Raw genomic sequence first — 61,296 nt, 5'->3', positions numbered from 1 at the left:
AGGAGGTGATTGGGCATCTGGCAAAGGAAATGTTTAAAAATTAGGCCCTGTCCATTCTTTTGGAGCATTGTTCCAACCTAAGTTTAATGAGCTCTGAATACTGACCCGAGACCAGACCTCTGACCATATAATGACCCCAAAGCCCCCAAAACAAAGACAAGCCTTAGACCAAAGCCCCCAATAACACAGGTCTTTGAATATATGCAGAATTTGGGCAAAGAGGTTTTCCAGAATCACAATATCGATGGCCTCATCTTAAAAGGACTCTGTCACCTGAATTTGGAGGGAACAATTTTCAGCCATAGGGGCGGGGTTTTCAGGTGTTTGATTCACCCTTTCCTTACCCGCAAGGCCGCAATATTGGATTGAAGTTCATTCTCTGTCCTTCATAGTACACGCCTGTGCAAGGCAAGATTGCCTTGTACTATGGAGGACAGAGAATGAACTTCAATCCAATATTGCGGCCAGCGGGTAAGGAAAGGGTGAATCAAACACCCGAAAACCCCGCCCCTATGGCTGAAAATTGTTCCCTCCAAATTCAGGTGACAGAGTCCCTTTAATATCAGCTGAAGACCAGATAATACCCGGTAGAGTGTATACAGTAACGTATACAAGGAGGAGGCCGCAATGCTCCGCTGAGTGCTGTGCCCATTCTATCGGCTGATCAGAGCTGGACCCCTATCAATCTGATACTGATCTATCCTAGGAAATGGCCATCAAAACTGTGATCCCGGAAAACCCTTTAATTATACTTTAAAGGGAACCTGTCAACTGAATTTGGCGGGACCGGTTTTCGGTCATATGGGCGGAGTTTTCAGGCGTTTGATTCACCCTTTCCGGAAAAGGTGAATCAAACACCTGAAAACTCCACCCATATGACCGAAAACCGGTCCTGCCAAATTCAGGTGACAGGTTCCCTTTAAAAAGTGGATGTCTAAGAAGTGAACATACCATTTAAAGGTAATTGAGCCTATGAGAAAGTTTTAAAAAAGGCACAACCCCTTTAAATTAGCACAATAGTAAAGGGTCCAAGGGAAAACAAATCTGAATTCTCCTGCAGAAGATTCTTATAGTGGTTTCCTTATAATGACAGCACCCAGAGGACTGATAGTGACCGGCCGAGTCTCCGCTATTTAGGTCGGCATCAATCACACTAAACTTTACAGAAATGCGGCTTTTTGTTGGGATTTCTGTGCATCACATCATAGCCAGAAACAGCAGCAATGTAATAGCCAGTGTGACGCTTACAGAAGGCGCTGTGTAAAGTTTCTGTTCCACGGAAGGTCGTGTTCCTGGATCTTCCCCGGGCCCCGCTGCTCGCCCCGTCTGACTTAATCTCTGACCCGCCACTGACCTCCTGCCAGCACTACGATGCCTTTTTTCCCTCTGAGCCGCCCACATTAAACATGGCGGCTGGTGACAGCGCTGTCTGTGCGCTGGCCAATCACAGCGTGCGTTTAGAACGAGGCTGATGATTGGAGCGTTGGACGGGGCTTTGCTAATAGCCAATGACAGAGTCACGTTGCGGAAGGTGAGCCCGGGCCGCGGCTGGAGAGGCCCGGACCTGTAGTCGGTGAGTGATGCGGTGTCCGGTGTTCATCCATGTGGGACGGTTCTGACCATGGCGGGCGGGGTGCTCAGGGTCACGTGCGTCCCGTTACCGGGCTGCCTGCGGCTGGGCGACTGCTGACGTCACATTCCAGGACTTGCAGGGATGCCGGCCCCAGGGACGGTCACTGGCGTCTATTCATGCAGGTGTCAGTCAGTGAGCGGCCGAGCAGGATGCCGCCATTACTCCTCCGCTCCCAGCATACCCATGGAGCAGGGAATGGCTGGTGGTGCGGTATGTGGCAGGCTGTGTGAATAGCGCCATACAGGACATAGGCGCCGTACCCTGTGCACCTGGTTTACAGCGGGATCCTGACTGTCCCCCAGTGCTGGCACCACCGCCTACAGGGATATCCTGATCCCCCCCATAGCTGGGCACGGTCAGATCTGATCTCCAGGGAGAGTGAAGAATTGGGCAGATCTGTCATCCACATCCAGCCGGGGGTCTCCGCATCCAGCCGGTGGTCTCCGCATCCAGCCGGGGGTCTCTGCATCCAGCCGGGGGTCTCTGCATCCAGCCGGGGGTCTCTGCATCCAGCCGGGGGTCTCCGCATCCAGCCGGGGGTCCCCGCATCCAGCCGGGGGTCTCCGCATCCAGCCGGGGGTCTCCGCATCCAGCCGGGGGTCCCCGCATCCAGCCGGGGGTCCCCGCATCCAGCCGGGGGTCTCCGCATCCAGCCGGGGGTCTCCGCATCCAGCCGGGGGTCTCCGCATCCAGCCGGGGGTCCCCACCGCCACCACTCTTCTATACCTTAAAGAGTTATCCCCATTTTAATTGATGGGTATTGTTGGAAAGTGCTTGTGAATACAAACAGATTTATATTTTTGTTTACTGCCCGTTGTCTAGGTTACCGACCAGACACGCACAGTGCCTGAAAGCTCTTCCCTATGGAGCTTGTAAGCGCTGCACTAATGCCTGTCGGAGCGCGCTGTCATCACACAATCCCGGCCGGCAGTCTCAGCCGCTGCTCAGCAATCTGCAGGTCAGCTCTCCCGGAAAGACAACAAGGGGCCAACCAGAGGGTTAATATCGTAAATGGGTAACATTGCAACATCCTTGTAAAAACAAGCAAGTCTGCAATTTACTCATTAAATATCCTCTCTGTTCTTATTTTTAATGAGAACAAGAGGATAGTTAATAAAGTTTACTGCTCGTTGCCTAAGTTACCAGACACCCCTGCAGCCTAAAAGATAACATGTTTCCTAGTTACTGTCTACATCAGGCTGGATTCCTGCGCTTTTATCAGAAAGTACCAGCTGTGCCACCATGCTGCTGGACCACCACAGTGCCCCCAATCATCAGGAGGCCGGGGGGAGGGGGGTGCGCGTCCTGAAGAAAGAGGATTAGACAGCCCCATCAATGGCAGATCGCCGGCCTACACACTGGATTATGGATGAAATCCCTTCTCTATGTGGGAGTCCAGTTTGAAAAAGATGTCTTGGTCTCATGCAAATTAGGCTTCCATACCTTATAATAAAGAGTTTGCACCATATATTGCATGGCCTCTCTTCCTGTTGGTGAGAATCCGGGGCCGTAGTTAGACATATGCCGTAGCAAGCCATGAGATCACTGTAATTGTGGTACAGGGGGTGGTGGTGACGGAGCCCACTATGCTTAGATGCAGTGGTTGCTACTGACTGATGCATTAAGGGGTTAAGTGGTATGAAATCTGATGTATTCTTCATTTAGTCCTTTACAGCATGAGGCTCAGGGGTGGTCTCAAAGGCAGTTACTGCGCTTACGGTGCCTTAATGGGGTTATATGACGACTACCACATCCGAGGTGACTGGTGCCACTGACAGTACTAAGCCACGCATTCATCTGTCCTGGACACGTGCAGTAAACCTGCGGATCAGCCAAATATTGCCGCAGGAGAGGGTTCTGGTGCTGTATGTTGACATGACGGAGGTTTCTCTAGAATACAAATTCAGTGGACCCCTCAATGACAAGCGCATTGACACAAGCGCGGATCCTGCAGTCGGTGAGGAGTTTAAACACAAAAGTGGAATTAAAGTGGGTCTGCCTCCACATTTTAAATAGATCTTTTTGACCTGATGAGACTGGTATACTTGCTCAGAAAATCCATGTTCGAATGGTGTTCTGTTCCTGATATTGAGATGAACATTTTCCGATTGTGGCTACAGAGTGAAGAGCGCTCAGGGTCCGCGCAGCAGTCTTCATCATCTGTACGCTGGAAAATCAGCTAGACTCTGCCTGCCAGGATCCCACCACCTGGATTTCTACCAAGGTCGTGCCCTTTCCGGGACATTAGGAACACTGAAGAGCGACTTTTGAGACTATTTTATATTTTGTAACATCACCAGTCAGAGGCTGCTCTTTTTTATTAAAGATTGGAGACAGGTTCTCTTTATTACCCTCGTGTGAAACTAGTCTTATTCAAACGTCCATTTTTTTATTTAGTGTGCTGGATCCATTTTTGATTCTTCAGTTTTTATAATCCACGTGCCATGTTTTTCATATCAAAAAATCCCCAAGGTGTTTCAAAACTTTTCCGATCGCCTGCTTGGTGAAAATGACACGCGGATGACGTTCGAATATTATTCGTTTTTCTTCAGTTCATTTTTTTGTTCCATGAAACACAGACCGCGCACATATGAGAATACAGGTGTGTGAATGAGGCCTCCAGCATAAATCATTGTTACGTTTTCCATTGCAGGCCGCGTTGCCATGTGTAAAGTTTAACTGCGTTTTTAGGTAACTTTTTCTATTTTAGCTTTATATCTCCGTAGGCTTCTTTAGGGAGCCTGAATACAATGCTTGTAAAAAATGCAGAATCCCAGTGTTTCTGTACTTAAGTTGAAACTGGTGTTTTACACCAAAAACATCTTAAAAAAATAAAAAATATTGCAGCAAGGCCGCCATAATCAGAGCAGATTGCTATTGAGTACTTTGGTGCTGATCGAGCATTGTTTTTGCACCTGTGGGACTTTAATTCCTATTGGACTTTGTAACTTAGAAGACTTAGTCCAGTCACTTGTGGCAAAGCTTCAGTTTCTGTGCCGGAGAGTCCTGGGATTTTTACAATAGTTACATTTCCATGTGACCATGCCCTCGAAGATGAGGACTGGAGCTAAGCAAGGAAGGCTGGAAGCCATAAAAAATGGGCGACTCAGTAATTACTAGGGATTAGTGATGAGCGAACGTGTTGGGATAAGGTGTTATCTGAGCATGCTCAAGTGCTGACCAAGCGACTTCTGCGTGCTCGAGTAATATGTTCTAGTCCCCGTGGCTTTCCTGCGTGTCTTGTGTCTGTTGAACAGCCGCGGGAGCTCGACATATTTTTCGAGCATGCCAAAGTCACTCGGTTAGGACATGAGCATGCTCAGATAACACCTTATTCCAGCACATTTGCTCATCCCTACCAGGGATGGATTTCTGTGGATTGCTGTTTTTTCTTTGTAATTTATCCCTTTGGCCACTTACAGTTTATGAAATCTCATTCACTTAATTATATCTTGCATGAAGCTTTGCCCCAAAATAGATTATTTCCATGTGTTTTCTAGAATGTTTTTGATGGCCTGTTCTTAGGAAAATCATCAAAACCAGATTTGTGGTGGTCCGCATCTGAAGTGGTCGCAGCAACTTTCCCCTCATTGGTAACCAGGCATTTGGCTGGGACTGCATTGTGACCGGAAAGGAAGGCGACACTCGCCAGAAAACTGCACTTACCTGATATTCTTGGCCGATCCCCGGCAAACCCCTTCATCTTAACTCTGTTTCTAAATATAAAGCTGATAAAGTTTTACTTGTGCCATAAAACCGTAATTCATGACCGTTTTTGCTGAGATACAGAAGCGGCCATGTCAGCGACTTACGAGTCTCATATAAGGTAGCCATAAACAAGTTGTTAGAGCAGTTATTATCTCTGACCACCCCATACACATGCACACTCGGCTCAGTCCAGCGTGCAGGTATCGTCATTTTTGGGACAGAAATAAGCCAGAGATGTAGCTGGGGCCCATGTCTGGTAGTGATCAGGTATGGTAAATCCAGCGTTCCTGATTACTTCTGTCCATTGCATCTGCCTTTAGGGGGGGCACGTCCCAACATCATGCACACAGATTGGGCCGATTCCTCTAAAAGTGGCAGATTGCACCAACTTAGTTCATATCTGAATGGCATGTGGTCTGCATCTGCCGTACTCCTGTAACCTCTGCTTGGTGGGGCCTGAAAAATTAGAATATTTATTAATCGTCCATTGCAGGGGAAACCCATGTCTATCAGATAGAGATGAGCAACATGAGTCCGACAAGCCTAATATCGGGGCCAGTGTTGTCTTCTGTGCCAGCTGGACCAGGGGGCAGTCCTGCTGCATGACCCCCATAGTAGAAGATAGAGGCGCAGATGATCGCCTGCCCCAAAATGAACACTGCCCTGGAGGCCTGAATGGGACTCTGGACCTGGGCACTTGGAGTCTTGCTTCTCGTCCGTACTGACACATACAACATTTGTAGATATCTTGCGTTTGCCCCTACATCTGACAACAGCACCATGATTTACAAATTGCCCAACTTACAACCAATTTTATGTGCTTGTCTTATTAATTGCTAACAATATAAAACTTTTTTTTTTGTGACCAGTTATTGGGGCGGTTTGTGACATGTAGAAGGAACACTTTATGAGGACCTGAGGGCGTATTCAGACATCAGTAGTCAATCTATGGAGCTGTTCACTTTAAGACTTGTCCGATATTCACCAATGCAAGTCTATGGGTCCATGGAAATATCAGACAGGACTCGGATGCCATCCATGCGCTGTCTGGTTTTCACGGACTGTTTGAGAATCCTCTTTCAGTTTTTTGTTTGTTTTTTTTTTTGTTATCCATGAAAAACTAATGACACTCTGGTAAAGCTGACACTGATCAAAAGCACAGATGAAAGTCGGATTTTTTTTTTTTTTTTTTTTTTTTGTGTACAAAAAATCACTGATGTGTGAATGAACCTTTTTAGGAGAGACTTTTACCACTACATCCATTCATCTATTAAATTAGAAACCGCAGGACAGAGTAATGGCGATGTATGAGCTGTGGCCCCTGGCTTCCTTATGAACACGGGTCCTCGGATCCATGCACTTTTATATGGAGGCGGAAGCCCTGCGGATCGATCTAGATGACTTGGGTCCCAGGAGATCTATCCCTAATCCTCAATGAATGTCCAGCAGCATAAAATGTGGGGCTGCCGTTTCAAGAGGGTTATGCAACAAATTTTGAGTCTGCCATTTATTTATTTTTTTACGTGCATCCTGTTTTTCACCAATTGCACGACCTATAGATAGCTTTTCCATCATCAAGGGTGAAATACCCGAGAATTGTATTTTGACTTTTTTTTTTTTCTATCTCTTTAGGTATTCTGTGCATATGGCATAAAGACATCATCTGAAAATGAGCGGGGAGCCTGATGCATTAGCGGTTGTCAATCAGCTGCGAGACTTGGCTTCGGATCCTTTAAACCGCCGAGCCATTGTACAAGACCAAGGCTGCCTGCCGGGCCTCATCCTATTCCTCGACCATCCCAGTCCTCCCGTGGTTTACTCCGCTCTTCTGGTGAGTGCAAAAACTATGGCCCTGATCCATCAATGTTGTATCCTCCGGTGCAGTTTGTTACAAAATAATGGCCAATCTGGCACCAGACCCCGGCAGAGTGAGTAAAGCACAAATCGCCACCACTGCTCCAGTTTGTAGTTTCTCTCCATGTCGCCAGCACTGCAGACAATCGCGGAGTTCAGCGGCGTGTGCTATCTACAGGTCCTTCTCAAAAAATTAGCATATAGTGTTAAATTTCATTATTTACCATAATGTAATGATTACAATTAAACTTTCATATATTATAGATTCATTATCCACCAACTGAAATTTGTCAGGTCTTTTATTGTTTTAATACTGATGATTTTGGCATACAACTCCTGATAACCCAAAAAACCTGTCTCAATAAATTAGCATATCAAGAAAAGGTTCTCTAAACGACCTATTACCCTAATCTTCTGAATCAACTAATTAACTCTAAACACATGCAAAAGATACCTGAGGCTTTTATAAACTCCCTGCCTGGTTCATTACTCAAAACCCCCATCATGGGTAAGACTAGCGACCTGACAGATGTCAAGAAGGCCATCATTGACACCCTCAAGCAAGAGGGTAAGACCCAGAAAGAAATTTCTCAACAAATAGGCTGTTCCCAGAGTGCTGTATCAGGGCACCTCAATGGTAAGTCTGTTGGAAGGAAACAATGTGGCAGAAAACGCTGTACAACGAGAAGAGGAGACCGGACCCTGAGAAAGATTGTGGAGAAGGACCGATTCCAGACCTTGGGGAACCTGAGGAAGCAGTGGACTGAGTCTGGTGTGGAAACATCCAGAGCCACCGTGCACAGGCGTGTGCAGGAAATGGGCTACAGGTGCCGCATTCCCCAGGTAAAGCCACTTTTGAACCATAAACAGCGGCAGAGGCGCCTGACCTGGGCTACAGAGAAGCAGCACTGGACTGTTGCTAAGTGGTCCCAAGTACTTTTTTCTGATGAAAGCAAATTTTGCATGTCATTCGGAAATCAAGGTGCCAGAGTCTGGAGGAAGACTGGGGAGAAGGAAATGCCAAAATGCCTGAAGTCCAGTGTCAAGTACCCACAGTCAGTGATGGTGTGGGGTGCCATGTCAGCTGCTGGTGTTGGTCCACTGTGTTTCATCAAGGGCAGGGTCAATGCAGCTAGCTATCAGGAGATTTTGGAGCACTTCATGCTTCCATCGGCTGAAATGCTTTATGGAGATGAAGATTTCATTTTTCAGCACGACCTGGCACCTGCTCACAGTGCCAAAACCACTGGTAAATGGTTTACTGACCATGGTATTACTGTGCTCAATTGGCCTGCCAACTCTCCTGACCTGAACCCCATAGAGAATCTGTGGGATATTGTGAAGAGAAAGTTGAGAGACGCAAGACCCAACACTCTGGATGAGCTTAAGGCCGCTATTGAAGCATCCTGGGCCTCCATAACATCTCAGCAGTGTCACAGGCTGATTGCCTCCATGCCACGCCGCATTGAAGCAGTCATTTCTGCCAAAGGATTCCCGACCAAGTATTGAGTGCATAACTGAACATTATTATTTGTTGTTTTTTTTGTTTGTTATTAAAAAACACTTTTATTTGATTGGATGGGTGAAATATGCTAATTTATTGAGACAGGTTTTTTGGGTTATCAGGAGTTGTATGCCAAAATCATCAGTATTAAAACAATAAAAGACCTGACAAATTTCAGTTGGTGGATAATGAATCTATAATATATGAAAGTTTAATTGTAATCATTACATTATGGTAAATAATGAAATTTAACACTATATGCTAATTTTTTGAGAAGGACCTGTATATTGGGAGGGTTAGTAAAGCATAGATTATTTATTATGCTTACTTATGTAGCGCCATTTATTGAATAACATGGATAGGCGGTGTACATGCAATCAGGTCTTGCAAACTACTGCTAATATTTAGTGCAAAATACCGTACATGCATTTGAGAGAAACAATGCCCCTCTATAGGGGTCAATATTGTTTGAATGTCAACTCAGCTGAACATTCCTGTCTTTAGAAAAAAGCTAGTGTCGGCCATTAAGTGCTTATGGCCACTTTTAGTGTAGCAAAATGGAGCACATGTTACATCTACATTTGTCACAACCGCTGCAGCCAATCACTGGTGATGTAAAAAGCTTCAGTCGCTGAGCCCAGTGATTGGCTGCAGCGTTTATGAGCACTGTGAAGTCACTGCTGCAGCAAACACAGGGACAGCGAGGCAGGGATAGCTCTGGAGAGGGTAAGGAGCGGCTCAGTTTATTATTTTAGAGCTGTACAAGCCTTTTGCAGAATTACATTTTAAAAAGAATATCCCCTCTGACTCTATCGCCTTCTCAGTACCAATGTGCGCTGACCTGCAGGCAAATCACATTGAGTACGCGGTACAGAGCGTTGTTCCCAGACTAGGACATGAAATGGCACAGTGGGTGCTGGTTGGCACAGCGTAGTAATTGTAGGGAGGGCAGGCCATTCATAAGATGTATGTAGAAACTATACTTGGGTTACTATAATCCTTCAGGGCTGTCCTTGAAATCTAATCCTGGTCTGCTAGCCAGTGATTGTGCGGTCAGGGGTGTGTGGGTAAATGCCATAACTGTATGATCAGTGGGGTCTGACGGCTGAACTCGATCACCCGCAGCACTAATGTCATCCATTCACAGCAGTGCACCGCCTGCAGCCTGCCCCATTTATTTGAGGATAGTTGTTTGCTGAGCTAATGGGTCACAGAGGGGTGCTGCAGGCAAAGAAGTGGACGCTTTTAAGCTCTATCCTGGCAATGTGTGTGCTTTATATTTAAAGGGCTTGTCCACTACTACTCCCGTGCCGGCTTCGTTCCAGCGGTGTCAGCACTCGCTCTCCTTTTATTAGCATCATGAATATTTTTTTTTTGTTTTTAAAGAGGAAATCAGCAGCTCTAAAGAGTTTACAGTTCTGAAGTGTGTGTATACAGTAAGTTACTGGAGGGAGCCATGCCGGTCAAAGGCTCTCCTTATTGTGTGCCCGTATAATGCACCAGAATGTAGAGGCTTCATATACCCACACTAGATGGTGGCCCGATTCTAACGCATCGGGTATTCTAGAATATGCATGTCCATGTAGTATATTGCCCGGCCCGCGTAGTATATTTCCCGGCCCGCATAGTATATAGCAATGTGGGCATCATATCCCTGTTTAAGAAAAGAATTAAAATAAAAAATTGTTACAGTTATATGAACAAGTTTGGGCACCCCTATTAATCTTAAGCTTAATGTTTTATAAAAATTGTTTTTTTTGCAACAGCTATTTCAGTTTCATATATCTAATAACTGTTGGACACAGTAATGTTTCTGCCTTGAAATGAGGTTTATTGTTCTAACAGAAAATGTACAATCTGCATTCAAACAAAATTTGACAGGTGCATAAGTATGGACACCCTTATCATTTTCTTGCTTTAAATACTCCTACCTACTTTTTACTGACTTACTAAAGCACTTTTTTTGGTTTTCTAACCTCATTGAGCTTTGAACTTCATAGCCAGGTGTATGCAATCATGAGAAAAGCTACTGAAAGTGGCAGGGTGGATTTGATTTAAATCTAACTGATTTAAATCACAATTTAAATCACTAGTCAGTAAGGCTTGATTTAAATCAGTGATTTAAATCATAGTTTCTACCTAAACTAGTTCTTGCTACTTTAACATGCAAGTAGATGAAGATTTTTAGAATCACTTTTTATATTACTTTTTTCTCCCCAGTTTAATGGGTTAATCATTCATATTTGGACACCACTGTTCTGTTGTACTTAGGAAGGAGAAAAATAATCCTGGATATTGACAATATTTGCCAAAAAATGAGCTGGAGTCAGTGCTTGTCCCATTCGTTTGTTTACTGCTTGTAATTTAATTCTGTCCATGTGTAGTTCTGTTTTTAAGTGTTCACTCAGTTCCTTCCAAATTTCAACAGCATCCGCAATAAAACAGCTATTTTTCTGTATTTTGTTTAAAGCTTGAGAGATGGGTTTCAGGAAGCTCAGCATATGTTCAACATTTCTCTTAAGCCCAATGTTGAGGATTTTGGCCGTGACAGTGCCATCTATTTTATCTCGATTTTCTTCACAAAGTGTCATCAGAATAGGCCAGTTTTTGATACACTGCTCAAAACAGTCCACCACAGAGTTCCATCTAACATCTTGTGGGAGCGTTAGCTTGGTTCCACCCATCTTTTTCAGAGCTGCTGCAGCAAAATGATTATTACGGAAGTATTTAGCAATTTCAACAACATTAGCCTTTATTTCTGGAACACTTAAGTCTTTGGCTAAGAGGTGCAGCAAATGAGCACTGCAACCATATGTTATTAGCAGCTTTGTATTCCCTCCCTGCTCTTCTAAATCTCTTCTCGTCTTGGATACGTTTGCAGCATTGTCAGTGACCAAACTGCGTACTAGACATTTGAATTTTTGTTCATATGTCGTTATAGCTTTTACTGCCACTTCTTGTAAGTATTCTGCTGTGTGTGCATTTCCTGACGTATCAGTTGTTTGTGCAAGGAAGACTTTACCTTCTTCGGTTGTTATACAAGCACATACAATAGGATCATTGTGGACATTACTCCACCCATCAATACTTAGGTTAACAATTTTACCCTCCAGAGCTGTTGCACATTGCTCCATTTCTCTGTCATACACTTGATCCAGCAGTTTCCCTGCAACATCAGCTCTGCTGGGTGGACTGTATCCTGGTCTCAGTGACTGAACCATATTAATGAAATGTGGGTTCTCAGTCAGACGGAAAGAAGAGTTCGTTGCATAAATAAACTGGGCAATTTTTTCATCAATCAACTCTTTTTCTAATCTGCTAGTTCTTATCACAAACCTATCTATGGTGGTTCCAGGAGGTAAAGGTTTTTTCTTCCTTTTGGGTGATGGTGATATGTGGCTGTGGGTGTCTGATGATGATGCTGCTGCTAATGAAGCACTATCCTGGATGGATAACTCTGAAACTGTAGAACAGGATGATGGTGATCTTGGAGGTGGATAGTTTCCAGAATCCATGAATTCCCCTAAACAAAAAAGTCAATGCTGTTATTTTATTGTTTATACAATTTCTGCTTATTGTACACAACACATCACTGCCCCTGCCCCAAAAGGAATATTTGTTTTTCTTCATAACTGTACCAAATGACAGTAACATGCAGTAATAATAAGAAATATAATTTTTCTCACACATGACAGTTCAGTCTTTAGAAATAGGATTCAATAAAAATGTTTACCAACCTGAAGATCCTGCCTGTTCAGAAGTGTTTCTTTGGTCATCTTCATCACCGCACTTCTCATGATGTTGCCTCATTCGCGCCACCAGGCCTTGCATCTCTTTGTTGCATCGTTTGCATTTTGCACGCATGCCTGCCTTACCGATAGGCGAAGGAGCTTCATTAAAATATTCCCAAACTGGGTCTCTTTTACGGCCTGCTGCCATTATAAGGAAAGAATGTAATAAACCTCAGATCGTACACACAAACAGATCCAGACTTGTCTGTCTGTGGCTATGCTGCAGTATTGTGCTCAAAGTTTCACTTTCATTTTCTTGTCTGCTTGCCCTTCCTCCTCCTCACACTTAGATTCACATTCTTCTTGTGTTGTGCAGATCTATTCCACTCCAAACAATCAAACATATTGTCTAACTTCTTGGACTTGGCACTGAAGGGGTTGATTCTGTATTCATAGGTTTGTAGAACAATAGGATTAAGGTCTTTTTCTCAACTCTGTTCATGTTGTAACATTTTTGCCGTGAAGAAGAGGCTGGGACCTCTGCGGAGTCAAATTCAGTTTTGAGAACTGCGTAAGTAAAGCGAGCGTCTGTGATAATACAGGAGAGAAACTGCCCACTAATCCTACAGAAACCTCTGGAAGAGCATGGCATTGTGAATGTTACACATATACAGCCTTTATTCTACTAAGTTAAAGGGACACTGTCACCTGGATTTGGAGGGAACAATCTTCAGCCATGGAGGCGGGGTTTTTTGGTTTTTGATTAACCCTTTCCTTACCCGCTGGCTGCAATATTGGATTGAAGTTCATTCTCTGTCCTTCATAGTACACGCCTGCGCAAGGCAAGATTGCCTTGTGCAGGCATGTACTACGGAGGACAGATAATGAACTTCAATCCAATATTGCAGCCAGCATGCAGCCAGCGGGTAAGGAAAGGGTGAATCAAAAACCCCTTGCAAGTTGTTCTCCTGTTTGAATCTCCTCTGAAGAGTGGCATCATGGGCTCCTCAAAACAACTGTCTATTGATCTGAAAACAAAGATTATTCAACATAGTTGTTCAGGGGAAGGATACAAAAAGCTGTCTCAGAGATTTAACCTGTCAATTTCCACTGTGAGGAACATAGTAAGGAAATGGAAGAACACAGGTACAGTTCTTGTTAAGGCCAGAAGTGGCAGGCCAAGAAAAACATCAGAAAGGCAGAAAAGAATGTGAGCCCCATCAGGGACAGTGATGATAATGTTTGCCAAACTGTAAAGCGCTGCGGAATATGTTAGCGCTATATAAAAATAAAAAAAAATAAAGATTATTATTAAAAGAAGAATGGGAACGGGAAAGGCTCTGGAAGGTGAGTATATGATGATTTTTTTTTTTTTTTTATTATTATTATTTTTAACATTAGATCTTTTTACTATTGATGCTGCATAGGCCGCATCAATAGTAAAAAAGTTGGTCACACAGGGTTAATAGCAGCGTTAATGGAGTGCGTTACACCGCGGCATAACGCGGTCCATTAGCGCTGCCATTAACCCTGTGTGAGCGCTGACTGGAGGGGAGTATGGAGCGGGCACTGACTGCGGGGAGGAAGGAGCGGCCATGTTGCCACCGGACTGCGCCCGTCGCTGATTGGTCGTGGCAATGGTCGTGGGCGTTTTGCCACGACCAATCAGGGACTTGGATTTCCATGACAGACAGAGGCCGCGACCAATGAATATCCGCGACAGAAAGAAGGACAGACGGAAGTGACCCTTAGACAATTATATACTAGATTAGATCACCCCTCAGTCGTCTTTTATATAGACTAAATAATCCTAATTTTGCTAATCTCTCTGTGTATTGTAGTTCCCCCATCCCCTTTATTAATTTTGTTGCCCTCCTTTGAACTCGCTCTAGTTTGATAATATCCTTCCTGAGCATCGGCGCCCAAAATTGTACACAGTACTCCATGTGCGGTCTAACCGGGGATTTGTACAGAGGCAGTATAATGCTCTCATCATGTGTATCCAGACCTCTTTTAATGCACCCCAGTGTTTTTGTATACAGTGCACAATCTAATATATTATCCATTACTATGTTACACTAAATTGCTACGCGTTTTGGATTGTTGCTCTCCTCTTGTTTGTTTTTCTCTAGTAATTTAACTTTTTTCTTTTAATTTCAGGCTTTGCGATATTTGGCAGAATGCCGCGCCAACCGAGAAAAGATGAGCAGCGAATTGGGAATGATGTTGAGCTTGCAAAACATCATTCAGAAGTAAGTTACATCTCGCGAATATCATGTGATGTGTTGCGAGGTGCAGGTAAAATCTCTTCACCTCTATAGGTAATTGCAATTTAGCAGCCAAATAGATTGAGGAGGCTTTGCTACGACAAGCACACGTCAGCGGGCAATACCGCTAGATCTCTATTACAGCTCATAGACCTAACAAAGATAATATGCCATAAAACCAACTAACAATTAGGATAATTGAGTCAAAGATGTAAATATGATCAGTCACTCAGAAAGTAGCTGTTTACACAAGATCCATACAAAAATAGGGGTTTCATTCAAATCAATACAAAATTTATTGAACAATTATAATCGACAAAAGGTATTAAAGTGAGAAGATGACAACAGCTAAAAAAGCCAGTGCATAAAATTGGTGAAGATGAACTGGTAAGAAAAACACAAGTCCTTAAGTAGCAGCTGCTATGTGAAATAGGCAAAAAGAATCACAGAGCCATGAGAATACCTAATGATCAGTGAGGTCAGGCATGGAAGCCTGATATTAGGATGCTCTGTGTGCATATAGCCATTGGTTAAATGCACATAAAATTAGATGACACCCAAGATAGACTATAATGAATATAGGCTAGCGATAGCTATATAATAATACCTTGGGACATGATGAAATAAGGTGCAGGCGTGCGAGCAGGGCAAGGAAGGCCCCGACACGCGTTTCACCGCCTTGGCTTCGTCAGCACGCTGTTGGGGTCTGTGACGCAGTGCACACTGCGGCATGCTGCCCTGGCCCTGATACGACGACTCCTCAAACCACCTATGTCCGATCAAAGCAAAAACCTGTGAAGCATGCCACGAGAATCCAGTCTTTACTACAGAGCAGTAGTGTCTCTGCCGGAACCACATTCAACCATTATATTACTGGCCTGTATGGGGAAATTGCAGGAAAGAAACAATTACATATGGAGGGATCAGTATAAATACCTGTCAGACAAGCAATCTATTGGCCAACAGCTGTCAAAAGTGTAATGCCACCTAAAAGGGGCCATCTTACAACATATATTTACTGTAGATCCACATGGTATCCCATAGATGTGTCATGGATGCGGGTGCCACCTCTGCGCCTGGCTCAGCTGTATTCCGCACTCCCATGGCAGGTAGTGGAGAGAGGCGGCTCATGCATGTCCAACTTTCCTGTCTTCCGAGGTCCAGCACCAGTGACATTAGGAAAAGCACCCATCTGGAGATAGAGACCTCCACCTATTGTGAGATGACCCCTTTAAATGTTATTCACCTACTCTTCAGTAAGTCATCCCAGCTTTGAGGACTCTTGGGAAAATCTGGCTAACCGTACCTTCTAAAGTTGTAATCACTAATTGCAGTCATGTTATAAGTAGTGATAAGCGAGTGTACTCGTTGCTCGGGTGACCTCCGAGTATTTTTTAGTGCTCGGAGATTTAGTTTTCATCACGGCAGCTGAATGATTTACAGCTACTAGCCAGGCTGAGTACATGTGGGGGTTGCCTGGTTGCTAGGGAATCCCCACATGTAATCAAGCTGGCTAGTAGCTGTAAATCATTCAGCTGGGGAGATGAAAACTTAATCTCCAAGCAATCATAAATACTCAGAGATCACCTGAGCAACGAGTACACTCGCCCATCACTAGTTATAAGGGTTTTTTTAATTGTTGCAACTTTTGCACAATTTTGGAAAAAGAAACCATTTTACTGCAGCGTCTGTTAAGTTAGAAGTGACTGATCTCCAGGCACAGTACGAAATGGGATGAGTCTTACATCATTATTCCAAAGCCGAAGTCTGTTGACTGGAGTGACATTTCTGGTAAGGCTCACACCGATGATACGATCGGCTGAAATCATTAAGTGACGTGTGCATCTTACTCCTGGACACCCCTAATTAAGACTGGGGTACGAAACTCCAATCTTAATGAATCTGGGCCTAACTTCTTATTTCAGGAAAAAACACACATTAGCCACAATGAACAGACTCGGACTCTGAACCCTATCTTTTGTATTGATGCATCTAAAGAGCGTGTGCAAAGGTCATCGTGAAGGAGGGGAGCAGGGTCAGCTGTGACATCGCCTGCTATGATTGGTGGAACCTGCATTGTCTGCTGGGTATAGGGGAGTTACCTGCCAGTGTAATCCTGCCTCTGCAGATAAGGAGCCTACTGAAAATTGCAAGATTATTAATTTTGTTTTTCTAATAACTGTACTGTATATATACAACGCACGCACGCACGCACGCACACTTATTAGCCAGTCTACATGTGTAGGTTTATTCTGATTCCTTATATCAGTGTGGGTGACTGTTTGACTAATCTTAGCGCCATTTCCTACTGCAGAACGTTTCCTGCCTCTCATGGGGTATAATGAGCCCCGTACGTTACGATTTTCAATAAAACAAAATCATGGTAGACTTTGAAGCTGATAATAATATCTGTGAGAACATATAACTGATTGATCTGTCCTGATAAGCGCGCGTCCATTCTATTTTAGGGCGAGTGACGCGACGGTAAATGAAATTCTGGTGACATTCAAAAAAATGTCACGAGCCGCGCGCGGATCATAGAGACGGCGTAAAGGTTAAGGAGAAGATTAACGATTACTTTTCCTAGGTTAAATATGCCTCCTCCGCCTATGGTTTACTTCCCAATTACCCCTAGTTTTAATAAATTTCTGCCACAACTCATTTCTATTTGGGCGAGTGTATCTGAACAATGCCTTTCCTGCCGCGAGACCTTTCCCTCCATTAACCCCTTCAGCCCTGGTCGTCTGCTTGACTGCACTCTTCTTGTATGGAGAAATGTTTTCCTTGTTTTTGCAGGCCCCCGGCACTGGAGGGCTAATCTGGTTTCCACAAGGAAACTAAACTTTCAAGACATTTATGTTATGTCAACTTGGGAACTCTTTGTCAGCAGAAACCTAGAATGTCAAGTCTGACTTCAAGTCAAGCTTAAAGACATATTTCCTTGACTTTTCGGAAGAGCAGAAGTGACACCTTCCACAGTTCCATGCAGAAATAACACTGAGCACATGCGATGCTGAGCATAATAAAGAGCAGAGGAGTTTGTCAATGCTGGTATTTCTGCATGCTTCACACATTTTAATGTGTCCATATGAACTACATTAAAGCTAGCAGCCTCAACTCCGATTTAATAATTGAATTTTATGGCCTGTAAAGAAGGACGTTCCCTCGGGTAATAGATTTGTTTTAGATTCCAAAGGCTAAAGTTTTTTAATTAACTTACCACCCCCCTCCCCCCCCTTCTATAGCTTTAGATAATCGACGTGTTAAATAACGATCCGTGAAAAAAAAAAATAGTCTAAGCCTAGGAAATATCATCTGCCTTTGTAACAAGCTGAAGAAAATCCACCGCTGTAATCTGTTCTTCTAAATTAGCATTCATTTAGAGTAATTAAGAACATTAGTGCAGTACAAGTTTAATTATCAGCTGTCCCTTAAGGTACGTTCACATTGGCGTTCCGCCAATGTGCGTCGCTGTTGCGCCGGCGACGCAGCGGCGACGCAGCGGCGACGCGCCCCTATGTTTAACATAGGGGACGCGTGCGTTGTTTTGGTGGCGTTTTTCGCCACGTGCGTCGTTTCCGACGCTAGCGTCGGACGCAAGAAAACGCTACATGTAGCATTTTCTGTGCGTCCGATTTTCGTCAAAAACGACGCACGCGTCGCAAAACGCGCGCGTTTGCGCGCGTTTTTACGTGCGTCGCGCGTTGCGTCGCCGACGCAGGGCGGCGCAACGCTAGTGTGAACCTAGCCTTAAAGGTGCAAATGTCTTCAGCATCACACAAGTAGTATTCTCTAGCGTCACTGATGACATTCACTTAAAGTTGTTGTTTTTTTGTACTGAATTTGGCTTACACTATTTTTTTTATATATATTTTGTAACTGATAGTCAAATATGCTGATCTACTTGATATCATTTTTTCCTACTTTTTATTATTTTATAGTCCTTTGTAGTTATTAGTCAATTTTGCTTTTCCATGGAGTTTCCTTTTTCTTAATTTTCTAAAAATGTTGCTCATCTGTTCACTGATATTACTTTGATTGTAGGGTGAATACATTTAGCTAGCAAATCACAATAGTTTTTGTCTAGCGAGGTAACGACTATAGAGTTAAAATGGCCGCTGCCTTGTTACACTGTTAGAAACTTGTCCTAGAATGTTAGAACTGAGGCCTGTGACCATGTTCAGCAGGAAGCTCCTGTGCTGTGATCTGGAGATGCTTGTATTGTTATTCAGGAAGACGGTGCATACAGAAGTGAGAGGCCTTTTACCTGAGCACATCTGGTATCTTCAGTATTAGATCAGACAGACACAAGGTGGACAGCAGTGTGAGCAGCTTCTTCTAATACTGAAGACCCCAGAGGTGCTGAGGTAAGAAGAGGCTGCTCATGCTGCTGTCCACCCTGTCTGTCTGATTTTATCTTGGCACCTCTGGTATCTCCTGTATTAGATCAGATAGACAGGATGTACAGAAATGCGAGCAGCCTCTTCTTACCTCAGCATCTCTGATATCTCCAGTATTAGTTCAGATAGGCAGGATGTACAGAAGTGTGAGCAGCCTCTTCTCACCTCAGCACCTGGTATCTTCAGTATTAGATCAGACCGAAATGGTGGACAGCAGCTTGAGCAGCCTCTTCTTACCTCAGCACCTGGTATCTCCAGTATTAGATCAGATAGACAGGGTGGACAGCAGTGTAAGCAGCCTCTTCTTACCTCAGCACCTCTGGTATCTCCCGTTTTAGATCAGATAGACAGCAGCATGAGCAACCTTTTCTTACTTCGACACTTGTGCTCTCTTCAGTATTAGATCAGAAAGGCAAGATGGACAGTAGTGTAAGCAGCCTCTTCTTACCTCGACACCTCTGTTATCTCCAGTAAAGGATCACACAGGGTGGACAGTAGTGTGAGCAGCTTCTTACCTCAGCACCTATGGTATCTCCAGTATTAGATCAGATGGACAGGGTGGAAAGTAGTGTGAGCGGCCTTTTCTTACCTCAGAACTAGTGATGAGCGAGCATGCTCGGATAAGGCGTTATCTGAGCACACTCGTGTGCTAATAGGATTCAAGCACGCTGAAGATACTCTGTTTGAGTCATTGTGGCTTTGTGGCTGCATGTCTCGTGGCTGTTCGACAGCCGCAACACATACACTGATTTCCTAACAAACACCTGACAATACAAAAGTTGACATTACCCTCCTCCCCAACTATCACCTCCCTTGCTCCAGGGCAAGAGGGATTAGCGAGGCTAAGTGCCAAATTTAACGCATCTTAAGGATGCACCATTTCTTGGGCGGCTAAAAGCTGTTGCCTCTACTCTGAGAGGGGGCTAATATCTATGGCCCCTTCCTAGGCTATTAATATCAGCTCACAGCTGTCTGCATAGCCTTTGTTGGTAATTAAATATAGGAGGACCCTACACTTTTTTTTTTTTTTTTTTTGTGGGGGGGGGGCATCCGTTTTAATAGCCAGGAAAGCCTAAGTATGCTGTTGTGAGCTGATATTAATAACCTTGGAAGATCCATGGTTATTACCCCCTTCCCAGGCTATAAACATCTGCCTCCAGCCGCCAGCTTCTCCTTTCTGGTTACCATGTATACATGTGTATATGCTGAGTTTTTCAGCACTTTTTCAGTGCTGAAAATGCATGCCCCTCAGCTTATACACAAGTCATTGCCCCGGGGGGGCTATACATACCAGGATTGGGATGAGGGGACAATGGATACCCGGCTTATGCTCGAGTCATCTATTTATTCTATCCAATTTTGTTGGGTCAGGCTGTGATTTTACTGTACTCGGCTGATGAATTGCCAGCTTTTTTCAAAGGACATAGGTGTGTAAAAATTACACGGCACTTTCATAGTCCGAGTGACGTTTTTTTAATTTATTTATTTTTTGCCCACACCCATTGACATGCAATGGTGAGTCTCGTCCGAGATACGAGGACAATTGCAGCATGCTGCAATTTTTTTTTTTTCTTCTCTCAGTCCAATTTCAACTGAGAAAAAAAAAATCGCAGATGAGCTGTGACTCATAGCTTAACATTGGTGCCATGTATTTTTATTTTATTTTTTTTTTTAATTGGATGGCACTCGTCCATTTTCCTTAGGCTAAGTTCACACTGCGTTAGTGCAGTCCATTCAACACATCCGTTAAACGGACTGCACTAACACAAGTGCCAACGTTTGCACAGCGCTAGCGCAGATGAAGCATCTGCTAGCTCCATCTGCGCTAGCAGTGACGGACCCGGAAAAGCTGCAGCCCGCGTCTCGGGTCCGTCACTCAATGACGGCACATTGCTAGCGCACGCACATTGTGGGCGTTTGCTAGCGATGCGTCCGCCATTGAAGGTAATGGCGGCGTTAACGGACTACGTTACACCGCGTTATGCCGCGGGGTAACGTAGTCCTTTAAACGGGTCACACTAACGCAGTGTGAACCCAGCCTTACAGATGAGCATGAGCCCTTCAGCATATAGTCTGCTATTAAATGGTTCATTTTCTGGTCAATCCCTTTAAAGTCAATGAGCTGTATATGTAGTATGTAATATGAAAAGTTTTGTCTTTATGCAGGACCACCACACCAGGGGACACACAACTACTTGCTAGAGAAGTCTATGATCTTCTACAGTCATCCAGCACAGCGGATGGAGACTGTACGAATGAGATGAACTCCAGACGGCGGAAGGCCCAGTTCTTCCTCGGAGCAACAAATAAACGTGCCAAAACCGTGGTCCTGCATATTGACGGCCTTGACGACACGGTAAGTGCACATTTGATGACTTTATTTAGCTGAGGATTTCTCCCTGAAACTCTGTTATGATTGACACATTTATGGAAACTTTTCAATTAAAGCACCGGGAGTTATGATTTAAGCCAAAATATGAGCCGTCTTTGGAATGTCCTATCTAGGACATTATACAAAAAAATCCCTGTTTGGGAGAGAAGAACAGACAAAACGAGGCACCCTAAGTGCGTAAACACAATATATAATAGTCTTTGATGGGTGCACAACTTCAAGCACTCACCTGGTGGAAGACTGATATGGCTTTAGATCGTGTATCCTCAAACAATTCCTCTGAGATACCGTATTTTTCGGACTACAAGACGCACTTTTTCCCCCCCAAAAAAAGGGGGGAAAATAGGGTGTGTGTCTAATAGTCGCAATGCAGGCTTACCGTGGCGGCAGAGGTGCGGTGGCAGAGGTGTGGCGGCAGAGGAGGCGCAGCCCGGTATGCAGCAGAGCCGGGTGAATCCTGTTATCGGTGGTGGCGGCCATTTTCCTGAGGCCGCGCGTCCGCAGATGGAGCGCTCTGCTTCCCGGGGCTTCAGGAAAATGGCCGCCGCGAAGATGGCTGCGCCCACCGATAACAGGATTCACCCGGCTCTGCTGCCTACCGGGCTGCTGCATCACCATACCGGGGAAAGGGACCCTGCTTACTGCGCCTCCTCTGCCGCCGCAGCTCTGCCACCGCACCTCTGCCACCACACCTCTGCCACCGCACCTCTGCTGCCACGGTAAGCCTGCATTGCCTGCACGGTAAGCCTGGGACCCCTCTCACGCCATACCTCTCACTGCACCTCCTGATCCCAGCACCTCCTGATCCCAGCACCTCCTGATCCCAGCACCTTCTCATCCCAGCACCTCCTCATCCCAGCATCACCCCACCTCTGCCGACACCTTGCCTCCTGTGACCCTGCTCTGCCACCGCCAGCCCTCAGGTAAGATACTGTAAATTCGGACAATAAGACGGACCCCCATCTTATAAAAAAATCTTTTTTTTCTGCAATTTTCACCCCAAATTTGGGGTGCGTCTTATGGTCCGGTGCGTCTTATAGTCCGAAAAATACGGTACTTTTCAATGGAACGGGCTTGCATCGGGAGGATCCAAGTAAAAGAGCCAACCACAGGCTCACACAGGACAAGTAAATCAAAACAAACACATCCAGCCCATGAACGGCAGCGCTGCCCAGGACTCGCATCCAAAGATGATATTTTGATTTTTTTTTCTTTACTAATTGATAGAAGATACAACGCGTTTTCGGATACAGTATTACAGTTGTGGCCAAAAGTATTGACACCCCTGCAATTCTGTCAATTACTCAGTTTCTTCCTGAAAATGATTGCAAACACAAATTCTTTATTATCTTCATTTAATTTGCCTTAAATGAAAAAACACAAAAAGAATTGTCCTAAAGCCAAATTGGATATAATTCCACACCAAACATAAAAAAAGGGATGGACAAAAGTATTGGCACTGTTCGAAAAATCATGTGATGCTTCTCTAATTTGTGCAATTAACAGCACCTGTAACTTACCTGTGGCACCTAACAGGTGTTGGCAATAACTAAATCACACTTGCAACCAGTTGACATGGATTAAAGTTGACTCAACCTCTGTCCTGTGTCCTTGTGTGTACCACATTGAGCATGGAGAAAAGAAAGAAGACCAAAGAACTGTCTGAGGACTACAAGTCCATCTCCAAAGACCTGAATGTTCCTGTGTCTACCATGCGCAGTGTCATCAAGAAGTTTAAAGCCCATGGCACTGTGGCTAACCTCCCTAGATGTGGACGGAAAAGAAAAATTGACAAGAGATTTCCACGCAAGATTGTGCAGATGTTGGATAAAGAACCTCGACTAACATCCAAACAAGTTCAAGCTGCCTTGCAGTCCGAGGGTACAACAGTGTCAACCCGTACTATCCGTCGGCGTCTGAATGAAAAGGGACTGTATGGTAGGAGACCCAGGAAGACCCCACTTCTTACCCCGAGACATAAAAAAGCCAGGCTGGAGTTTGCCAAAACTTACCTGAAAAAGTCTAAAACATTTTGGAAGAATGTTCTCTGGTCAGATGAGACAAACGTAGAGCTTTTTGGGCAAAGGCATCAACATAGAGTTTACAGGAGAAAAAAAAAGGCATTCAAAGAAAAGAACACGGTCCCTACAGTCAAACATGGCGGAGGTTCCCTGATGTTCTGGGGTTGCTTTGCTGCCTCTGGCACTGGACTGCTTGACCGTGTGCATGGCATTATGAAGTCTGAAGACTACCAACAAATTTTGAAGCATAATGTAGGGCCCAGTGTGAGAAAGCTGGGTCTCCCTCAGAGGTCATGGGTCTTCCAGCAGGACAATGACCCAAAACACACTTCAAAAAGCACTAGAAAATGGTTTGAGAGAAAGCACTGGAGACTTCTAAGGTGGCCAGCAATGAGTCCAGACCTGAATCCCATAGAACACGTGTGGAGAGATCTAAAAATGGCAGTTTGGAGAAGGCACCCTTCAAATATCAGGGATCTGGAGCAGTTTGCCAAAGAAGAATGGTCTAAAATTTCAGCAGAGCATTGTAAGAAACTCATTGATGGTTACCGGAAGCGGTTGGTCGCAGTTATTTTGGCTAAAGGTTGTGCAACCAAGTATAAGGCTGAGGGTGCCAATACTTTTGTCTGGCCCATTTTTGGAGTTTTGTGTGAAATGATCAATGTTTTGCTTCATTCTCTTTTGTGTTTTCTCATTTAAGACAAATTAAATGAAGATAATAATACCAAAGAATTTGTGATTGCAATCATTTTCAGGAAGAAACTGAGTATTATCTGACAGAATTGCAGGGGTGTCAATAATTTGGGCCACAACTGTATATCCTTCAGGTATTATAAAATTGTGTTTTTACGATACCTGAAGAAGGATATATACTGTATCCGAAAACCTAATGTGAATTGCATGGCTGTAGTCTTACCCTCTTCGTATGGACATAACTAAAGGTTTAGTATTGATGCGATGGTGGTCTTATGGTCACAGACAGGGGGACCCAGGCAAGTAATTTTATTTGTATTTTCCACATCTGTGATGGTACAGTGGCTTACTTCTCTTTGCACTTTCCTGTTTGCCCCACTTTGTTCCACATTGAAGGCACATCACAAAAGCTTGCACAAAACATGAATGCAAATGACCTCCTGCTGTTGTTTTATAAGAAATCATTAGGCACGTGTCTGCCAGAAGTAGTATCCATCCGTCAAGTATGAGGTCCGTCCGCTTGTTTGAAAAGACTGTCTGGCTCCTCCGGAGTGAGTGCAGAGCATAGCGCTTGTGATCTACGATTTGCTGAAGGGTTGCAACATCTGCTTTGATGCGTTCCGTCAGCATGCATGCAAGGTGTCTGATAAACAGGGAACTAAACACTAACTGCCTAGCAATGAGCGCTGCAGTCAATCACAGCCTAACCAAGGGGAAATGCTTTCCTTATCATATGGAGCAAACAACTCTTGGCTTTCCAGCCATGTCTTATGATTTACAGTTTACTTTATCTACTTCGATTTTCTTATTTTTTTTAACATGTAAGCATTGTACCTTTTAGTCACGAGTGGAGAACACATGTCAAGGTTGTTCTGTGCCTAACCAAGCATCCTTGATGTGATTTAACAGCTTGGCTGCCAGGCCAGAGGACCAGTTGTGTGATTTCAATCAAGCCTCATCCTTCCCAGTTTTATACACTGCACTATGCTTTATAAATCTGACGTTGTCAAGTATTCCGCTTCTTTGCAATACCAAAGATCAGGAAGGGGACTTGGAGTATTGTATTTAAATAGCAAGATTTTTTTTTTTATCTAGACCTCACTAAAGTTTTAAGGAGTCTGTTTCTCGGTGGGGTCAAATAGTTTAAAAACCTGTGAAAATGACAGCCCTGTTTTCTGAGAAATGTTGGAGGTGGGCCTTGTGCTCAGTTTTTAGTTTAGAGTGGAAATCTACAAATACAGTGGCTCACGAAAGTATTGCCGACCACCACCCCCTTGGCATTTTTGTGTTTTGCTACTCCTCAACCTGGAATTTCACTTTTTTTTTTTTTCTTTACAGTTTCTTTATGTAAAGGACATGCCTACAACTGTGAGAATTTGGTTTTCTTTTTATTGTGAAGCAAACAACAAATAGAACGAGATAACTGAAAACTTCAGTGTGCATAACTATTCACCCCCTAAAGTCAGTACTTTGTAGAGCCTCCTTTTGCGGCAATTACAGTTGGAAGTCACTTTGGATACGTCTCTTTGAGCTTTCCACATCTTGCCACTGGAACTTTTGCCCATTCCTCAAGGCAAAACTGCTCCAGCTCTTTCGAGTTAGGTGGTTTCCTCTGGTGAACAGAAATCTTCAAGTCTGACCAAGGATTCTCAGTTAGATTAAGGTCTGGGCTTTGACTAGGCCACTCCAAAACATTTTATGCTTTTCCCCTAAAACCACTTTGAGTGTTGCTGTAACACTGCAGTATGCTTTGTCTTGTTGGAAGGTGAAGCTCCATGCCAATCTCAAATCACTGACAGACTGAAACCTGTTATGCTCAAGAATATCCCTGTATTTTGCACTATCCATTTCTCCTCAACTCGGACCATTTTCCCTCTTTGCTGTCAAAAAACGTCCCCACAAGCATGATGCTACCACCACCACCGTGTCTCACTGTGGGGATGGTGTCCTTGGGGTGCTAAGCTGTGGTGGTTTGGAGCCAGACATAACATTTACATTGGTAAATGAGACCAAAAAGTTAAATTTTGGTCTCATCTGACCACAGCACCTTCCTCCTTACATTTGAGGAGTCTGTCACATGTCTTTTGGCAAACTCAAAACGAGTCTCACAATTTTTGTGTGTAAGTAAAGGCTTTTTTCCACCCTCTGTTCCATAGATGCCACCTCTATGGAGTGTGCGGCTTATTGTGGTCATTTGATCAGATACTCCAGTCTCTGCCTGAGAACTCTGCAGCTCCTTCAGAGTTACCTTTGGTCTCTGTGCTGCCTCTCTGATTAATGCCCTCCTTGCTGGGGCTGAGAGTTTTGGTGGGAGGCCCTCTCTTGACAGGTATGTTGTGGTACCGTGTTCTTTCCATTTGATGATGATGGATGTTCTCTGGGGGATCGTCAGAGATTGGGATATATCAATCTATATATATATAATTGTCTAAGGGTTTTTCCGTCTGTCTGTCTGTCTGTCTGTCCTGGAAATCCCGGCTCTCTGATTGGTCGAGGCCGCCAGTCTGATTGACACTTCTATATTGATCAGTCCTCCTGACACTTCTGTATTGATCAGTCCTCCTGACACTTCTATATTGATCAGTCCTCCTGACACTTCTATATTGATCAGTCCTCCTGACACTTCTATATTGATCAGTCCTCCTGACACTTCTATATTGATCAGTCCTCCTGACACTTCTATATTGATCAGTCCTCCTGACACTTTTATATTGATCAGTCCTCCTGACACTTCTATATTGATCAGTCCTCCTGATACTTCTATATTGATCAGTCCTCCTGACACTTCTATATTGATCAGTCCTCCTGACACTTTTATATTGATCAGTCCTCCTGACACTTCTATATTGATCAGTCCTCCTGACACTTCTATATTGATCAGTCCTCCTGACACTTTTATATTGATCAGTCCTCCTGACACTTCTATATTGATCAGTCCTCCTGATACTTCTATATTGATCAGTCCTCCTGACACTTCTATATTGATCAGTCCTCCTGACACTTCTATATTGATCAGTCCTCCTGACACTTCTGTATTGATCAGTCCTCCTGACACCTCTATATTGATCATTCCTCCTGACACTTCTATATTGATCAGTCCTCCTGACACTTCTATATTGATCATTCCTCCTGACACCTCTATATTGATCAGTCCTCCTGACACCTCTATATTGATCAGTCCTCCTGACTCTTCTATATTGATCAGTCCTCCTGACTCTTCTATATTGATCAGTCCTCCTGACACTTCTATATTGATCAGTCCTCCTGACACTTCTATATTGATCAGTCCTCCTGACACTTCTATATTGATCAGTCCTCCTGACACTTCTATATTGATCAGTCCTCCTGACACTTCTATATTGATCAGTCCTCCTGACACTTCTATATTGATCAGTCCTCCTGACACTTCTATATTGATCAGTCCTCCTGACACTTCTATATTGATCAGTCCTCCTGACCTTCTATATTGATCAGTCCTCCTGACACTTCAATATTGATCAGTCCTCCTGACACTTCAATATTGATCAGTCCTCCTGACACTTCTATATTGATCAGTCCTCCTGACACTTCTATATTGATCAGTCCTCCTGACACTTCTATATTGATCAGTCCTCCTGACACTTCTATATTGATCAGTCCTCCTGACACTTGACGATGATGTCATAAAGGACGTAGATATCCCGCGTCTCTGATTCAGCGACGGGCACAGTATCGACGTAGATGTCATACGCCAGGCCTCGACCAATCAGCAACGGGCACAGCGACGTTGATGTCATAATGGTTGCCATGGCGACGATGATGTCATAAAGGTTGCCTCGATCAATCAGCGACGAACACAGTCTGCCGCGAATTCTGGAATCATCATTGTCCATATATTACAGGGACATGCATATTCTAGAATACCCGATGCGTTAGAATCGGGCCACAGTCTAGTATATATATATCCCAATCTCTGACGATCCCCCAGAGAACCATCAAATCCATCATCATCAAATGGAAAGAACACGGTACCACAACATACCTGTGTGTGTGTATATATGTGTATATATATATATATATATATATATATATATATATATATATATATATATATATATATATATATATATATATATATATAATTTTTTTTTTTATTTTTTTTTTATTTTTTTTTTTATAACCCAACCCTGACTTGTACTTCTCAACAATCTTGTCCCTGACTTGTTTGGAGATCTCCGTGGTCTTCATGGTGTTTGGTCAGTGGTGCCTGTTGCTTATTGGTGTTGCAGCCTCTGTGGCCTTTCAGAAAAGGTAAAGTGTATATACTGACAGACCGTGTGACACTTAGATGGTACACAGGGGGACTTCCTGCCACTAAGTATGTGACTCATGAAGGGAATTGCTTGCACCAGAAATTTTTAAGGGCTTCATAGCAAAAGGGGTGAACACATAAATGTACATGCCAATTCTTAGTTATTTGAACCCATATTTATGTTTAAAAAAAATGTAATGTAATAAAATAGGTAAAAAGCCAAAGTGGGTGAATCCTTTCTCAAGCTACTGTAAGCATGTGTAGGAATAACAACAAATTAATCTCCCTGATGTAATAAAATATATTTATAATAATCATTTATTTATTACAAGAGGAGCCCATCTAGATCAGGGGTGCATAAACTTTTTCAATTTAAGTGCCACATTTTTAAGTTGTACCTCACAATAAAACCAATGTAGGTATTCGTAAAGGTACCTTCACACTAAGCGACGCTGCAGCGATACCGACAGCGATCCGGATCGCTGCAGTGTCGCTGTTTGGTCGCTAGAGAGCTGTCACACAGACCGCTCTCCAGCGACCAACGATGCCGGTAACCAGGGTAAACATCGGGTTACTAAGTGCAGGGCCGCGCTTAGTAACCCGATGTTTACCCTGGATACCATCCTAAAAGTAAAAAAAACAAACGCTACATACTTACCTACCGCTGTCTGTCCCCAGCGCTCTGCTTCTCTGTACTGGCTGTGAACACAGCGGCCGGAAAGCAGAGCGGTGACATCACCGCTCGGCTTTCCGGCCGCTGTGCTCACAGTGAGTGCAGGAAAGCACAGCGCCGAGGGACAGACAGCGGAAGGTAAGTATGAAGTGTTTGTTTTTTTACTTTTAGGATGGTATCCAGGGTAAACATCGGGTTACTAAGCGCGGCCCTGCGCTTAGTAACCCGATGTTTACCCTGGTTACCAGCGAAGACATCGCTGAATCGGTGTCACACACGCCGATTCAGCGATGTCAGCGGGAGAGCCAGCGACCAAAGAAAGTGCTGGCCCTCTAGCCCCGACCAACGACATCACAGCAGGATTCTGATTGCTGCTGGGTGTCAAACTGAACGATATCGCTAGCGAGGACGCTGCAACGTCACGGATCGCTAGCGATATCGTTTAGTGTGAAGGTACCTTAAGACACGTAATGGCGTATTTGCTATATTTACCTAAAAGTAGTGTGGACAATGGGGGCCCAAGCTCCGCATTTAGCACTCCAGAGAACAAGAGTGGAGGTGGTCATGCATAAGTGCTGCGATCTTTATTGTAGTTCATTAAATTATCCCAAGTATACAAAGCGGGAAGGAGTCCTAAAATCTGTCGCCTCATTTTGACCCTGTAAACTGCGACCACCGCCATTAGTGGCTTATCTCCAGCATTCTGTAATGCTGTAGATAAGCCCCCGATGTAACCTGAAAGATGAGAAAAAGAGGTTAGATTATACTCACCCAGGGGCGATTTGGGTCCGATGGGCGTCGCGGTCCGGGTCCGGCGCCTCCCATCTTCATACGATGATGTCCTCTTCCTTGCTTCTGTCGCGGCTAGATTATGCTGTAGATAATCCCCTGATGGCGGTGGCCGCAGTTTATAGCGGCAAAATGAGGTGACAGATTCCCTTTAAGAGGAGCTATCAACTGGTTTTTGATGTCCTTATCTGAGAGCAGCATACTGTTTTATCAGAGACCCTGATTCCAGCGATATATTACTTACTGGGCTGCTTACTGTAGTTTTAATAAACTGTTCTATCAGTTGCAGCTAGTCCTCACACTGATGAGCGTCTGCTGTGTAGTCCTCCATACTTTTGAGCTCTGGTTATCATTCCTCTTCCACTGATTGGCAGCTTTCTGTGCATGCACCGTTTAGACAGAAATCTGCCAGTCTGTGATTGGGCGTTACACCAAGCTCATGATTGAAAAAACTAGTAGAGCTACAGCTGATCAGTGATTTTTATCTAGACCATAGCAAAAAGCCCAGTAAGTGACAATTCGCTGAAATCTGGGTCTCTGTCTGTATTTTACATTGTGAGTCAAAAATCCAGTGACAGGTAAGATGCCGAAAATGGTGGTGGCTGGACAAAAAGGCATCATGTGGTCTGGTCCTGTGGCGTTGATCATGCTCTCTTTGTGCATTTTAGTTCTTTGTGTTAACTTTTACTCCATTAATTTTCTCTATATTTGTGTGTGTGTATATATATATATATATATATATATATATATACGGTGTATATATATATATATATCTCCTTTTATCAGTTGGTTAAAAAAAATGTTGTCTCTCTCCTCAGTCCCGTAGGAGTCTCTGTGAAGACGCCCTCCTGAAAATCAAAGGCGTCATTAGCTTTACATTTCAAATGGCGGTACAAAGATGCGTTGTCCGTATTCGGTCTGACTTGAAAGCAGAGGTAAGATGTTATTCAGGATGGAGGCAGACTTGGGCTTCTGGACTACTTTTTTCAACGGCATTTAGAAACCTATTTTCTCTATTCCTTAACAAATGCCATAAGATGGCACACAATAGAATCAAGTCCACTTTTCTTGATTACAGATTATTCTTCCCCGATGATGACAATGGCTAGTCTCCCTATCCATGTTGCTTCGCACATGTGTGCATGGGTGGCGCTTTCTACAACACTTTCCTTCTGGACTGGAGTATCTATAAAATTCACTATCATGAAGGGAACCTGTGAAAAGCTTTTTGCGTTGATCTGTCTTTAGAGAACAGTTGGGGGGACCTCGATACATGTTGGGTAGCTCCACCGGACCCCTGATTCTTGTAGCCAGCAATCGGGGCTCACGCCATGGACCCAGGACACGGCCTTTCTGCAATGGGTCTTGGCTACTAATCGCATATGACCTGTAATGGCCTCATGGCTTCAGAGAGGGCAAGTTGTCTATGAAATGCCCGTTTCAGGATGCGCCATATTGGCACTTTTGCCATGTGTATTGAGCGCTGGTCCAGCTTTGATGGCATTTTATTCAGATGCTTTGATCTAAAAGGAATCACTTGGCCTCTAACATGATGGCCCGTCAGAAGTACTCGATCTTTCACCACAAATGTCCTGTATGTTTGAAAATGATGGAACATTATGTAATGGGATCGGTCATTCTGCAACTTGTCTTACAAATGAGCAAATGTATTATAGAATATTACCTATCAGCTCACTGATAGATATCCATTCATGTCCCCGTGCACATGCATATAGACTGGAGATCTAAGGAAACAGATGTATGGCGCCTGTGTTATCCACGTGTATTGACTAAATAATAATTTTTTTTTTATTTTAGGCTTTAGCGACAGCAATAGCTTCTACCAAAGTGATGAAAGCGCAGCAAGTCGTAAAGGGAGAAGCTGGAGAAGAGGTTGGTCACATTCTCACTGAGCCGTCTATGCCTGGTTCAGGTTTTAACAGACGTTCACTCTTTTTACCAGGTGGTAAAATTGTAGATGACTTTTTATTGTCACATCATGTAGTTTTACCCCATTCCTGACATATAACATACTCTACAACAACGTCATATCTCGGGTCTGTGTATTTGATGAAGACTTAGAAGCTTCACCTTTTCCGGCTGTGCTACGTGAGAAAACAAATTTGACTAAAAATTGAAACTCTAGAATTGTACTTTTTTTTTTTTTTTTTGCCTGAAATAAGCCAAAAAATATAGAAAAAATCAATTAAACAATCATATCTACCCCAAATTGGTAATAAAAAGAAATGTCAGCAATGCAAAAATCAAGTTCTCACACAGCTCCAAAATGACGACACAAGCAAAACATTATTTTTTTTTGTATGAATTTCTGCATTTTTTTTCACCACTTACATAATATTTAAAAAAAAAAAAAAAAAAAAAAAAAAACGTAATGAACTTAGGTATTGCCGTAACTGATCCTGTTTAGTAAGTCATATTTACCATACAATGAATACCGTGAACGCAAACCTGAAAAATCAATTGCGGAATTGCATTTTTTTTTTTGTTTTATCACAATTTAAAAATGTAAATGTAAATGTAAAATCATCCTTAAAACCCATCCTGCGCGATAATATAGGTGAATTTAATGAAAATGTAGAATCCCTGTGGGTGGAGATAAGGGGAGGGGGAAAAAATAATAAATTACTGATAGGGGTTTGTTATAAATCTCCAAAAATAATGGAAGCAATGGAGAATATCCTCGTAAAGCAAATAGATGAAGCTGCGACTCAAGGAGAAGTCATTATTATGGGGGACTTCAACTACCCTGAAATAGATTGGGGAACAGAAACCTGCAGTTCCAGCAAAGGTAATCGGTTTTTGACAATTATGAGAGACAATTACCTTTCACAACTGGTTCAGGACCCAACAAGAAGGGGGGCACTGCTAGACCTAATATTAACCAACAGGCCAGACCGCATATCAAATATAAGGGTTGGGGGTTACTTGGGAAATAGCGATCACAAAATAATAAGTTTTCATGTATCCTTTAAAAAGATGTGTAGTAGAGGGGTTACAAGGACACTAAACTTCAGGAGGGCAAATTTCCAACGGATGAGAGAGGATCTTGGTGCAATTAACTGGGACGATATCCTGAGACACAAAAATACACAGAGAAAATGGGAGACGTTTATTAGCATCCTGGATAGGACCTGTGCACAGTATATACCGTATGGGAATAAACATATTAGAAATAGGAGGAAACCAATATGGCTAAATAGAGCTGTAAGGGGCGCAATAAGGGACAAAAAGAAAGCATTTAGAGAATTAAAGGAAGTAGGTAGTGAGGAGGCATTAAATAAATACAGAAAATTAAATAAATTCTGTAAAAAGCAAATCAAGGCAGCAAAGATTGAGACAGAGAGACTCATTGCCAGAGAGAGTAAAAATAATCCTAAAATATTCTTTAACTACATAAATAGTAAGAAACTAAAAAATGATAGTGTTGGCCCCCTTAAAAATAGTCTGGGTGAGATGGTGGATGAGGATGAGGAAAAAGCCAATATGCTAAATGACTTTTTTTCATCAGTATTTACACAAGAAAATCCCATGGCAGACAAAATGTCTAGTGATAAAAATTCCCAATTAAATGTCACCTGCTTAACCCAGCAGGAAGTGCGGCGGCGTCTAAAAATCACTAAAATTGACAAATCTCCGGGCCCGGATGGGATACACCCTCGAGTACTGCAGGAATTAAGTACAGTCATTGATAGACCATTATTTTTAATCTTTAAAGACTCCATAATAACAGGGTCTGTGCCACAGGACTGGCGTATAGCAAATGTGGTGCCAATATTCAAAAAGGGAACAAAAACTGAACTCGGAAACTATAGGCCAGTAAGCTTAACCTCTACTGTGGGTAAAATCCTGGAAGGCATTCTAAGGGACGCTATACTGGAGTATCTGAAGAGGAATAACCTCATGACCCAGTATCAGCACGGGTTTACTAGGGACCGTTCATGTCAGACTAATTTGATCAGTTTCTATGAAGAGGTAAGTTCCGGATTGGACCAAGGGAACCCAGTGGATGTAGTGTATATGGACTTTTCAAAAGCTTTTGATACGGTGCCACACAAAAGGTTGATACATAAAATGAGAATAATGGGGATAGGGGAAAATATGTGCAAGTGGGTTGAGAGCTGGCTCAGGGATAGGAAACAAAGGGTGGTTATTAATGGAGCACACTCGGACTGGGTAGCGGTTAGCAGTGGGGTACCACAGGGGTCAGTATTGGGCCCTCTTCTTTTTAACATATTTATTAATGACCTTGTAGGGGGCATTCAGAGTAGAATTTCAATATTTGCAGATGACACTAAACTCTGCAGGGTAATCAATACAGAGGAGGACAATTTTATATTACAGGATGATTTATGTAAACTAGAAGCTTGGGCTGATAAATGGCAAATGAGCTTTAATGGGGATAAATGTAAGGTCATGCACTTGGGTAGAAGTAATAAGATGTATAATTATGTGCTTAATTCTAAAACTCTGGGAAAAACCGTCAATGAAAAAGACCTGGGTGTATGGGTGGATGACAAACTTAAATTCAGTGGCCAGTGTCAGGCAGCTGCTACAAAGGCAAATAAAATAATGGGATGCATTAAAAGAGGCATAGATGCTCATGAGGAGAACATAATTTTACCTCTATACAAGTCACTAGTTCGACCACACTTAGAATACTGTGCACAGTTCTGGTCTCCGGTGTATAAGAAAGACATAGCTGAACTGGAGCGGGTGCAGAGAAGAGCGACCAAGGTTATTAGAGGACTGGGGGGTCTGCAATACCAAGATAGGTTATTACACTTGGGGCTATTTAGTTTGGAAAAACGAAGACTAAGGGGTGATCTCATTTTAATGTATAAATATATGAGGGGACAGTACAAAGACCTTTCTGATGATCTTTTTAATCATAGACCTGAAACAGGGACAAGGGGGCATCCTCTGCGGTTGGAGGAAAAAAGGTTTAAGCATAATAACAGACACAGATTCTTTACTGTAAGAGCAGTGAGACTATGGAACTCTCTGCCGTGTGATGTTGTAATGAGTGATTCATTACTTAAATTTAAGAGGGGACTGGATACCTTTCTGGAAAAGTATAATGTTACAGGGTATATACACTAGATTCCTTGATAGGGCGTTGATCCAGGGAACTAGTCTGATTGCCGTATGTGGAGTCGGGAAGGAATTTTTTTCCCCAATGTGGAGCTTACTCTTTGCACATGGGGTTTTTTTGCCTTCCTCTGGATCAACATGTTAGGGCATGTTAGGTTAGGCTATGGGTTGAACTAGATGGACATATAGTCTTCCTTCAACCTTAATAACTATACTATACTAATTTCACCCCACCTGGAATTTTTTTTTCCCCTTTTTCAGTTTATTAAATAGTAAAAGGAATGGTGCCTTTCAAAACTGCACCTCTTTGCCCAAAAAACAAGCCCTTCATATATCTGTCGATGGAAAAGTGAAAAGTTATAGTCCTTGGAAGAAACAAAATGCAAAAGATGGAAAAAAGGCCGTGTCTAAAAGGGGGTTAATATAGTGGTGGGTCTAAGCATTAGGCCTTATTCACATATGAGAAAATCTGGGTGAGTTTCTGGAAAGTTTTATCAGCTTTTCATGAATTTGTCATCCAAGTTTAATCAGAGCTGAATCTGATTTTCACCAGTTTTTTTTTGTAACAAAAATTTGCTCCCCCTTGGCTTATCTAACAGTTTGTGAAAAACGCTTGGATGGCTTGGGAGTGCAGTTTGCTTATTTTTCACGGACCCATAAACCTGCATTGCGTAGTTTAATCCCACACTTGGGTTAATATCGGACATGTCTCTACAATTATGAACGGACCACTCAGTCTACAGAAAATCGCTGACGTGAACAGCCCCATAGACTATCGGGTACGAGTGCTATACGTGAACAACACAGACGGTGCTCCTACCCGAAAAACCAATGTGTACATGAGCCCTTAGTGTCCGAATAGTGACTCTGGAGCCCTTCCGCCTTTTTTCCAGCAAAGGCTCACATGTTCGTAAAAAGGCTTCATAAACACATAATTCAATGTGGCACTAAACACTGTGCATTTAAAAGTGAGGGGTAGAGATAGTTGGCATTAGCCAATAGACTTGCATACGTTCTTCCACGCTCCGTATAATTCCTCACTATTGATGGCGCAAGGAAAAAACGAAAAGTTTGATAACAATCAGGGCTGTTGGGTCATTAAGCGAACTTCCCAACTCCTTAATTTTTCCATCTTTCATAAATGGTAGTAAAATACAGTCAGGCTTTTTCAGGCTGATTTGTCTGTAGGCATGCCCAGCAGTGACCGTCCGCCTGTGGTCTTTAGCGGAGGACTCCACTACTGAGCATGTGCAGCAGAGTCAGACATTTTAACCATAAAGGGCATTGGAGCAGCAAAGAGGTGGGTAATATAGAGCACCCTGGTATTTTTTTTTTTTTTTTAATAAATATTCAATTGGATTGAACAATATAAAATATACGATTGAAATGAAAATTACTTGGTTACAGAATATAATGTATAATTTTTTTTTTATGTCTTAGTCTGTACGTATTATTATTGACTTTAAAAAAAAAAAAAAAAACTCATTTGAAGATGGTTTACGTACAAAATACACATATATATTACAGTGAATTAACGCGCAGTGTTGGACTGGTACAGAAAGGAGAGGACTCTGCCGTTGCGAGCTTAGTCTGCAGTGTAATGGGAAGGAGACAGCAGGGCTGAGTGTTGAAGCCACCCCAATTGTAGTTAGATGGCAGAGGGGCTATTGCTGGCCACTAGGGTTGAGCGACCTTGACTTTTTTAGGGTCGAGTCGGGTTTCGCGAAACCCGACTATCTCAAAAGTCGAGTCGAGTGAAATCGGCCGATTATGGCGAAAAGTCGAGGATCGACCGAAACACGAAACCCAATGCAAAGTCAATGGCGACTTTTGAAAATTAATGATCCGTTTCGCTCAACCCTACTGGCCACTCGCTACACAGGAGACAGGGCGGAGAACTGCCTGTCAGCATTCAGACAATGCTGGTTCCCGGAAGTGAGTGCTGTCAATCAGAGGAAGGGCCCCAATATGCCAATGAGGGGAGTGATGGTACACCAAACTCTAGGACACACCAAGTAGTCCATCAGCCTATTTAAAATGTGTTTTGGGGTTGATGGACTCCCTTTAAGGATGGATGGTCTGGAGAGGGCGTTTTTTTCGGGAGCGGAGGATACTGCAATAATCAAGGCTGGGTAGATATGAGGGCAAGTCCTAACACTATAGTTCATTCGGGGGTTAAGGAAAGGACAGATTTTGGAAATATTTTTGAGTCAAAGGTGGCGGGTGCATTTCTAATGACTTTGCATTCATACAAAATTGTCTCCGAGTCCAACTTCACAGCCTGGAACATGTTAGGGCTCCATCACTTCCGTAACTGATGCGCCTTACATTAACGATGCATGGTTGTTAATCAGAACTTGGAAATGTATTTTGAAATACATTTGTATTTTGAGTTTTTTTCTAACCATTTATGGCTAATACTGCAGTAAGCGCTAAAAAAATGATGTTTCTTGTTGTTTTTGGAACACCCAGAGGAATAAATGGAGAGGGACTAGTATTCATGGCCACCTCTTTTACAACGGCAGCGTCACCGACGGGTTGTGTGATTTCTGTTCTGCAGATGGCTGTGGGTCCCTGAAGGTGGGACCTGCATCTGTCAGACATTTACAGCATATACACAGGATATACCTTTTAAATGTCTAATGGGATTAACCCTTTAGTTTCTGCCTAACTTTTTCTTTAATTTAATACGCGATTATGCTTTGGGTGGCAGACCTGAGTCATCTGATCTATACTGGTAGGGATAGGTATCTATACTGGTAGGGATAGGTATCTATACTGGTAGGGATAGGTATCTATACTGGTAGGGATAGGTATCTATACTGGTAGGGATAGGTATCTATACTGGTAGGGATAGATATCTATACTGGTAGGGATAGGTATCTATACTGGTAGGGATAGGTATCTATACTGGTAGGGATAGGTATCTATACTGGTAGGGATAGGTATCTATACTGGTAGGGATAGGTATCCATACTGGTAGGGATAGGTATCTATACTGGTAGGGATAGGTATCTATACTGGTAGGGATAGATATCTATACTGGTAGGGATAGGTATCTATACTGGTAGGGATAGGTATCTATACTGGTAGGGATAGGTATCTATACTGGTAGGGATAGGTATCTATACTGGTAGGGATAGATATCTATACTGGTAGGGATAGGTATCTATACTGGTAGGGATAGGTATCTATACTGGTAGGGATAGGTATCTATACTGGTAGGGATAGGTATCTATACTGGTAGGGATAGGTATCCATACTGGTAGGGATAGGTATCTATACTGGTAGGGATAGGTAGCCCGAGCAGCTACTCTGCCAGGATGAAATCTGAAATGGCATTAGAAAAGGAAAAAAAAGCAGCTCGGCCCCATCTCAAGCTATTGATTCATGTCTTTAGGTTTAATACGTTCATTAATTGGCTTAACGAGTAGGTTTCTGCTTTTCTTTGATTTTTAATATTGTTATGAGATTATTAATGATTTCAAGTTCTTTACAGTTGCTGGTGCCATTTCAAGACACTCCTGTGGATGTGGAGCAGAACATCGATTTACCCGATTACCTACCTGAAGATGAAAGCCCCATGAAGGAGCAGGATAAAGCGGTGTCTCGTGTTGGGGCACACCAAGATGGCGGGAGCAGTTGGCTCAGCACTGCAGCAAACTTTTTATCACGGTCCTTTTACTGGTGACATGGGCTTAGGGACTAAAGACTGCCAGACAGTTCGAAGAAATCTTTTCAATCATCCCAGTGAAGTGCAATTTGCAATAAAATACTACACACACAAAAAAAAACCCAAGTTCTAGCTCTCGCAACTTCCGCTGTGTTTTACGTTGTACGATAGCCGAGCTCGTAACGCAGCATGGCGGACAAAGGCCACCAGGACGTGTTGCTTCATTTATTGCGTGTTGCCTCACTTTGTAAATGGGTCCACCCTTTGCTATTGCACTGTCATGTTCTAAGCCAAATAATTGTGATAGTGAGCACTCTGATATTGAGCCTTAAGGTCACCGGTGTGTTGTAATACACAGGAAGCGTCTCTTCACCTCGATACTCAGGACCGTCCGTTCTTATTCTGGTTAGGTATTAGTGCATGAGCGCCTTTTTAAGAAAAGTTTTCTTTCTCTTGCCTTATTTTATGGAAGGATTTGTTTCTGTGACATCTGCTACTGTTCACAGCGACGCAATCTCATTGTGTTTTTTTTTTTTTTTTCCTGCCAAAAACTTCCTAGATCTGAGAGTCTTTATGCCTTGTATATGAGAGTTTTGAATTCTGCGCAGGTCCAAACTATTAGCGGGCAACAGTGCTAGAGATATGGGCCACGACGAGCTTATAGATGTAATAAAATCCACATATTCTCCGAGTATAATCCAGTCCTGCTGAGAGCAAATTAATACAACAGGAGCCGTGAATATGCAATGTTTTATCCACAATGATCTAGACTCCGAGAATTAACCTAAGGTCTAATGTTAGAAATACGAACCACTATTGAAAAAAAACAAAACATGAGTTCAAGATCTGCTGCCTGCTATATACCAAGGTGCCATTTTTAGAGACCCTGAATAAGAAGTACACCCGTTTTTATCCCCCGTCTTTGATGGAGGTTTTTTTATATGTGCAAATGTTTGTATTGAGAAGGTGGGGTGAAACGTATGCTTTACATGTCCAGATGAAACGATGTGATTGTGTCATGGGCTTTTTTTTTTTTCTTGTTGCGATGGACCAGGAGTTGAGTCGCACAATTTGATTCTGAAAGTTTTGTCCTACGGTTATTCTATCGTCGCAACGTCATTGCTTGTGTGACGTAATGTTGTAACTATAGAAAAGAGTTTTGGGAAAAGAAAGAGTTTTACAAATGGCGGCTTTGTCAGGTGAAATCCGCCTGAAGAAGTGATAGAAATGCTAAGAAGAATGAACATTGCTCCGTCTTGTTACTTCTTTTAGAGCTTGAGGCTTCGCTCGCCCTAAAGTGACTAAAAGAAGAGACCTGACCATTCTTCAGGCGGCTTCTGTTTAGCAGCTGGCGCTATTTTCTGTATGAAATGTTTTTTAAGAAAAGGCGGTGGCAGAGCGAACGCAGCAGACGTCAGACGCCGGCGTCTTCCTAAAAGGGGCTACTGCTTCAAAAATGATGCAGGTACGGCGGTGTCTATAAGCTGGGGTGTGCACCTACCTGAAAAGAGAAGGCCAAGCAAAATATTCTGTGATGGAGACCTGGTGCAGTGTAATCTTTGATAGTGGACCACCATTGATTTCTAGAATGAAGAGGCTTGATGTAGAGCACTACTCATTGATTTTTAAAAATCCAACTTAATGACCAATGTGATCTTCTGTCTCTGGGAGATGATGATATTGCCTGGGTTTTCTCGGATGAGGCACTGTTACGCTTTCCTAGCATGACTGTTTTGGTAATTAGCCAGTAAAATAAGTAAACGTATTCCCAATAAAATGACAATATTGGAGCATCTTTTCTTAAACTTTGCACTGTGTTCGTTTTGTCATATTCCCAGTAGGAATAAATCGGGAACAGCGATTGGGTGCCACCATTGCAACCAGTGATGAGAATGTCAGCGTTTATGGATAACCCCCATCCCAATAGGCAGATGTATACTACTTCAGGAGGAATAGCAGTAAGTCCTAAGAGGAAGCTTGAAAATTGTCATCCCATGGTTAATACTAACTCCTAAAAGGACCTATAAGGAGAATGGATAGAGCCACTAAAAGAGGACCTGTCATTAGATTTCACAGTACAAGCTGCATACATTAAATAAGTACTCCCACTCACATTTTCTTCATTGTGTCTGTCAATGTAATATGAGTGTATTAATATATAAAAAAAAAATTATATATATGACAGCTTGCAGCTTGCATGTGTTCACATTGGGAGTGCTGGTTGGTTTTATTTTTTTTTTTATTTTTTTTTTTTTTATTTTTTTCTTTATATATATATATATATATATATATATATATATATATATATATATATATATATATATATACATATACATATACATATACATATACATATACATATACATATACATATACATATACATATACATATACATATACACATATACATATACATTCCCCTACCGCCGTTCACTACATTACATTTAAACAAAAATGTTCTCCTTCAAAACAATTTCTCGGCCATGTTAGAATGACTGTATTAACTTTAAGAAAATGCAATCTCTCTTCATCCATCAAGCCTGATTGACAGATCCTCAGTGTCCCTCCTCCTTCTTGCTGCTGAGATCTCACCTTGCTCAGTACAAGTTGCAGCTGTTAGGCCAGGTGTGCGTAGACTGAATACATTTTGACAAATAAATTCTCACTCTTAAGCTGGCCTCCTAAAATGCCTATTGTAACAAAAAGATGATTACAGCCATTTTCATGCATAATTTCAGAGTACGCCAGAGCCCATCAGGTCTAAGAGCTGTTAATAATGTATGCATTGTGTAGTCTGGTAAATATATGCATTATATTTGGAGTGTATATATTCTCATAAAAATCACTCACAGACTCTCTTTTCGACGGCAGTCTGCACAGAACAGTACAAAGGTCTTCAGCAGTCTGAAATAAAGCACATAACTGACTCCGGGTTTCAGTGTGTTTTATGTGTAGGATGACAATATGTCTGCTTGCTGTGTAACTTCTTCCCATTTGGAGGCTGTGATGGTATTTCAGTATTGGTGTATTAGTTTATGGCTTTTTTACCTTTTGAGATACAAATTGAATAAACATACTGGTTGTTGGGCTGAGCACTTCCCACGCCGCAGATAATGGTAATTTTACATACAATGCCTTTGTACAGTAGTGTATGTCCACATTTAAGTTATTACAGCCTAGAACACACCATACTGTTTTTCCTCTACATTTACTGATTATTTTAGGTTCTTTGACCCCCAGTTGTGTGTACATGTAAAGGTGAGATGGATGCAGGAAGGTTGGATCACCATTCGTGAAAGGCAGGCAGCTGTGATTCCCATTAATTTTACTATTAATTATGTTATTTCCGTCACAAATTTTGGCTAAGACAATAGTCCCTAAAATGTATGTGTAGAAAAATCTGATTACTAATGCCAACTAACATATCAGCCTACAATGACGGCTGCTAAGTTTTTTATCCTTCCAAGAGTTTTGACTCCAACACTTGTAACCAAAACCATTTTTCTCAAAAATTCTGATTAATAATGCCACTGAAATGATTGTTGCTAATATTTCACCCTCCCTGGTTGTCAGCCCGATCCAGCTTTAATATGAACTGCTGCGTTATTTCATTCATTATTTAAAGGGATTGTCCACTACTCCAACAACCCCTTTCTATATTCTGTTTCCTTTGTAAAATAAAAATATCCTCTACTGACTTCATCTGATGTTATACCACGTGAGCGCTGCTGCCAGTCGGCCACTGCTAATGGGCTGCAGTGTAGCACCTCCCCGTACATGCGAGGCTCTCTATGGAGGAAGTGAGCAGCTCAATGGTGACTGCTGATTGGCTGTAGGTGTCATGTGGTATAACCATTAGCGGACAGGGTTTTTGCAGCGAGTGTTGGATTTATTTCCTCCTTATAGCTATGTTTTGCCGTTAGAGTTGTGACAGACTTGCTGCGAAGTTAAACTCGGTTTTAAAGACTATATCTTTTGGGCAGTGTTTGTTAAAGGGAACCTGTCGCCAGTTGTTTTACATAACTGAAACTATCGCCTTATTCAGCCCCAGTGCTGCAGTCCATAAATGCTTATATAACCCCCTGACTTCCATTGTATAACCCCACCCCTCCCCCTCCCCCCCAAAAAAAAAAAACCTATTGTAGTTCTCACGCGCTGTATGGACATCCAGTTCGTCAGGTCCGGTGGGCATGGTTTGGGGCCTCTCCATCCCTCCCTCCAGCAGCTGCTCGTTGTCCTCCATCACTTGACGTTGAGGCCTCCCATCATCTACATTGCTGGACGAAATTTTGCGCCCGTGCACAGAAATGGCAGCTTGCGCCTGTGCACGCTGCTTAGCTTTACTGCCAGCATAGCCGAAAACATAGGTGAGCATGCACCGACAGCATGGCAAAGCATGGTGCGCAGACATAAGATTTCACCAATGGTGCAAGGCGGATGGTGAGCAGCAGCCGGGGGAAGGGATGGAGAGGCCAGAGGTCATCAGACTGGACCAACCTGATTTCCATACAATGTGGGAGAACTTCAAAAGGATTTTTGGGGGTTATACAGGGGAAGTTGGTGTTATGTAAACATTTATGGAATGCAGCACTGTGACTGAATAAAGTGAAAGTTTTAATTGTGTTATGACAAAACTGGTGACCGGTTCTCTTTAATTGACTACTCGGTCTAAACTGACATTCGCCCAATTCAGCATTTTTTATTAATCACATTTTTCAAGTAGAGGATCGATTTTTAAAGCAAAATGTAGGGGACATCTGGGCCATGTTTTGATGTCTGCGTTATATAATATAGATTGCAGTGACAATGGCCGATCAGTGAGGGGGAATACAGCGATTTACGGACACGAACGTTATGGTATATTGCTGATGTTTATCATTCTCACCGCTGTAATCTATTGAGGATGCTTCTTTCGAAAGTGCTGCAGACTCGTGTAACGATAATGTTGGGAACCTTTGTACGCTATAGAGGCAAATATATGTGCACAGACTAAAGGCTAAAGCCATCCACATCAATTACAGCAAATCTCTCTAAAGCGTGTCGCCTCATCCAGCAGACCGAAGTGCGTCTTGTGAAGCTGTCTGGATACACGCCGCCTTGTTTGCAGCCGAGCACATCAGCCTTCTAATATTCCAGCTATAATTTGTGCTTCGTCTAAATAGTGGTAATAACCATTGTAGTCAGATTTCTTTTCCAGTCACCAAACATGCATTGTTTGCTATCGCTGCTCTGAACATAATGATGGAAGCAGCCTGTAAATTGCATTTTGAAATATGTTGTGTAAAATAATAAAATTATACGTGTCTTCTCTTTCTTTGGGTTTTCCATAAGAGATCCAGTTTCATCATGGTATGATCAGGATATAGATTTAATCAGCATGTAAGTGTCTATACATATCTCCCCGATTGATCCATGCGACGCATTCCCGGGAGTGAGGGCCCTGGATACGTGGTGGAGTTCTTTAAAGAACCTGTCACTAATATTTTGCTATACCACATGAGAACAGCATGATTTAGGGGCAGGGAACCAGATACCAGCAATAGCTTACAGGGATGCTTGCTGCAGCTTTTAGAACATCACTTTTTTTATCTAGCACAGTATTCCCCAACTCTGGTCCCCAAGAGTCCACAACAAGTCATGTTTTCAGGATTTCCCTAGTATTGCACAGGTGATAATTACATCACCTGCACAGGCAATAAGTCCATCACCTGGGCAATACAAAGGAAATCCTGAAAACATGACCTGTTGGTGGCTCTTGGGGACTGGAGTTGGGGAACACTGATCTGGCAGTTCTCTGAATGCTAAGCCCTGTATAACCCGCCCCCACTAATTGTGCAAAGTCAGAAAGCCACCGCCCCCACCACTGATTGTGCAAAGTCAGAAAGCTGTCTGGTGGGGGCGGGTCACACAGAGCTCATGAATATGGACAATCTGGAAAAGTATAATAGGAACGTCACCACTTCTGTATTTTTCACCCACTCCTGGTTTTGGCTTACAAATACTGGTGGTGGAAATGTGGCCTAAGCCTCAAGTCCAGGTGGGCGCACAGACACCGGACGTTGATGCACCAAGCAAGAAGGCACATGGGAAACGCAGAGTTCCAGCAGGGATGGGAGCAAGTTGATCCACAGAAGGCAGAGCACAGCAAAGAAATCTAGAGTCTCAATCCCAAGACACTGGTGTGTGTCAATGGGCCTTAGACAATTCTAGGGAGTTGATGTTATTGATCTACGCCGGGCAACTTGTAAAATCCAACAACGGTGCAACTGAGGGCAGCAGACCCAGAGGAAGGAAGCAAAGGCCGAGATACACGGGACAAGTGTGTAACAAGGACATTCCCAGATGAGTGACTTCTGGCCTGGTTCTGAGAAGATTCTGCAACATTGTTGTGATCTCAAATTTTGACCAGGTTTTCATAATGCCACAGATGTAATTTTTTTTTAAATGTTTTTTTTTCAATGCCAGATGTGAAATATTGGGATAATCTTTCACAGTATCTTGTGATGATGGAACACTAGGACTTACTCAGACAGAGTGGGCTGCAGAGTTTATTTACTGTGCAGAACAGTTATTCTGGCCTTTTTCTTGCATTTGCTAATTCTTGTGCCTTTTTTTTCTGTTTTTGGTCGATTTTATAACTAGCTGTATTGTAGTACTTCAGTGACCCGGCAGTCTATTATCTTCATTATGGTTATATTCGCTGAAAGAGAGAATGATGAGTTCAGGAGGCATGGGGGAGAAGTGGCTCAGAAGTGGATAAAAAAAACATTTTTATTTATCAAGTTTTATTGATTTATGCAGTTTGTTGAAATGAATGTGACTGTTTAAGGTATATGTATAAATATAGGTAGAAAGCTGTCAGAATGAAGTGGAATACTGTCATTATTTATTCATCAATCACATTCGATCCTCCTAGTCAGAGGGCGTGATTCATCAAAGCTTCAAATTGTGGCATAAAGGCTGTTAAAAGTTACAAAATTTAGGTGCAACTCAAAGTTGGGTAAAATGTGATTTTTGGTGTTTTCCCACCAGTTTCTCAAAGCTCCGCCAAAACATGTAGAGCTGGGATGGGATGGAGCATAGAGGGGGGGGTGTGAGGCCACAGCTCATCTAATTCATTACAAGCTGTGATGTTCTGTGCTCCAGAAATCTCACTCCAGTCTCTGACTGGAGTATGATTTCTGTGGTGGCACATGGTAGCACACGCCATTCATCAGACGCTCCAGATTCTTGAAGAATCCTTACACTTCTTCATCAATCACGATTACCTGACTATCATGTCCTCACACTTAGATCGGCATGAACAACGTCGATCTTGATAAATCGGGTCCATATTTTTTTGACCATAATAAAAAGCAGTGTCAACAATTTAACTTAGTTTAAAGGGTAACTGTCATTTCAACCAATTTTGCCTGTTTCTCCTTCAGACTCTAGCTCTTCCCTTTTACATAGATATTTATGAGCAGCAATTATCTCATATCACAATTATCTATAAACCCTGTACAGTCATGGCCAAAAGTTTTGAGAATGACACCAAAATTATATTTTCACATGATCTGCTGCTCTCTGGTTTTTATTAGTGTTTGTCTGATGTTTATATCACATACAGAAATATAATTGCAATCATATTATGAGTACCAATAGGTTATATTGACAGTTAGAATGAGTTAATGCAGCAAGTCAATATTTGCAGTGTTGACCCTTCTTCAAGACCTCTGCAATTCTCCCTGGCATGCTCTCAATCAACTTCTGGACCAAATCCTGACTGATAGCAGTCCATTCCTGCGTAATCAATGCTTGCATTTTGCCAGAATTTGTTGGTTTTTGTTTGTCCACCCGTCTCTTGATGATTGACCACAAGTTTTCAATGGGATTAAGATCAGGGGAGTTTCCAGGCCATGGACCCAAAATCTCTGTTTTGTTCCATGAGCCATTTAGTTATCACCTTTGCTTTATGGCAAGGTGCTCCATCATGCTGGAAAAGGCATTGTTGGGCGCCAAACTGCTCTTGGACGGTTGGGAGAAGTTGCTCTTGGAGGACATTCTGGTACCATTCTTTATTCATGGCTGTGTTTTTAGGCAAGACTGTGAGTGAGCTGATTCCCTTGGCTGAGAAGCAACCCCACACATGAATGGTTTCAGGATGCTTTACAGTTGGCATGAGACAAGACTGGTGGTATCGCTCACCTCTTCTTCTCCGAATAAGCTGTTTTCCAGATGTCCCAAACAATCGAAAAGGGGATTCATCAGAGAAAATGACTTTGCCCAAGTCCTCAGCAGTCCACTCCCTGTACCTTTTGCAGAATATCAGTCGGTCCCTGATGTTTTTTCTGGAGAGAAGTGGCTTCTTTGCTGCCACCTTGAAACCAGGCCTTGCTCAAAGAGTCTCCACCTCACAGTGCGTGCAGAAGCACTCACACCAGCCTGCTGCCATTCCTGAGCAAGCTCGGCACTGCTGGTAGTCCGATCCCGCAGCTAAAACAGTTTTAAGATACGGTCCTGGCGCTTGCTGGTCTTTCTTGTGCGCCCTGGAGCCTTTTTGACAACAATGGAAGCTCTCTCCTTGAAGTTCTTGATGATGCGATAGATTGTTGGCTGAGGTGCAATCTTTGTAGCTGCGATACTCTTCCGTTAGGCCATTTTTGTGCAGTGCAATGATGGCTGCACTTGTTTCTTTAGAGATAACCATGGTTAACTTAAGAGAAACAATGATACCAAGCACCAGCCTCCTTTTAAAGTGTCCAGTGATGTCATTCTTACTTAATCATGACTGATTGATCGCCAGCCCTGTCCTCATCAACACCCACACCTGTGTTAATGGATCAATCACTGAAACGATGTTAGCTGCTCCTTTTAAGGCAGGACTGCAATGATGTTGAAATGTGTTTTGGGGGTTAAAGTTCATTTTCTGGGCAAATATTGACTTTGCAAGTACAGTAATTGCTGTTAAGCTGATCACTCTGACATTCAGGAGTATATGCAAATTGCCATTAGAAAAAATGAAGCAGTAGACTTTGGAAAAATTAATATTTGTCTCATTCTCAAAATTTTTGTCATGAATGTATTCAATGAAGGCAGATTTTGAAACTACATGATCAGTCCAGGAGTAGCGATGGGTGAAGCTGAACAGTAAAGTTCGGGGTCCGTACCAAACACCTATTGTCCACGCACAGAACCTGAACACGGACTTCTCCAGGAAGTCCATGTTACTGTTTGGGTTCGGCACCCCGGACATCGGCTGTTTCCCACGCTGTCATCTCTGACAGCGTGAGAAACACCGGTGACTCCGATCCGTGGTAAGAACGTTACCACTGGGGTCAGAGAGCTGCAGTTCCCACGCTGTCAGATGACAGCATGTGAGCCAACAGCTGTGACCAGTGGTAAAAAGCTTACCGTCGTTCACAGCTGTCAGCTGATGACAGTACTACTCTCATCAGCGTACACCTGTTGCTGAAAGCAGTGAGGGCAGGCAAGGCTCCTTATAGCATTCATCAGCCGGTGCCTCTGCAATAAATAAAATGATGTAGTGATTCTTTTTTTTTTATAACCAGCGCAGGCAAAGCCGACAGTTGTGGGCTGCAACCCCCAGCTGTCAGCTTGATCATGGCTGGCTATTAAGAATAGAGGGGTTTCACACCATTTTTTTTAATTAATAATTTAAAAAAACAGGGTCCCCCACATTTTTGACAACTATCTAAGCTAAAGCAGACAGCAGGGGGCTGGTATTCTCAGACTGGGAAGGAGTCATGGATATTGGCCATCCCCAGCCTAAAAACAGCCGCCCGCAGCTGCCCCAGAAAAGGTGCATCTATTGGATGCGCCAATTCTAGCACTTTACCTGGCTCTTCCCACTTACCCTAGTGCAGCGGCAAGTGGGATAATAGCTTTGGGGTTGATATCAGCTTTTTTATTCATGCCGACATCAAGTCCTGGGATTAGTAATGGAGAGGCGTCAATAGCACACTCCCACTACTAACCCCATAGTTATATTGGAATAAAAACCAGCCAGAATAAAGTCCTTTATTAGAAATAAGCCCCACCCCAGTCTGAGAATACCATCCCCCAGCTGCCTTCTTTAGCTTGGCTGGTTGTCAAAAATTATTAATTTAAAAAAGTGTGGGACTCCTCTATTCTTGATAACTAGCCAAGATAAAACAGACCGCTGGGAGTTGCAGCCCGCAGCTGGCGGTTTTGCCTGCACTGGTTATCAAAAATAGAAAAGACCCCACGTCATTTTATTTATTGCACAGGCGCTGGCTGATGAATCCTCTAATCAGCCTCACTTGCGCTCTGCTTTCAGAGACTTTCAGTATTCTCATCAGCTGATGCCCACAACCGGCGATAAGCTTTTACCGCCAGTTACAGCCGCTGGCTCACATGCTGTGATATGATCAGAGCCAGTGTTTACTCCTCTGTCACGCAGATGACACTGTGGCCAACAATGGATGTTCGAGTCCCCATTCAGATGAATGGGGTCTGGGTTTGGGTACTGTTCTTGTACACGAACCTTATTTTTTGGCCAGACCAGAACATCCATGGGTTCACCTATCACTATCCAGAAGGAGAAAGTAGCAGAATTTTGAAAGATATTTTACATAGTTGTTTTTTTATTTTCACTTGTACATCAATTTATTAAAAAAAATGTTAAAAACAGTCTGACAATCTGTTACTCTTCCTCGCCATTCAAATAAATGGCTGACCATGTAATGTATGAACAGTCTAGGTTTACCTGAGTCAAAGATTCTCTTACAAAGTGGCTTGTGATTCAATTTGTGTAAGTGGCCACAAGCAGGATAGCCCTACCTCTTCTCACTTCTATTTACCCCCATAGGATATATGAATTGTTATCAGCATGAGACTTCCCATTTTAAGGTCAATAAACAGTATTCATATTACATATGAAATTAAAATGATTACTACTTTTAGAAGCTGTTTTTCAGGTCCTTTCTAAAAGTGGATACATTCACATGAGAGATACATATAACTGTAAAAGAAAATGCAATCCTATTTCAAAGAAGTAGAAGAATTCCTATTTCTTTATGCATATGACAAAATAATGTGGCGATGATCACTATAGTGCTATATTTCGGAGAGAATACCTGCATACTGTGGAATCCGATTAACCTGACACATTTTTTCTGTTGAATTTCCTATGTTGTGTTTGTCTCTATTAGTGATGAGCGAATATACTCGTTACTCGAGATTTCTCGAGCACGCTCGGGGGTCCTCCGAGTATTTTTTAGTGCTCGGAGATTTAGTTTTCTTCGCCCCAGCTGAATATTTTACATCTGTTAGCCAGGATAAGTACATGTGGGGATTCCCTGGCAACCCCCACATGTACTTATGCTATCAGATGTAAATCATTCAGCTGTGGCGAAGAAAACTAAATCTCCGAGCACTAAAAAATACTCGGAGGACCCCCGAGCGTGCTCGAGAAATCTGGAGTAACGAGTATATTCGCTCATCACTAGTCTCTATATGAAATCGGAAACATAAAGAGGATGTATGTTGCCGCAATGCAGCCATTTGCAGGAAGCCAATTGAAACTTTTAGCTATTTTTTTCTAATGTGATACATCTGGCAAACATATGCAAGTAGCTCCCCTGAAGATGCATGTTGTGCGAAACGCTCGTCGGGACACCTTGTTATTACATATGGTACTTTATCTTTAATATCTATTTGCCCTGTGCTTGCTATCCCTACAAAGGAGGATTCCATAATAATTCTGATGGATATTTTCTGTGTATTATGTCTCCTACCATTCATCTTCTATACATTTTGATCTCCAAGTCTGCCTGTGGACTTACCATAAACATATATTTACTTTGTACCAACCATATTATGCTCCATTTTTTTTATATATTTTATTTGAGCCTCAGGAATCACATGATGCTCCACTGCTCCAGTTATGTGCATCCATCTGTTATTATGGTTTTGTTCTTGTCTATAGGTTTTTTCTATTGGTATTGCTAATTAAAATGTCTACTTTTATAATATTCAATTACTTTGCTCACATTCTATGTAAAAATATGTGAGTAAGGCTAGGGCCACACTGCAACATGTGTCGTGCGGGATGAATTCGTAATGTTCCATGGTGAAATAACAGACAGAATCTGCCACTGGGGTCCTCTAAACCTCACGTGCAATCCATGGAAGTAAATTCGTATGGTCGTTGTGTCCACTAGACGCTTATGAGTTAGCCTTAATTGTTTGAAACTAATTATTAAGAGTCGCAGCACAGATATCTTAGGTTGTAGATATGTTGTCTCACAGCTTATGTCCATGTGTAGCCCTAGCCCGAAACCTAAACTGTATGAATGCGCTCTCCTAGGTGTCTTCTTTTCACTGACGAACCGTGTGGAATATAAGATATGTTTGTCACTATGTTTCAAGAAAGTAAAATATAACATTAATATGTAAATTATTTGTCCCTAATGTCTTATACCTTATTATTTCTTAAAAATTATTTGTGCAAACAACGGCCTAAGAAATAAAACATTCCTCTGAAATGAGACTGTTATGTAATTGTCCACTAGATGGCAGCATAGAAGTATGATTGACTGATATTACTAAACTGCTGGTGTTCTGACACTGATTATGGGGTGAAAGAAGGGAAAAGTTAATGTGACTTCCTATATTTTTTTTAGTAATAACAATTATTAATTAATTAAGAATTTTCAGCATCATTTATATATTCAAGTAATTAAAACGATTTATAGAAAACAATTTTGTCAAGGCCTTTTATAGTTTGTAACAGTCAGCAAATTTAATGCATAACTTAACAGTATTCATAAAAGAGATAAAGTATTGCTGAAATGCTCCTGACTCCCTTAAAGAAAATAAAAGACTCAATACTTTTCCCCCAGAAGTCGCCCTGCACATCGGATTCTGGCACTTATATTGTTCTCACTGGTCCCATACATGACACTAGTGATGGGCAGTCCGGCTCTTTTTGGTGTAGAGGATTTTTTGGCTCAGCTCACTAAAAAGTAAGTGACCTGATTACAATAAGGTGCAAACGTTAGGATGGCATTACTGCAAGATAGAATATACTCAAAAAATGAAGGTACTTAGCCCACAAATTGGTCAACTCAAGTGAGCCCACCAACCGCGACAAGGCGTACCTTGCTATGATGGGACCCTAACCTAATAAGCCTAAAAATGTAAAGAACATGTAAGATCCAACACTAATTAAAAACAGTCCTAGGCTGATGGCAGGACCTCAGCCAGATATGGAGGCAGTCACCACCTCTAACAGTGTACCATGAAAAACTGACCAGCACCTTCAAACAGAATAATGCAAGAATGAGGAGGTGCAGCTGCTATGACTAAATAATATACAAACAAGTTCACAGGCATGGCTGCTTGGCTCTCTTGAATTGGACAATTTTTGCACTAAGTACCTTCTTTTTAAAAGTATTTTCTATATAGCAGTAAAAAAACCCTCATTTTTTCAAGACACCTTACCGGATCTTGTAAAGTAGATTTTGCCGACTGGATTAGATTTTCCCCAAAAATTAAATTCACAGCAAATAAATTTGAGCAAATTTCAATACTGGAAAGCTTGTTATTGCTCGTAAAATACAAATGGAGGAGAGCTGAGAGAGAGAGGACCATGCTGAACAAAAGATATTATGCTTATATGTAATATAAGATATATGTAAGAGAAAAACGTACCCAGTGACGCTATAGATGGAAAATTACTTATTTATACAAACTGCCCTCCAGTGTGAACCGCTGATTTGTGATGGCCCAGGCAGGGCCGGTGTCAACACCTAGCACACATGGGCAAGTGCCGGGGCCCAGGAAAAGTGGAGGGTCTTCTCACATTCGGCAGGAGTGTAACTACTGGTGGTGAGGGGCCCACCAACGCCAGCCAATACTTCAGCTGGATGTGCGTCCTCGGATGCACATTCAGCTGAAATGCATTGCAGAGTACAGACCCATCGGTTCACTGCGCGTTAATACATGTTGCCGGCCAACCAGAGGCTAGCAGCTCACGTTGGCGTGCATGTGACTGGGGAAGCGGATGGAGGTGAGAATTTTTTTTTAAATCAGTGATTACTCTGTGGCCATTCTACAACATGGATGACTATGGGATGTACATTATACTTTATGGATGACTATGGGCCATGCATTATATTACATTGATGACTATGGGTTTTACATTATACTGAATGGATGACTATGGGCTTTGCATTATACTACATTGATGACTATGGGTTGTGCATTATACTCATGGATGGCTGTGGGCTATGCATTATACTACATCAGGGATCTCAAACACATGACCCGCTGCCACATGCAGACCCTGAGGCTGCTTCATGCGGCCTCCAGGCCGGGCTGGCGTTAGGGGCAGACAGACCAAGCCGCTATGAGGCCTAGCAATGCGCCGCCTCCCTCCTCATTTGTCTTATATGAATCATAGACGCCAAAACAGTTGAAAGCAGTGATGGAGGAGAGAGCGTGAGATGACGCTTCCTCTCCCATCATTCCTCCAAATATGTCCCATGCGCAGCTTCCGTGCTGATGAGTGTAAATTTGCCTCCAGTATTTGCTGATAATGTGCTACATTCATCTTTACTTCAACTTTGACCAAGTTTCCTGAGCCTTTGTACCTCACACATCCCCAAAACATCAGCAATCCACCTCCGTACTTTACAGTAGGAAATGTGATCCTTTCATCATAGGCCTTGTTGACCTCTCTCCAAATGTAACGTTTATGGTTGTGGCCAAAAAGTTCAATTTTGGGCTCATCACTCCAAATTACCTTGTTCCAGAAGTTTTGAGGCTTGCCTCTGTGCTGTTTTGCGTATTGTAGGTGATTTTCCATATATTAATCACAGTTTGAACACTGCTGTCTGGCAATATCAATTCCTTAGATTTCTTTTTGCATTCCTTTCCTGTTTTATACAGTTCAACTACCTTTTCCTGTAGATATGTTAAAAATTATTTTGCTTTCCCCATGACTCACAATCCAGAAACGTCAGTGGCTGGATGAAAGATGCAAGAGTCTGTCTGGATCCCTGAAACTCACTCAGCTTTTATGCACACACACTGATTACAAGCAAACAAGTCACATGTGAGGATGTTTGTCGTTGTGAATTCTGTTTTCAAACTCCCTCCTGTGGTCATGAATGGTACTTCGGCGAGTTCTGACCATGGACTCCCTCTGGTGGCTGTGAGTGGAGCTGCTGCTTCTGAGGTTCCTTCCACAGGTGACGTAGTTTATTCTTTGGCTGGCTGTTCTATTTAACTCCACTCAGATCGTTACTCCATGCCAGCTGTCAATGTTCTTGTACAGGTTCAGTTCGCTCTTAGATCTTTCTGGTGACCTGTCTACTCCAGCAGAAGCTAAGTCCCTGCTAGCTAATTATTTGTTCATTGTTTCCTTGTCCAGTTGGCTATCATGATTTTGTCTTGCTAGCTGGAAGCTCTGGGATGCAGAGTGGCACCTCCGCACCGTGAGTCGGTGCGGAGGTCTTTTTGCACACTCTGCGTGGTCTTTTGTAGTTTTTTGTGCTGACCGCAAAGATACCTTTCCTATCCTCAGTCTGTTTAGTAAGTCTGGCCTCCCTTTGCTGAAACCTGTTTCATTTCTGTGTTTGTGACTTCCATCTTAACTCACAGTCAATATATGTGGGGAGCTGCCTTTTCCTTTGGGGAATTTCTCTGAGGCAAGGTAGGCTTTATTTTCTATCTTTAGGGCTAGTTAGCTCTTAGGCTGTGAAGAGGCGTCTAGGTCGTGTTAGGTACGCTCCACGGCTATTTCTAGTTGTGTGATAGGATTAGGGGTTGCGGTCAGCAGAGCTCCCACTTCCCAGAGCTTGTCCTGTGTGAGTTTAACCATCAGGTCGTTCCGGGTGCTCCTAACCACCAGGTCCATAACAGTACAGCTGGCCCAAAGTATTAATGCATCTCAATAGAGGGATAAGAGAAGTTCTGAGACCATTTTTTTTTCTCTGCAGTGTTTTTTGTCTTTCTTTTCCCCTTAACCTCTGGGTGGTTCAGGACACAGGTGTAGATATGGACATTCAAGGTCTGTCCTCTTGTGTGGATCATCTCACTGCAAGGGTACAAAACATTCAAGATTTTGTGGTTCAGAATCCGATGTTAGAGCCTAGAATTCCAATTCCTGATTTGTTTTCTGGGGATAGATCTAAATTCCTGAATTTCAAAAATAATTGTAAACTGTTTCTAGCTTTGAAACCCCGCTCCTCTGGTGACCCCGTTCAACAAGTAAAAATCATTATTTCTTTGTTGCGTGGTGACCCTCAAGACTGGGCATTTTCCATTGCGCCAGGAGATCCTGCATTGCGTGATGTAGATGCGTTTTTTCTGGCGCTTGGATTGCTTTATGATGAACCAAATTCAGTGGATCAGGCAGAGAAAATCTTGCTGGCTTTGTGTCAGGGTCAGGATGAAGCGGAGGTGTACTGTCAGAAGTTTAGAAAGTGGTCTGTGCTTACTCAGTGGAATGAGTGTGCCCTGGCGGCAATTTTCAGAAAGGGTCTTTCTGAAGCCCTTAAGGATGTCATGGTGGGATTTCCCACGCCTGCTGGTCTGAATGAGTCTATGTCCTTGGCCATTCAGATCGATCGGTGTTTGCGTGAGCGCAAAGCTGTGCACCATTTGGCGGTATTCTCTGAGTATAGGCCTGAGCCTATGCAATGTGATAGGACTTTGACCAGAGCGGAACGGCAAGAACACAGACGTCGGAATGGGCTGTGTTTTTACTGTGGTGATTCCACTCATGCTATCTCCGATTGTCCTAAGCGCACTAAGCGGTTCGCTAGGTCTGCCACCATTGGTACGGTACAGTCTAAATTTCTTTTGTCCGTTACTTTGATTTGCTCTCTGTCGTCCTATTCTGTTATGGCATTTGTGGATTCAGGCGCTGCCCTGAATTTGATGGACTTGGAGTTTGCCAGGCACTGTGGTTTTTTCTTGGAGCCCTTGCAGTATCCTATTCCATTGAGAGGAATTGATGCTACGCCTTTGGCCAAGAATAAGCCTCAGTACTGGACTCAATTGACCATGTGCATGGCTCCTGCACATCAGGAGGATATTCGCTTTTTGGTGTTGCATAATCTGCATGATGTTGTCGTTTTGGGGTTGCCATGGCTACAGGTCCATAATCCAGTGTTGGATTGGAAATCTATGTCTGTGTCCAGCTGGGGTTGTCAGGGGGTACATGGTGATGTTCCATTGCTCTCAATTTCACCTTCCACTCCTTCTGAAGTCCCTGAGTTTTTGTCAGATTACCGGGATGTATTTGAAGAGCCCAAATCCGGTGCCTTACCTCCTCATAGGGATTGCGATTGTGCTATTAATTTGATTCCTGATAGTAAGTTTCCTAAGGGCCGACTATTTAATTTATCTGTGCCAGAGCACGCCGCTATGCGGAGTTATATAAAGGAATCCTTGGAGAAGGGTTATATTCGCCCGTCGTCATCACCGTTGGGAGCAGGGTTCTTTTTTGTGGCCAAGAAGGATGGCTCTTTGAGACCTTGTATTGATTACCGCCTTCTTAATAAGATCACAGTCAAATTTCAGTACCCTTTGCCGCTGCTGTCTGATTTATTTGCTCGGATTAAGGGGGCTAGTTGGTTCACCAAGATAGATCTTCGAGGGGCGTATAATCTTGTGCGAATTAAACAGGGCGATGAATGGAAAACAGCATTTAATACGCCCGAGGGCCATTTTGAGTACCTGGTTATGCCATTCGGGCTTTCTAATGCTCCATCTGTGTTTCAGTCCTTTATGCATGACATCTTCCGAGAGTACCTGGATAGATTCATGATTGTATATTTGGATGATATTTTGGTCTTTTCGGATGATTGGGAGTCTCATGTGAAGCAGGTCAGAATGGTGTTCCAGGTCCTTCGTGCGAATTCCTTGTTTGTGAAGGGGTCGAAATGTCTCTTTGGGGTTCAGAAGGTTTCATTTTTGGGTTTCATTTTTTTCCCCTTCTACTATCGAGATGGACCCTGTTAAAGTTCAGGCCATTTATGATTGGACTCAGCCGACATCTGTGAAGAGCCTGCAGAAGTTCCTGGGCTTTGCTAATTTTTACCGTCGCTTCATCGCTAATTTTTCTAGTGTTGCTAAACCGTTGACTGATTTGACCAAGAAGGGTGCTGATGTGGTCAATTGGTCCTCGGCGGCTGCAGAGCCTTTTCAGGAGTTGAAGCGTCGTTTTTCTTCTGCCCCTGTGTTGTGCCAGCCAGATGTTTCGCTCTCGTTTCAGGTTGAGGTTGATGCTTCTGAGATTGGAGCAGGGGCTGTTTTGTCGCAAAGAAGTTCTGATGGCTCGGTGATGAAACCATGTGCCTTCTTTTCTAGAAAATTCTCGCCTGCTGAGCGCAATTATGATGTTGGCAATCGAGAGTTGTTGGCCATGAAGTGGGCATTCGAGGAGTGGCGACATTGGCTTGAAGGAGCCAAGCATCGCGTGGTAGTCTTGACGGATCACAAGAATTTGACTTATCTCGAGTCTGCCAAACGGTTGAATCCTAGAAAGGCTCGATGGTCGCTGTTTTTCTCCCGTTTTGATTTTGTGGTTTCGTACCTTCCGGGCTCTAAGAATGTGAAGGCTGATGCCCTGTCAAGGAGTTTTGTGCCTGACTCTCCGGGTGTTCCTGAGCCGGCGGGTATTCTCAAAGAGGGGGTAATTTTGTCTGCCATCTCCCCTGATTTGCGGCGCGTGCTGCAGAAGTTTCAGGCTGATAGACCTGACCGTTGTCCAGCGGAGAAACTGTTTGTCCCTGATAGATGGACTAGTAGAGTTATCTCTGAGGTTGATTGTTCGGTGTTGGCGGGTCATCCTGGAATCTTTGGTACCAGAGATTTGGTGGCTAGATCCTTTTGGTGGCCTTCTTTGTCACGGGATGTGCATTCTTTTGTGCAGTCCTGTGGGACTTGTGCTCGGGCTAAGCACTGCTGTTCTCGTGCCAGTGGGTTGCTTTTGCCCTTGCCGGTCCCGAAGAGGCCCTGGACGCATATTTCCATGGATTTTATTTCAGATCTCCCTGTCTCTCAAAGGATGTCGGTCATTTGGGTGGTTTGTGATCACTTCTCTAAGATGGTCCATTTGGTACCCTTGTCTAAATTGCCTTCCTCCTCTGATTTGGTGCCATTGTTTTTCCAGCATGTGGTTCGTTTGCATGGCATTCTGGAGAACATCGTCTCGGACAGAGGTTCTCAGTTTGTTTCGAGGTTTTGGCAGTCCTTTTGTGCTAAGATGGGCATTGATTTGTCTTTTTCTTCGGCTTTCCATCCTCAGACAAATGGCCAAACCGAACGAACTAATCAGTCTTTGGAGACATATCTGAGATGCTTTGTTTCTGCTGATCAGGATGATTGGGTGTCCTTCTTGCCTTTGGCTGAGTTCGCCCTTAATAATCGGGCCAGCTCGGCTACTTTGGTTTCGCATTTTTTCTGTAATTCTGGTTTCCATCCTCGTTTCTCTTCAGGGCAGGTTGAGCCTTTGGACTGTCCTGGTGTGGATACGGTGGTGGACAGGTTGCAGCAGATTTGGACTCATGTGGTGGACAATTTGACATTGTCCCAGGAGAAGGCTCAACGTTTCGCTAACCGCCGGCGCTGTGTTGGTCCCCGACTTCGTGTTGGGGATTTGGTTTGGTTGTCATCTCGTCATGTTCCTATGAAGGTTTCCTCTCCTAAGTTTAAGCCTCGTTTCATTGGTCCGTATAAGATTTCTGAAGTTTTTAATCCTGTGTCATTTCGTTTGGACCTTCCAGCTTCTTTTGCCATCCATAATGTGTTCCATAGGTCGTTATTGCGGAGATACGTGGTGCCTATGGTTCCCTCCGTTGATCCTCCTGCCCCGGTGTTGGTCGAGGGGGAGTTGGAGTATGTGGTGGAGAAGATTTTGGATTCTCATATTTCGAGACGGAAACTCCAGTACCTGGTCAAGTGGAAGGGTTATGGTCAGGAAGATAATTCATGGGTTTTTGCCTCTGATGTTCATGCTGCCGATCTAGTCCGTGCCTTTCATTTGGCTCGTCCTGATCAGCCTGGGGGCTCTGGTGAGGGTTCGGTGACCCCTCCTCAAGGGGGACGTACTATTGTGAATTCTGTTTTCGAACTCCTTCCTGTGGTCATGAATGGTACTTCGGCGAGTTCTGTCCATGGACTCTCTCTGGTGGCTGTGAGTGGAGCTGCTGCTTCTGAGGTTCCTTCCACAGGTGACGTAGTTTATTCTTTGGCTGGCTGTTCTATTTAACTCCACTCAGATCGTTACTCCATGCCAGCTGTCAATGTTCTTGTACTCGTTCAGTTCGCTCTTGGATCTTTCTGGTGACCTGTCTACTCCAGCAGAAGCTAAGTCCCTGCTAGCTAATTATTTGTTCATTGTTTCCTTGTCCAGTTGGCTATCATGATTTTGTCTTGCTAGCTGGAAGCTTTGGGATGCAGAGTGGCACCTCCGCACCGTGAGTCGGTGCGGAGGTCTTTTTGCACACTCTGCGTGGTCTTTTGTAGTTTTTTGTGCTGACCGCAAAGATACCTTTCCTATCCTCAGTCTGTTTAGTAAGTCTGGCCTCCCTTTGCTGAAACCTGTTTCATTTCTGTGTTTGTGACTTTCCTCTTAACTCACAGTCAATATATGTGGGGGGCTGTCTTTTCCTTTGGGGAATTTCTCTGAGGCAAGGTAGGCTTTATTTTCTATCTTTAGGGCTAGTTAGCTCTTAGGCTGTGAAGAGGCGTCTAGGTCGTGTTAGGTACGCTCCACGGCTATTTCTAGTTGTGTGATAGAATTAGGGGTTGCGGTCAGCAGAGCTCCCACTTCCCAGAGCTTGTCCTGTGTGAGTTTAACCATCAGGTTGTTCCGGGTGCTCGTAACCACCAGGTCCATAACAGTTTGTGCCAGATCTATATATGTATATATATATTACATAATCTTCATTTTTATATAGCGCTAACATATTCTGCAGCGCTTTACAGTTTGCACACATTATATACATATGTATGTATATATACATATATATATTGTTGGGGCTAGCGGAACGCACCTAAGAATAATATGAAAGGTATCAGGTGCCTTTGCTGCCCGGGGTCCACCGTGCAGAGAAACTCCTGCTGCTCGGTAATGGCGGACACTATATGGCGGTATAACATGATCACACACGGGTTAGCTTCACCCGGTATGAAAAAGGAGACGAATCCTGTTGCTTCACTGTATCGCCAAACCGCAAAGTGAGCACTAGGATGAGATCACAGAACTCTGCCCCACGGAGTGGGGGAAGAGTCCCTCTAGACCACTAGTGCTCGGCGCCGCTACTGCGGTGCCAGGGGAAAACTAAATGAGCATTTACCGCACGAGAGTGCGTACAGCGATGCTCTGGCGGACGCCACTAACCACCCAGACTAGGGACAGGAAAGCGCACTAATTGTGCATGGCGCAGCACTAGCGGTCGCTGCTAGTGTGATGCAGTAAGTTGTGCTCTTGTGCTTGGATAGCACTGTCAGGTGCTAGGTAACTCCAACATTCACGAGCATTCAACAACACTAGGAATGGGAATGATTAAGGAGCATTCACCAGAACAGGCATACATCCACACACACGATAACAGGTTTATACTAGCGCATGGCCGCACGGTCATGCAAACCTTTTATAGCTGTAGCTCTCCGAGACCTACCTAGTGGTCCGATAGGAGCTGCCACAGGACCTGTGTATGTGACCCCCGACCTCCAATGAGAGGTCTTCCCTTGGGCATGCTCAGAAGAAGAAATGCAGGGCTTAGTCCCAGAAGCGCCTGCTCACCGCTGATCAGTGCTGGTTATAATGGCTGAACCTGGAAGAGTCGCAGTAACCAAATGCACAGTATCTGCCTGAGCCAGGTGCTGGGACTGATGTCTCTGCTGAGCAGACTCCACTGCGGCTGGAGGAGAATGAGAGACCGTAGCGGAGGTGGTTCGAATTTCCCCTGTGCAGTGGCGGGAACTCGACACCTAAAATATAAAGTACAGAGCAAAAGTTTGGACACTCTTTCTCATTTAACGCTTTTTCCGTATTTTCATGACTATGAAAATTGTACATACACACTGAAGGCATCAAAACTATGAATTAACACATGTGGAATTATATACTTAACAAAAAAGTGTGAAACAACTGAAATTATGTCTGATATTCTAGGTTCTTCAAAGTATATATTAAGTATATAATTCCACATGTGTTAATTCATAGTTTTGATGCCTTCAGTGTGAATGTACAATTTTCATAGTTATGAAAATATAGAAAAATCTTTAAATAAGAAGGTGTGTCCAAACTTTTGGTCTGTACTGTATACCAACATTTTGTTAATTTTAAAAATTACAAAAAGCAAAATTGACCTATGTAAATGTTTGGGCACCCTTCGAGATTTGTGTACTCAGATAACTTTGACCAAGGTTTCAGACCTTATCCCTTTTCCGACCGCCCACTGTATATGAATGTCAGGGCTTGCTGGTCTTTGTGAAGCGCCGACGTTTCTCTGTGGTCAGTGGTATCGCAGCGCTCAGGACCTCCAGGGCCCTGCAATTGCTGTAATTC

The 61,296-nt window shown here is 43.2% G+C and overlaps 1 protein-coding gene across 2 annotated transcripts; it reads left to right on the top strand.

The window, feature by feature from the left end:
- Positions 1-1,486: 1,486 nt before the first annotated feature.
- Positions 1,487-40,546, top strand: ARMC1 (armadillo repeat containing 1). 2 transcript variants are annotated; one of them, XM_069731414.1, is made up of 7 exons: positions 1,487-1,573; positions 6,974-7,172; positions 14,591-14,682; positions 21,264-21,453; positions 30,775-30,891; positions 31,775-31,849; positions 38,568-40,546. In XM_069731414.1, exons 2-7 carry the CDS (start codon positions 7,011-7,013, stop codon positions 38,757-38,759), a joined length of 828 nt encoding a protein of 275 aa, XP_069587515.1. In that variant the 5' UTR covers positions 1,487-1,573; positions 6,974-7,010; the 3' UTR covers positions 38,760-40,546. The 2 variants fall into 2 exon arrangements, with proteins under 2 accessions (XP_069587515.1, XP_069587516.1); XM_069731415.1 differs by having other exon boundaries at positions 31,775-31,919.
- The last annotated feature ends 20,750 nt before the right edge of the window (positions 40,547-61,296 follow it).

Source organism: Ranitomeya imitator, chromosome 6 (assembly GCF_032444005.1).
Source record: "Ranitomeya imitator isolate aRanImi1 chromosome 6, aRanImi1.pri, whole genome shotgun sequence".
NCBI classification, from domain to species: domain Eukaryota; kingdom Metazoa; phylum Chordata; class Amphibia; order Anura; family Dendrobatidae; genus Ranitomeya; species Ranitomeya imitator.
The sequence above is the reverse complement of the archived record's forward strand: the minus strand, read 5'-3'. Positions and strand labels throughout refer to the sequence as shown.

Coding starts and splice junctions, on each gene's coding strand:
- ARMC1 (XM_069731414.1), top strand. CDS start 7,011: ATGAGCGGGGAGCCTGATGCATTAGCGGTTGTCAATCAGCTGCGAGAC. Junction 21,454..30,774: donor TTGACGGCCTTGACGACACG/GTAAGTGCACAT, acceptor CTCTCTCCTCAG/TCCCGTAGGAGTCTCTGTGA. Junction 30,892..31,774: donor GGTCTGACTTGAAAGCAGAG/GTAAGATGTTAT, acceptor TTTTTATTTTAG/GCTTTAGCGACAGCAATAGC.